Source organism: Hypomesus nipponensis, chromosome 2 (genome assembly GCF_054491055.1).
Source record: "Hypomesus nipponensis isolate SF chromosome 2, ASM5449105v1, whole genome shotgun sequence".
Taxonomy (NCBI): domain Eukaryota; kingdom Metazoa; phylum Chordata; class Actinopteri; order Osmeriformes; family Osmeridae; genus Hypomesus; species Hypomesus nipponensis.
Genome location: NC_140362.1, coordinates 5,531,541 through 5,599,881, shown reverse-complemented (window position 1 = coordinate 5,599,881; position 68,341 = coordinate 5,531,541). Strand labels below are relative to the sequence as shown.

General features: G+C 43.6%; 7 protein-coding genes and 1 long non-coding RNA gene across 16 annotated transcripts in view; 1 reads left to right on the top strand and 7 right to left on the bottom strand.

The window, feature by feature from the left end:
* Positions 1-1,212: 1,212 nt before the first annotated feature.
* On the bottom strand, positions 1,213-7,077 carry stmn2a (stathmin 2a). Of its 2 annotated transcripts, none has more exons than XM_084669240.1 (5): positions 6,357-7,077; positions 3,692-3,784; positions 3,383-3,555; positions 2,996-3,187; positions 1,213-2,703 (listed from the first exon to the last, which is right to left on the bottom strand). In XM_084669240.1, the coding sequence occupies exons 1-5, from the start codon at positions 6,457-6,459 to the stop codon at positions 2,644-2,646; spliced, it is 621 nt and encodes a 206-aa protein (XP_084525366.1). In that variant the 5' UTR covers positions 6,460-7,077; the 3' UTR covers positions 1,213-2,643. The 2 variants fall into 2 exon arrangements, with proteins under 2 accessions (XP_084525366.1, XP_084525367.1); XM_084669241.1 differs by lacking the exon at positions 6,357-7,077 and adding an exon at positions 5,510-6,126.
* A 1,302-nt stretch (positions 7,078-8,379) lies between these two features.
* Positions 8,380-14,930, bottom strand: upp1 (uridine phosphorylase 1). 2 transcript variants are annotated; one of them, XM_084669238.1, is made up of 8 exons: positions 14,738-14,930; positions 11,535-11,573; positions 11,084-11,195; positions 10,762-10,920; positions 10,473-10,587; positions 10,078-10,287; positions 9,829-9,975; positions 8,380-9,443 (listed from the first exon to the last, which is right to left on the bottom strand). In XM_084669238.1, exons 2-8 carry the CDS (start codon positions 11,567-11,569, stop codon positions 9,295-9,297), a joined length of 927 nt encoding a protein of 308 aa, XP_084525364.1. In that variant the 5' UTR covers positions 11,570-11,573; positions 14,738-14,930; the 3' UTR covers positions 8,380-9,294. The 2 variants fall into 2 exon arrangements, with proteins under 2 accessions (XP_084525364.1, XP_084525365.1); XM_084669239.1 differs by lacking the exon at positions 14,738-14,930 and having other exon boundaries at positions 11,535-11,673.
* A 2,230-nt stretch (positions 14,931-17,160) lies between these two features.
* Positions 17,161-18,538, bottom strand: gra (granulito). Its single transcript, XM_084703804.1, has 6 exons — positions 18,457-18,538; positions 18,296-18,348; positions 18,134-18,209; positions 17,874-17,980; positions 17,665-17,729; positions 17,161-17,439 (listed from the first exon to the last, which is right to left on the bottom strand). Exons 1-6 carry the CDS (start codon positions 18,536-18,538, stop codon positions 17,421-17,423), a joined length of 402 nt encoding a protein of 133 aa, XP_084559930.1. The 3' UTR covers positions 17,161-17,420.
* Positions 18,539-19,892: 1,354 nt separating this feature from the next.
* Positions 19,893-23,988, bottom strand: rbm12bb (RNA binding motif protein 12Bb). Its single transcript, XM_084703790.1, has 2 exons — positions 23,763-23,988; positions 19,893-22,461 (listed from the first exon to the last, which is right to left on the bottom strand). Exon 2 carries the CDS (start codon positions 22,437-22,439, stop codon positions 20,457-20,459), a length of 1,983 nt encoding a protein of 660 aa, XP_084559916.1. The 5' UTR covers positions 22,440-22,461; positions 23,763-23,988; the 3' UTR covers positions 19,893-20,456.
* A 4,560-nt stretch (positions 23,989-28,548) lies between these two features.
* On the bottom strand, positions 28,549-30,308 carry LOC146300555 (uncharacterized). 5 transcript variants are annotated; one of them, XR_014766382.1, is made up of 6 exons: positions 30,162-30,306; positions 29,876-29,960; positions 29,591-29,785; positions 29,337-29,464; positions 29,024-29,122; positions 28,549-28,907 (listed from the first exon to the last, which is right to left on the bottom strand). It is a non-coding gene; the product is annotated as an uncharacterized LOC146300555 (long non-coding RNA). The 5 variants fall into 5 exon arrangements; XR_014766381.1 differs by lacking the exon at positions 29,591-29,785 and having other exon boundaries at positions 30,162-30,308; XR_014766383.1 differs by lacking the exon at positions 29,591-29,785 and having other exon boundaries at positions 29,024-29,119.
* Positions 30,309-30,353: 45 nt separating this feature from the next.
* Positions 30,354-51,727, top strand: setd2 (SET domain containing 2, histone lysine methyltransferase). Of its 3 annotated transcripts, XM_084703753.1 has the most exons (23): positions 30,354-30,685; positions 32,416-32,537; positions 32,755-32,782; positions 32,995-37,085; positions 37,389-37,520; positions 37,751-37,879; positions 37,993-38,116; positions 38,241-38,318; positions 38,488-38,585; positions 38,709-38,853; positions 39,459-39,593; positions 39,756-39,884; positions 40,156-41,901; positions 42,043-42,091; positions 42,174-42,513; positions 44,750-45,002; positions 45,120-45,470; positions 45,680-45,805; positions 46,203-46,339; positions 47,431-47,542; positions 49,055-49,129; positions 49,334-49,435; positions 50,173-51,727. In XM_084703753.1, the coding sequence occupies exons 2-23, from the start codon at positions 32,509-32,511 to the stop codon at positions 50,332-50,334; spliced, it is 8,571 nt and encodes a 2,856-aa protein (XP_084559879.1). In that variant the 5' UTR covers positions 30,354-30,685; positions 32,416-32,508; the 3' UTR covers positions 50,335-51,727. The 3 variants fall into 3 exon arrangements, with proteins under 3 accessions (XP_084559879.1, XP_084559872.1, XP_084559864.1); XM_084703746.1 differs by having other exon boundaries at positions 32,755-32,776; positions 44,750-45,470; XM_084703738.1 differs by having other exon boundaries at positions 44,750-45,470.
* Positions 51,728-53,920: 2,193 nt separating this feature from the next.
* Positions 53,921-62,266, bottom strand: nradd (neurotrophin receptor associated death domain). Its single transcript, XM_084669237.1, has 6 exons — positions 61,822-62,266; positions 57,060-57,192; positions 56,487-56,849; positions 55,458-55,647; positions 55,009-55,160; positions 53,921-54,574 (listed from the first exon to the last, which is right to left on the bottom strand). Exons 1-6 carry the CDS (start codon positions 61,861-61,863, stop codon positions 54,261-54,263), a joined length of 1,194 nt encoding a protein of 397 aa, XP_084525363.1. The 5' UTR covers positions 61,864-62,266; the 3' UTR covers positions 53,921-54,260.
* A 2,553-nt stretch (positions 62,267-64,819) lies between these two features.
* The window catches only part of nbeal2 (neurobeachin-like 2), a 37,344-nt gene continuing 33,822 nt past the window's right edge, over positions 64,820-68,341 (bottom strand). Inside the window, exons 49-55 of the mRNA XM_084703689.1 lie at positions 68,313-68,341; positions 68,098-68,192; positions 67,758-67,874; positions 67,472-67,633; positions 67,114-67,262; positions 66,853-66,988; positions 64,820-66,677 (exon numbers count right to left, since the gene is read on the bottom strand). The exon at positions 68,313-68,341 is cut by the window's right edge and continues 144 nt beyond it. Of these exons, the coding sequence (XP_084559815.1) occupies positions 66,570-66,677; positions 66,853-66,988; positions 67,114-67,262; positions 67,472-67,633; positions 67,758-67,874; positions 68,098-68,192; positions 68,313-68,341 (796 nt within the window). The 3' untranslated portion in view covers positions 64,820-66,569. The remainder of the gene's footprint in view (positions 66,678-66,852; positions 66,989-67,113; positions 67,263-67,471; positions 67,634-67,757; positions 67,875-68,097; positions 68,193-68,312) is intronic.

Sequence of the window (68,341 nt, the reverse complement as noted above, 5' to 3'; positions counted from 1 at the left end):
ACCAATAAAATTGAGTTTTACAGTAAACGAGAGTAAATCAATATAACTCTGGGTTATCGTGTGTACACTTAGATTTTCCCCATCTTAGGTATTTTTTGGACCGGAATGGGTGTAAACCTCTTAACTATATGCCAGGTAAGAAACCAAATCTTGAAGTATTGTTGCCCCCATGAATACCCAGGAAGTCATTTGTGACCAGGGGAAATCCTCTACAATTCCCCCTTGACCTCTCTAATATGTGCAGGTCTAGACAATAGTGAGAACAGGATACACAGATGAAAGGAAATGAGGTAACTGGACACATTACATTGCGAGACAGCTGTGCCAGTACATCACTGTATAATGGCAATCTTTTTTAAAGGTTACTGCATTCTATCAAAAATGATCTATTCTAGATTTCAATAGTAGTTATTATCAAACACATACCTTTCGGGTCATTCAAAAGGCTATAGTTTATGTTGAGGTTGAGGACAAAGAAGGATTAATTGTCTGATCAAAGTCCTTCCTTAGTTTAGACCCAAACGTCTGGCTGTTGATCTCAGATAGACTTTGTAAACGATCTCTCTCTCTTTGGAGACAAAAGAGGGGTCTCTTGCTGCCCTCTGTTGGACAGCATGCAGTACTACACTTGGTCCTACCATCCACCCCAAAAAGAGGCATAAACATAACTAACATGACATCAAGGGAAACTAAAAAGATGGTGGATATATTACAGTTTTTCACGGTTGCTTTGGTACATTTCTTGGATCACAACTGAAATTCTGTAAATTATTCATTCAAGCCTCACATCCTCTTGTCACTTGTGCACATCATAAAAACTATTTCAAATTCTTTGAAAAAATTGTCAGTTATTTGGTACATTCAAAATGTATCATACTGGTTCTCTCTGGAAAAGTATGTTCCCCTAATACATCTAGATATTAGTTCATTGTATAAATTACAGTATTACTTGCAAAATGGTTGAAACAGTTGTCATCCGTAATTGTAGTTCCCCATACAGCACTTCCATGTTTACATTTCTACTCATTTTTAGATGTTTTCCCTTTGTGCTATGCAATGCTGTAAAATAGTTTTTCTGTATTGCAATGGCATGGTCTGTCAACAAATTACAGGACAAACAGGAAAAGCATAAATGTGAATCCATCCAATCTATTGCAATCAATCTCCCACATACAATAAGTAATGTGCAACTTTGTTCTGTTGCAATTGATACATTTTTTCATTTACATTTTCACTTTACACTTTCTACACTTACAGAATACACTGTCATTGACATGCCTAAGCATTTCGACCATCTTGTTTGTGAACAATGACACAAGGATACATAAATATTTACTTTTGAAAGATGAACTAAAGATTTTGAGCAAGTTACAGGCTTTTGCGAGTAATCCATTCCGTGTCTGAGAATTCGTTCATCAACTAACACCACACTATTCAATCTGGGTAGGTAATTGGCTCTTTTATTTGGCAGTTAAATCTTGTCTTTCAGCACAGAAAAGAATGCGATGGAGCATGCCATGTACCAGAACCCCTAACCCTTATTCAGCAAAGTTTTCGCAGGGAAATATGAATGAGACCAATATAGGCAGCAGGGGAAGCAGGCAGATCATTGTGGCATATAAAAAAATCTAAATGACTAAGTGTGCCAAATATGGAAAATAAATTCAGTCATTCTCTATCTTACTAATACAGGGAAAATATGCAACTGATAGTCCACCAGAAGAATACCATCACACGCACACACACAGACACACTGTTCACACTATTACGTAATATCAAGGTAAGGGCAATAGCACATTTCATAGGTTAAAATGTCATTTATCATGCCAGTATGATGACATAACATTCAGGAAATTTCATCTCCAAATACTGTAGACCGGGGTACACATTCTTCAAGACAATAAAGCACCTATTGTTTATCAAGCCCATGTCAGGATGGGTTGATATTTCACTCTGCGAGTTTGATAAGCACAGATATGTGCGTTGATAGCATGTGTTTGGTGTGTGTGCAGAGCTAACTGCCATACGATGATGTCTGTAGTAGTCTAAAGTCTGAGCACTCAACCCATTTGTAGTCTTCACAAAGACACAGAAACTGACATCATCAGGGAACACTGTAAACGTCAGCTAATGACCAATTCACAACACCAAAGCCTTTCACAAGAAATTGCTGCAGATTGAAATTTCAAGACCAAGTGCTTGAGCATAACAAACAAAACATTTGAAATTGCACAGGGCTGTACAACTGAACTATTTGTTGCACTACCTACCATTCACACATGATAGATAGATAGATAGATAGACAGAACGAGAGAGAGAGAGAGAGAGAGAGAGAGAGAGAGAGAGAGAGAGAGAGAGAGAGAAAGAGAGAAATCAGATCGATAGATTGATAGATCGATCAATAGATAGATAGATAAATCAAGTATTTACATAGTAACGGCAATGTTTGTTTCCTTTAAATTCAAGAAATTCATTAATTTCCACTGATAATACTGATAGAAGGGTGTGTGTACATATTGAGGGGGCAGAGTGTGGTGGCGAAATCCTCCTCCCTCTTGGGCTCTGGGTCTTTTCTGGAGAGGCTAGGGTTTGGGAGGGATGGAAGGGCGTGGGCTGTTGATTGAGGTCAAGGTGAGCTGAGGCTCACGCTGTCAGCTCTTCCCTCAGCTCCTTGTTCCTGCGCACCACCTCTGCATGTCTCTCCTGCAGACACAGGCAGAGGTGAGAAGGTCACAACAGAACAGCACAACAGAACAGCACAGCAGAAGACATGATGGATTTCCATGTGACCATAATAGTGGTGTGACTGAATGCTATTGCAAGGTTACAGACTGATGAATCATTGCTATCCTTCTACAGTTTACCGGAAGAACTCTGACATGTTTTTTTGTTTTAGTTTTTTCGCTCATCCGCTTCTGACTATGACTGATGCTGTACACCTCAACCTTGAGGACGCTCAGTGGCTGGTGAAAGGTCCATGATCTCAAAATCTCACCTTCTCCTGCAGACGCTCCAGCATGGCTGCCAGCTGGGCCTTGCGGTTCTCCTTGATCTGCAGCATCTTCTGGGTGAGCTTCTCCTCTGCCATCTTGCTGAAGTTGCTGTTCTCCTCCATGGCCTTCAGCAGCACCTCCCTCTCATGCTCCCTCTTCTCCGCCAAGGCTTTCAGCACCTGGGCCTCCTGGGACTGACACATGGGACAGGGGCACCATATGAAAGGAACCATCTATTTAACCCTCACCACCTCCATACTCTAGAGCCAAAACCACATTACACTATTGTCTTCACACAGTATTTGTAGATGCACTTAAACTTAAAAAAATACTTTATAGAAACAGGATCAAGGATAATCCTCCGCTGGAGGTCAGCAAAGTGTGGTTACCCTTCGGCGGTCCTCAGCAGCCTCCAGCTTCTTCTGGATGTCATCCAGAGAGATGTCCTTCTTGGGAGGCATGGTGATGCTGTGGGCCGTCTCTGACACTGGGGAGGGGGGCTTCAAGATAACCTCGAAGGCCTGGCCTGATGCTCGCTTGTTGATAGGCTTCACCTCCATGTCTGCAAAACAAGCCAGCATTAGTAAGCAGTTTTGGTATGACTGCGGGTAGAGATTACAGTCATCTGGTATGGGAAAGAACAGACAACAGGCAGTCTTTGCATCTGTGTTGAGAAAGGAACTTGACCTGAGTCTTACCTTCAAATTCACAGACAAGCTTTTGGGACTCTGGATAGAAGCAGGAGCAGATGAGGGAGAGGACAGACAACTCCTTCATCTTCTCTTTGTATGCTGTGGGAATACAACCACATAAGACTTGTCAGTTTGGTTCCAGTCAACATTATGGCACCTCATTCTGATTTGTTTCAATTGGAAATAACATTGCTGGGGGGGACTTCGTGGATTTTTATGGCCATCCCCACACATAAATCTACAACTAAAGCTAGAAGGTTTATATATTAAGAATATATTTCTGCATGAACATGTACATCTACATGTAAATCTACACAAAACAATTATTACTGTAAAGAAGGACAGTAAAGGCAACATTTATTGAAGGCTACATAGTTTTATACATTCTGGTGGTCCTCAGGTTTGGTGGCAATTTCTTGTTTTTACATCTCATACTAAAGACCTTAGTCTTAAATCTTAACCTTAATCTCCTCCTCCATTACACTACCACAGTAAACGTCTAACCACCATGGACAGTATCCCCACTAAGTATTACCCAGCCCCTTCACTTCTCCAGCAACATATCTCTATCCTGAGGGGACTGCAGACAGTCAATACTGATTAGACACAACTGCAAAGGCCAGTGTGGACAGCTAGCTTACTGCAGGGCTGGACCACCTCCCACCCAGCTTCCCGCTGGCCTGCTACACCTGCATGCCACAACTCAACCCAGCCTGCCTCCCTACAGTGGCCACTTTGACCAATTACATGGATGCACCGTGCTCCAAAACGTCAGTAGCTTTGTGACAAAAGAGATGTGTGAGCAACACATGCATAGCATCATAAAATGACATTGTTTCAAGAGGATGTTTTCCGTGAAAGAACCTAAAGTGAGTCAACATCTGGTATAATGCAGTGAGTCATCAATATCTGCCACAGGTTTAGTGAGATAGGTCTATTGCTGAGAAACAAAGACAAGACAATGTTGTCTTATTTCACTACAGAGCATCCAGATTATTACTTGAGACATATATAAATATTTAGGGATTTAATATGATAAATGGTTTTAATCAGAGTTTTCGAACATGAGATCATGTTCGAAAATTAGGTCTATAATAATCCAAAATAAGGGTCTATAATTACTATTTTGTCCGAGTTCAAGTTGTAGGGTATCATCTATGGGTGATATCAATCCAGAAAAATAAACGGGTGAAACAGTACATTTAACCTATAGTTTACACTAAGCCCAGTTTCGTTCAATATAATACAACGAAATTGATCTACATTCTGAACCCAGAACGTCGCGTTGACGTTAAATGAAAATAAATGAGTCTTTTTAAGTTTTCTTTGAATGGTCGGTTAGGCTTAAGGCAGACCGGCGTCTTGGGTGGGGTCTTTCTGCATTATGCTGCTAGATCAGCCGCTGAATCAAAGTGGCAGGTACAGCATCGTGCATAAAACATCGGAAAGGTTTTATACGGAATCACGATCATGTAAACAAAAGATATCTGATTTGATTTGATCAAATATTTCTTAATCGTCTTGCAAAAAAAGCAAGCCTACGGACAACGCCTACTCTGATTCTGATAGACTGTAATACCCTCTTGCTCTATAATATCCCCGTCAAAACCTCAAATTGTAGGGCAAATTCTCTTTTCAAAACAGCCGACAATAATGGCTACGGCATCGTTTATAAAAGATTTGCATGTCAACAATTATTTGCATGTCCTGTACAGATCCCAGGCCTCAACAGTGCAGTCAAAGAAAAAGGTTTCCATGGATAGATGCAGGTGTCTAAGACGATAGTACATTGCAGGTACTGTTATTTAAATTCAATCATCTTACCAATTGCTGTTTTGGCCATGGCTTTTTCTCTTTAGCGGCGGACGTTGCAGGACTGGTCAGTTGGGAGATAATGCTGTTTTAAGGCACTGAGTCAGCGAATAAGACCGGCTTGGATGAGAGTCTGAGTTGAAGATGGGAGGGTTGAATTATGACCATAGGCGATTTTACCTCGGGTGCAGGGGGTGAATTTGCACCCCCTACTGTTGGGATGAAAACAAATAATTTCCCAATTGATAAAAAAAAAACGATTAAATGATTTTTGAACATTTTAAAGTGATGTCAGAGTTGTATATTTTATCATGATTCGTTGTACTCTAACAATTCATTTTAATTGTCAAAATCTACTATAAATTTTGAGCATATTTTTGAAAGCAAAGAAAATGTCACTACCCTTTGCACCCCGTTTTATAACCTACAATCGCCTATGATTTTGACTGCGCACGAGCAGATTGGAAACCCTGTGTGTCTTGACGCGAATCAAGAAAAGCATATGTATGGAGCTAATATGCATGTTTACGGAGCCACTAAAGAACATGAACAAAAAAATCAGGAAAAAAAAACCAATTTGATTGTAGTTTTTGCATGTTCAACATGGATTATAGGTCGAAAGTTGAATGAACGAGTACTTATGTTCTTTTGATTTCTTACAGGGTGAGTCGTTGTTGCCCATAACAGGCTAGAATTCTGCTAATGAACGCTGATTGGTTAGTGAAGGACTGATACGACCAGAGCTCCCGCTTGATGGCATCCGAAGCGGAATCAGAATGTCAGAGCATTAGCAACATTAGCAACAACATTGGCAAGCCAAAACTCTTTATAGCATGTGTATTGACAGGGAGAGCCTAACCTGTCAGCTGCATTGTCGATGCCCTGAAAGAAAAAAGTAAGTGACCAGAGCTTGCCGTCAAGCAGTAGCTCTGGTCGTACGATGTGTATGACGTCAATGACATTTTCAAAAGCTTTTTAGAACAGAAAGGCGACTTTCAAAAAGTCTAAAACCCGGCAGTGTGTATTTTTTTGGCCTCCCCTTTCAAATTCAGTATTCAAATTACTGGACAAAAAATTATATCCTGAGAAAAGTGGATTTTGAGGGGTACCGCTCCATAGACCTCTATATTAGACATTCTCTGGCTAGACTGGCTAGACTGGAAGACACGGAAGTGGAAATATGGCCGCGTCCAGTCTCGCGCTCTCGCTTGCCTCACTGCGCCACTGAGCACTTTTCATATAAATGAATGGGGACGCCATCTTGGAAGACAAAAGTAGCTTACTCTAGTTATATTAACTCTATGGTCTGTCCGTCCGTCATTTTATGGATACCCCTTGGCTGTGATTGGTCCGTATTAAGAATCGCTTGCGTCAGGGGCGGGAGCGGGGTTGCCGTGACCAACAAGAGAAAACAATCCTTTGACCGCCATTGTTGTCAGTTTTTACAATTCATATTTCAGCTAAACAGTACATGTAAATCAGCATCTGAATTAAAATGTGATGAGAAATGGGCAGTGTAGTTGCTAAGAATGTGCTTATTTTATTGATGAAGCGGCTCATTTGTAAATTTGCTCCGACTTTTTGATAACCTAGCCAGCATTGCAGTGCAGCGCCATCTACTGTTCTGGCGGTGAATTGCTTTCAGCACGCAGAGCCGTCGGAGTAGTATAAATTCAACGATCCGTCTGACTCCGTCCGACTCCGTGCGTGCGTCTGTCCGTTAACGAAGACGCAGAAGTATGAATCGGCCTTGAGATCTGCTGTTTTCATGCGTGGAAATGACTTTTAAGGACATTAAAAGTTTGCTTGCGAGTCGTCACCATGTTTTCAGATACAAAACTTTTTTTATGGCTTCAATTGTATTTTTAGAGTTTATTTTTTATTTATTTTTTATTTTTTTTCAGTTTCAAACTTTTGGCCCCGATTTTGCCGATGGGGAGTGGTTTCAACTCAGAGACGGGAATTATGAGTGACAACCTAACTGTCTAATTAGGGATCTCCGATTTGGCGTATATATGGTACGCAAAATAGATGTGTAAACCCGTGTCATAGATACGCAGAAGTATGAGACTGGGTTGGCGGAGCGGACGCCATGCCAACAGCCGAGTCTTCTGCCTCTTTGTTAGGCTGTCACTCATAATTCCCGCCTCTGAGTTGAAGCCACGCCCCCTATGCAAAATCGGGGCCAAAAGTCTGAAAAAAACAAAAACAAACTGAAACTGAAAAACAAACTGAAACTGAAAAAAAAACTGAAACTGAAAAAATAAAATTTAAGCCATGAAAAAAAAGTTTAGAATCTGAAAACATGAAATGTGAAACTATGTGAAAATATGAAAGTGAAAAATGAAAATTAATAACTTATTCAAAATAATTCCAGAAATGAATCAAAATGTTATTCAACCTGAAAAAAAATTGGTACGCTTATTTTTCTTTGAATACATTGTTTTATTTTTCAAGTTTTCGACCAAAGCTTAAATTTGGAATGTCAAGCTTTAGTTTTTCGACTAAAGATTTTTTCAAATTAACAAAACATTTGGCATTGATTTAGTTCCATACATATGGCCTGTGATCACAATGGCAGTGATTTTTTTTAACTTAGCCTATACGGTTCAAAAGCTGAAAGTAGTTTGAAATATCACACATTGCGTGCTTTGGAGCGCGTTTCGGGTTCACTAAACCTACCTTAACTTTGTAAATGAGAGGCCATGAAAAGGATTATTGTGCATCCTTGTTGGTGGAAGCTGCGGATTTACTTGACAGCACAATGCAATGTATGGCATAGGTCAGATTCCCCTGAACAAAGCATAGATCCACAGTTGTAGATCATGAGCAAGATATGACAACCTCTGTAGTGATCACAACCACACACAAGTTTTGCAGGAAATATATTTTTTATTAGACATTATATATATATGTATTATGTATAAATATACTGTATGTATATATGTATTTATTTGAGATAATTATAGACATCTTTTTGCATGAAAAACATGAAGATTGCATTGCTTTATGATGAGTAAAATACTCGGACAGGACACGCTATTTTGTTCAATAGCTGTTTTAACAACATACTGTTTACAGTATGTCACAGAATGCAACAATCTATAGAATAACTTACTTTACATTTAAAGCTTTTGGTGAACTTGGGCATGACAAACAGAGGTAGATTTGAAAATGAGGCACCTGTAGTAATCCTTTTATAATAAGTCTACAACACCATCTAGTAAAATTGGACTTCAGGAGCTGAATTCTTAATTTCACCTGACAATTTGCTTGGATAAATGGAAGGGTAGGATCAAGAAGTACAACACTCTAAAACAATCTACACCATAGGAGCCTGTCATGAAGTCTTTAAAAGAGATTGTCATTAACTCTATCAATAATTAGCCTAATTGTAAATAGCAACAAAGCCGAAGAACCCTGTAAGACCTCTGGTTGTAAAATTACAAAGTCACTTTTAGCTCACTAATTGCTCATCTCTTTTTTTTTTAAGACCATCTTTTAAAAAACAATTGCACATAGTCATGGGCCAACACAATTACAATTAAAAGGAACTTAAGTTCCATTTCTGCCAATCAATAAATTGCATTCTTTACCAGTCACTAAGCAATAATCATTCATAATAATAATCACAGATATAGTGAGCAGCAATAAATATCTAGGAATGTGTTTATGATTGTGATTAAATAATAAAATCGAATTCAGGCAACACTAATTAATTTCCCTGGGATGCTCTAACACTAGGCTTCAAATTTCAGCAAATGCCTAGTTACAGCATCCTACCAACAAGCAACATACTAGCTTTGGCCAGAAGCATTCAACATCTTCTTGATGAAGTGGGCGACCAGTATTTGTGGACGTTGTTGGTAGTTGTGAAGAACTTCAGTGGAGCTGGTCAGCTGATCTCCTTTGTTTCTATCCAGCAGGGTCACACACACGACAGCCGCTTCCGAAAGCAAGAGAACAAAAGCTCCATTACCATTGTGCCTTTTCCTCTTCAAAATGTCACTTCAATAAAGCTTATAATACAAAGCAACACAAAGCCTAATTGCTGATGTGCCATTTTGTATTTGACTAAGTCGGTCCTAACAAGTGCATAAGGTTTGGCTTGGCTTGAAAGGTAGGGGGGCTGTTTGTTCTGAAATTAGTGAAGTGTTTGTATCCCCCCCTCCCTCCCTTCTGTGAAGTGCATTGTGTTGCCTTCTGGTATTAAATGTGCTATATAAATAAAGTTTGATTGATTGATTGGTCTGCCACAGTCAGTGACGGATTATAAAGGTGAGGGTGACAAATATGACATTTGAAAGTGTGAAGGGCTCGTATATTCCAACCTCGTAAACCACTGAGTTTGCACATGGCAGCAAACACTGAGGACTCCATCTCGATATTGCGGACTCCAGACTGATACGCCTTGGCCAAGTACTCCTGCTTGTCCTTCTCAGAGTAGGAACAGAAGGCTCCATCCAAACGAGCTTGTCCTGGATGCACAAACAATTACTGTCAACAAAGATTCAAACAAATGAAACAACTTCATAAATACACACTGTGGGGAAAACATGGGCATACAATGGACCTCCTACCCTCATAGAAATCCATGGTGCACATTGTTTTGCCAATGACCGTCTCAAACAGGCCTAGGTCCTTGCTGCACTGCAACAACTCGTCAGCCAGGCACTGGTCCAAGTCGGTGCTGCGAACCACTGTCCTCCCCAGGATGACCTGCTCGAACTTGGGCAGGAATGAGGCATCCACTGACTCCTTGGTGACAACCACAGTGCCTGGTTCAAGGCCTACAAAGAACAACAGGAGAACAAAACTGATCACAGCACTGAATTGTGTTCTACTGTAACCAGGGTCCAATAAAGTAGTCAATTATTGTTATATAACTGACTCAAAGAAAAGGCAAGGTCCAAAGCTTTTTATGACGAAATGTAATTACTAATGCTCCATTTTAAATGATGCCAGCTATACTTACCTAATCCACCCGAGGTCCCAATGCGCATGATGGTAACATCTGTGCAGTGTGCATGGTGCAGGAGCTTGATGAGTTCATGTAACATGATGGATATAGATGGGATCCCCATACCATGCTGCAAACATAAAGCATGTAATAAACAACAGCCTATTACAATTGTTGTTCTGAACACTCTCGGCTTTTCACACTGTACTTAAGCCAGGGCTAAAAGCATTCTTAGTGTGTGTCTCAATTCAAAATCTTATGACATCACAGTCATTTAGATGGTTAGTCATAGGTCTTTACATACACTGACAGACAGCACAGGGCCAACTTTATACATGGCATAGCGGTCAGTGCCAGCACAAATGTTTGGGAACTCAGATTTCTGATCCTCAAAACTCAGCTCTCCAGCAATGTATTCAATGAACAATTTCATCCTCCGGGGACTGCCTCCAACACACACAAACTGAGACACAAACATAAAAGAAGATCAGGTTGATTTGGATGAGAAAAACATATAACGGCAACATAATCTCACCTTAAGGGACAATGTAAAAGCCATGCAATACACTGCAATTGATTTGTTTTAAGTTTGCCCACATGATAGTGTGATGAAATTAAATTGTTACTTTAACATCGCCAAACATAGCTTGTAGGTCGTGAGTTGAGGTTCCCAGATTGAAATGGTAGAGTATGTCATCTTTCATTGCATCCAGATGTGGATTGTGCACATGGACAGTACTTCAAATAAGAAATAAGCAGTTAATTGAAAATGAAACATTCAACAGAAATTGTAGGAACAACATTTGTATTGCATGTTTAATCTTTTTCTTTGGCGCCAGCTACGTGTTCACAATAAAAGGGAAATGGTGGAAGCCTCCAACTTGACAGACCTTACTGTACACGAGTCATTATATAGGAAGTTTCCATTATTTAAAAACAATTGACATGGGAGCTAAAACTAAATTAAAAGGAGGCTCTATTTAACTGTTGATATATTTTAAATGTACGAACTCGATATTCTTATGATTTTTATGATTTACAGAAACTTATCTTAACGGATAGTGAGCGACAACTCACCTGCACATGTCTTTCTTGTCATTGTCTGTTGCCATTCTCCTAAAAGGATTTTCAAGTTTTAGAAAGAAGCTTCAACAGCGAGGTGAAGTTAGTTTCATATTCGACATGAAGCATTCGTCTCACATTCGGGAAACGCTAGTTTGCGTCGTCGCGTTAGGGACCGTGTTTAAACTACCTGTACAATTTTGAAAAATGATGACTCGATTAATATTTTTATGAATATAAAACCTCAAACAGACACCACAGTATTCTAACAATGTCTGGCCTGTTTCCACATCCTTTACTTGTTCAATTAAGTTTTAAACCAAATGATGAAAAATCGTAAATCTTTAAAAATAGCAATCCTTGCTAATCTTAATAGCTTTTTAAAACCTGTACAGAAAAATCTCAAACTGTCACCAGATTATTCTATTAATGTCTGTCTTATTTCTGCACCCTTTGCTTTTTCAATTTTTATTTTTTTATATGATAGAAAATCGCTAATCTCGGAAAATATCATTTAATCATCACTAAACTTATTAATTCTTTCAAAACTGTACTGAAAAAACTCAAATTGACACTATATTTTTCTAATAATGCTTGGCCTACTTCCACACTCTTTACCTACCAGTATCCTTACCAGGTTCACAACGACCTCAACTGGCTCCTTTTCATGCAAAGGAGGAGCGACTTTACTCAGAGCTCCTCACGTATGACTGAGCTCCTCACCCTTTCTCTAAGGGAGACGCCACCCTCCTGAGGAAACACATTTAAACCGCTTGTACTTGCGACCTAGATCTTTTGGTCATGACCCAACCTTCATGACCATAGGTGAGGGTAGGAAAGAATATTGACAAGTAGATCAAGAGCTTTGCCTTCCGGCTCAATGGTGCGATAGAGTGAATGCAATACCGCCCCCGCTGCACCGATTCTCTGGCCAACTTCCAGCTCCATTTTCCCCTCACTTGCCCGAGGTACTTGAACTCCATTACTTGGGGTAAAAACTTGTTCCCTACCCGGAGTAAACACTCCGTTGGTTTCCTGCTGAGAACCATGGCCTCAGATTTAGAGGTGCTGATTCTTATCCCATCCGCCTCACGCTCAACAGCGAAATGATTCAGTGAGTGGTGAAGCTCACGGGCCGATGATGACAGGGAGACCACATCATCCACAAAAAGCAGCGATAAAATCCCCAGTGCACTGAACCGCAACCCTTAACCCTTAAATGACTAAATGTAACCCCACCCCGACTACGCCTCAAAATCCTATCCATGAATATCACAAACAGGATTGGTGACAAAGCGCAGCTCTAGTGGAGACCAACCCCCACGCGGAACAAACTCGACTTTGTGCCAAGTACCCGGACACAACTCTCGCTTTGGATCGCCCCAAGAAGGGCCCCCCTCACCCCGTACTCGCGCAGCATCTCCCACAGTATCTCCCAGGGGACCAGGTCATACGCCTTCTCCAGATCCACAAAACACATGTAGACCGGATGGGCATACTCCCAGGCCCCCTTCAGGATCCTTGCAAGAGTGAAGATCTGATCCGTCTTTCCACGAACAGAACGGAACCCGCATTGTTCCTCTTCATTCTGAGGTTTGACAATCAGCCAAACCCTCCTCTCCAGCACCTTAGAGTAAACTTTACCAGGGAGGCTGAGAAGTGTGATACCCCTGTAGATGGCACACACTCTCTGGTCCCCCTTTTTAACCCTTGTGTAACCTTCGGGTCACTGTGACCCACTGTTGTGTTGCGACAACTTTACTAATACAAAAATAAAGTGAAGCATTTTCTTTTAACTGTCGCGCTGTGGGAGGTCTGAGAACGCAAAGGTAAAAAGATAATGCTTCACTTTATTTTTGTATTAGGTAAAATTGTTGCAACACTGTATCTGTTCCCCCATCAGACATCCCCCATCCAGCTCTGCCTCCATCCTAGTGGACATGGTGGGATTTAGGAGCTCTTCAAAGTGTTCCTTCCACCGCCCAACAACTTCCTCAGTTGAGGTCAACAGCATCCCATCTTTGCTGTACATAGCTTGGATGGAAGCTTACTGTAATTGTAACTGTTATTTTTCCCTTTGCATTCTCTAATTATACTTTCTCCTCTCTGTTGCCCACCTCACCTCCCCTGTGGTGTGGGGGGATTGAGCAGTGAACATCGGACTGGTCGCTGGTGTGACAATGTTGGACCAAGTCCCCAAATTGGCTTTAATCTCCGATGACGACAAAACAGAGGTCCTGGTCCCTTCTTGTCCATCTCCCTGGCTGTCCTTTGATGCATTTGGTGGAAAGTATATTAATGTCAGAAGCAAATACACGTTGGTGATCCTGTCACAATCACACCACAGACTAGCTCCTGGTTGACCTGCAGCTGTGTGGCCACTGGTCAGAATTTAGTTAAGCACAGATTTAAAGCTATTTTCAGATTGAGAGATTGGCAACTTCTTTCTTAAAAAAAGAAAAGGTTTTTCTTAAAAAGGTAGATTGAAAAGGTAACGGGTGTGGAAGTAGGCCAGACATTATTAGAATAATCTGGTGTCAATTTGAGATTTTTAAACACAAATTTGAAGTTTTAAATTATGAAATTAATTTTAGCTGGGATTTTAGACTATTTTCAAAGATTAGCAATTTTCTATGTAAAAAAAAAAATTGATAAGAGTGGCTGTGGAAGTAGACCAGACATTGTTAGAATAATCTGGTGTACGTTTGAGGTTTTATATTCATAGAAATATTATAGGTCATAATTTTTCAAAATTGTACGGGTAGTTTAAACCCGGTCCCTAACCCAACGCTGGAAACTAGCGTTTCCTGAATGTGAGACGAATATTGAATGTCGAATAAGAAACTAACTTCACATCGCTATTTTAGACCATATCAGTCAACCAATAAAATGTTAACAACATAATGACATCCGTGAGAGATGACGAGCAGTGAAGATAAGCCTACGGTTGAGCACCATCTTTGACAGGTGTAGCCTATGTATAAATGTGTCTTGGTTAATAAGCGCTAGTGACTGCTATGCGATCAACTAAGAATAAACATCCGATCATTTGGCGTAACAAAAAAGCTTCAATAGGAATAGCACTAAGACATTTTCTTGGTAAGGTAAACCAGAGGTTTTACTGTAGAAATGGGCTATACCTAAACAAGACGGAAACGTAAATGATTCTAGATATTGTTGTAGCCTACATAGCTAGGCTATGACCTAGAAATTGTTACCTGAAACAAATGTTAGTTTCTTTCCACTAATGTTGGTTATCAATTTGATGCTCGTTTTCCAGGAAATGCTCAACGTTCAATAACCGGAGATATCCAAGTAGCTGTCACTGACACCGGTTCACAAGCGGCAAACCTTCGGTTATGCGATCTGAGCAGCAGCTATAGCGCAGTTTACACACTCCCAAATGACCACTGACTGAGCATGTACGATCGGCTGTGCGTCAACTTTGCGTTACTGCCTGAGCGCTTTTTGTCAATGACAGAAATGAACAGAAAATTTAAAAGATGACAAAGCAGCACAATTTATAGACTCAAAAACTTACTAGAATTTAGGATAGGACAATGCATAAACGTTCATATTTTATTAACCAATGTTTTTAAAGCAACACCTCAAAATGAATGCTTGCACAGGCTGGTTATCCTATTATAATATAGGGTGTGTTCAGGTAATGTGGGACATCAGGTAAATTGGGACAGTTATGCATTTTGATGATTTAATATGTGCAAAACCGACATCCAATCACCAGAGCTTATCTTGACTTGTAAATACAACACTTCTAGTAACTATGCAGTGGTTTTTATTTGTCTGACATCAGAGTAGGCGTGATCTGGCTTGACAAGAGGTGTATACAGAAAAAACGCATCGAAAGTTCAGCGGCATATGACATTATATTTCTCAATGATAAGGCTGGCAAAGGAATTTAAATTAAGTTACAATGAGTACTATTGCAGCATATTGAAGGGGTTTAACCACTGATTGAAACACACACAAAAATGTGTAAAATAATGCTTTGTTAAAAAAAACAAAAACATTTTGTTACTGTCCCATATTACCTGATCATGTCACGTAATGTGGGACAGCATTTTTCAGGTAAAGTGGGACATGTCATCTAATAATGCTGTGTTTATGCTATAAAAGTAATTTAATTTGACAGTTCTCAAATGTTTAATACCAATGCATCATACTATACTTAAGTTCCCAACCAAATAACAACCTACAATGTCATCGAACCAGCGCTTTCAGACTTGTAAGCGTGACCGCTAACGCTTGTCCAACGAAATGCTAACGCAGCGGGACTAGCTGGCTAGCACATAGACTACAGATCAGTAAGGTTTACATCAGTTACACTTTATGCTTATTGTATAAGTCAAACCCCACAACTAAATGAATATTGCCACACCCTTGCACCTAGCATTGTTGTATATAAACAAATTATTATAATATTAGTAGACTAGGCTGACAGACGATGACTGTCCCACTTTACCAGACAAGCTGTCCCACATTACCTGAAAATGCTCCCTGAGTGAGAGAGGGGGTCATGTTGTTTGAAAGTGTGTAGCTTCTAAAATATTGTGTATTCCCATTTCATTCCAACATGAAAATGTTCCTAAGCCCTAAAACGATTTACAGAAACACCACTGGGGCGAGTTAACAGTTATTTTGTAAGTCTACTGGAGCCTCTACCAAAAATCACCATACAGTAATCTTTAGAGAATAACAATTTTAATCAAGATAAAAATCCACTCTGATGTCTTGAGCACAGGATACAACACACGGCAAAAAAGTCAAATCAAACAATTTCCTTCAGTAGAATAGGAAAGTACTGCCTCAAAGTCGAAACGTATTTTTTGCATTTTTCATGGCACTGGCAAGCACACTCTTTTTCAGAACCAAATGACCCCAAAAGCCTTATCACCAGACTGAACCAAATGCCTTATAACAACTTAGCTTATGACAAAAAATACATGCAATTATTTCAAACAAATACTTTAAATATGAAAACATTTTCCATTCTGCAAGCCCCAAAAAGTAAATAAACAAAGAACACTCATATGCGTGGGCAAGCTAATTTGGCAAGTTTCAAATGGTTCCACAGTTGCCTTATCAATGCAAGTTAGTGACGCCTTATTTTCTAGAGAGGTTCTAGTTATGATAGATAAAAGCTATACTGGACTCGACTGGAAACATGGAATTGTCCTCAGTGTTTCCCATATAGTTTCTAGTGGGATTCCTTCCTCCCCGTGGTGTTTCCTTGTAATTCTCTGTGTGTTTGTGGTGGGCATGTCTTGTCCCCCTCCCTCTCTCCCCTGGTTCCTAGCTCCCCACACATCTGTCTCGTTTGTAATCACAAAGCTGTTGTCCATAGTAGTCACCCTACACAATGTATTATTTTGTCTGCTCCCCTCTTCGTCAGATTGTCTTTTTGGTTGCGTTAAGTGTGAGTCTGTTCCCCTCAGCCCTGCCCCAATGTTTTGTCTGTACATGAGTTTCTTGCCTTCTCTTTTGTTAGTTACAAATCTTAGTCATTTGATCCTGCAATGACAGGTATTTTATATTTTTCACAGTTCAGGGGGATTCATCACAATTTCAAGGCATATTATATCCAAGCACCATATAAAGCACCTTTGAAGGTAGCACAGACTACAAATATGACGTTAGATTTATTTTAAGAAACATTTACAAGCTTGTCTGTTATGTCATGTTAGTGTCTCCACTCCAGAAAGCACTGGCAGTTCCAATAATTTTGTCAAGTTCCAATACAAATGCAACATTTTGATAATAGTCATCATCTTTTTAAGTATCAGACTAAGTGCCATTTATGATCCCTCTTCAAAGAAAACTAAATGTATGGAAACATGCATTGTAAGAGGCTTTTCTGTACTAAAGCACCACGGGTCAAAATTAATCCATGCTAGGCAACCTTAAAAACAGAAATAGGCATTAATAAACAAATGATTCATCTTGTCAGGTACATTAGACAGACAGGGCATTTGAAATTATGTTTCGGGGAAACAAGACAGAACTTGAACAAGTAATAGGAAGTAAGAGAGGTGATGGGCAAAAACAGTGTCAACATTTAGCGCATACATTTCAATTTTCAGCACAGGTATCAATTCTGACAATCTAGATGAGTAATTATACTCACATGACATTCCCTTCATTCCTCCTCTTGTCACACTTCTCCACCAGCCTTGGTAGACCAGGATCTCTCTATAGAATAAATTAACCTGGGTTACTTCAGAGCTACACATACATGACAGATGGTAGACACTTTCAAGTTCTGTAGACACTTTATTAGACACTTCATTATATTACCCAAACAATTCAAAATGCTGTACAACCCTATACACTCACCGCCTTTTCCAGAACGACAGGGTGCTCAGGTAAGAAATCAGGCTTCCTTTTGGCAACTGGGGAGCTTGCCAACTCAATCAGAAACTCCCTACTGTAACATATTCGGACTAAAAAGAACATTTTAAAATGTCAAATCACAAAACCGTGGACTATTTTTTTTACCTCAGATTTAAGTGTGTCCTTTGGAAAAGATAAACCTTTTCCCAATGCTTAATTTGAAGATGATGCAGTAGAATACTGCTTTCCAAATACTGCTTTACCTTTATGACTTTTCTCCTCATTTTGTGTGTGGAGCTGTAGTATTTTGTAGAATTGTTCCACTCCAATGTTGTTGATCTTACAAATAGGTCAATAGATGATCATCACAAAAATGCTGAGTGGACAACAATAATCTGAGAAATAATTTAAAAGGACACACTCACTGATTTGTCTTCCACCTGTGGATATGCAAATGTATCCATATTTCTAAAAGGCTCTGTGTGAAACAAAAGTATGTTAAACATGTAATTTTGCAATGAAAAAAGAATACATTTAGGCATGTGTAGATACATATCAGCTATGGATGGAATATGATATTTGCTACCCTGGTCAACATTATTGAACCGGCGTAGAGGTCTCGCTGGCTCCAGGTGTTTCTGCAAACTCCTTCTTCTTGATACCTCCATCCTAGTTTAACACACAGAACCCAAGAAAAATATGAATCCCTACTTTGCGTTTGTGGTAAGCCGGGTGTTGGTTTGATAAATGTGGTAATTGATACGTCTAGCCAGCTAAAACGTTAGATGGTTTGACAAACTTTTTCAGTCATGTTCATCTACTCATCACCGACCGCTGAGCTATACCGTTACGTTGACAGAATCAGCAGGAAACTTTCACAGCTAGGCTAGCTCTAGCTAGACTAGCTTGGCTAACTACAATAATTAACATTTCAGACGCAATATAAAAACAATATACACATTTTTGCTAGATGAATTACTCAAAATAAATCAATAGACCTTTCTGACACGGTCTTACAAAACAGCTTAAAAACTTTTGTTACACCGCACAACACGACATAACACAGCATCATTCAGCTCGCTGCTTTGTGGAGCCTATAATGTCCGTGGTTAGCAGCAAGCTAGCCAAACCGACAGCTGCGATACTGGGAATAAGTGTAATTGTTTATTTCAATCAAATATATTTAAAGAGCCATATGCACATGATCATTTACCTGCTCAGGTTTGCTGCTTATTCCAAGAATACAGGAATCTGATCAATCCGTTTTGTCCGTCCACTGACTGTCTCTCAATTTACTCCCTTGTCCTCGAGTCCCACCCAGAACTTGTGACAGGAGTTATACCCAATAGCGTCCCGTTCTCATTGGCATTTCATGTTACATAAAATGTTTTTAACAATGACTTTGTCACCAACCGTCCTAATACCTTCATCATGTAAAAATATGTATCCGAGTGCATCATGCGTCTGGTAGAAACTCTTGCCAAGTTAGACCATTTGCTTGTGAACTTTGTTTTCCTACCACTATGTTGGAACTTAACTCTCACTTTCTAGACATACACATTGAATGGCAGCTGTTACCTTAACAGAGTTGATGCCAAACTAAACGTTCAAATTCAAATCAATTTCCGCTGGAGCACTAAAAAGAATTGAATTAAAATACAGATATTAGCATCAGCTGTGTGAAGGTGACAACTTGCATTCCACTTGGAAAAGGAAACCTGAGATAACAAATTGAGCATTTGTTTCAAAGCACCATGCAGTACAAGTAAAATAACATTCATTTAACAAAAGATTATTTACCAAATTCACTTTAAGTACAGGGGGAATTTTAACCAGCGACCTTGATCTGCAGTTGTGCTCCAACCGCTGAGCAATTATCTCACCCCATTAAGAAGTCTAAGGCCATCCCTTGACAAGAGGTGTAGAGAAGTATTTTAATACCCAATGCAGCTTCTTATTGTATCATCAGTAATGATAAACAGTTGATCAAGTAATTCCATGTACATGCTTCATTAAGGACACAACTTTACCTGATGTACAGGTTAGAAATGGTTTAAACAGAGGTTCAAGATCCACTTGCCACTTGTACATCACAATTGTATTACAGTCACACTATATAGTAGATGACACTACATTAAATGAGGTTTAGTTTGTTTTCCATATGAGTGGTTGAGGTGTGCTATTAGGTGACAACAGAAGACAATTGAATGATGAGCATTTTAATCAAATGAGTAATGCACAGTAAGGTTATTAAATTATGTAAAATAAAAAGTAGCACTTTAGTTTTTTTGTACCATATGCTATTCAAATTTCACAAAATAATTCTGAACAAAGACTGCACAGACTAGGGTACTTTAATGCATAAGCTAAATAGTAGTGAAAAATCAATAAAATGAAAATTCATCACAAATTCATTATTCACTCAAGGATAATACTAACAAAAGTCAATGCATCTCACAAATTCATTTCAAGTGGTCTCACAAACCACTTCGTCCATCCACGCCAATAATAAAAAATATAGGACTACTTTGACCTCTTTAGAATGTCTCCACCAAATCTTGACCACCAAGGGTCTGATCAAGGTGTCTAAACAAAAACAAGTTGTATTTTTCGCATGCCTATAGGTCTTCCACTCAATTCCTCAACCGCAGTCAATGCCTCCTGGCGTGACTCAAAGACAACTGTTGCAGAGCCTTTAGGAATACCATTTCTGTTATACTGCAAAGAAATAGACCCCGGAATTACACGATATCCATAACAAAAGTCATAGATTTCATCGATGGTGATTTGCAATGGTAGATTAACCAGCTTCAAACAGGTGGGGCCATCATAATGTTGGGGGGGGGGTCCAAAACCACCATGGAAAGATCCATTGCCACCATCCTGTTGACCGTAAGGACTTGCACAGTTGGAGTCAAGACTACTGTCCCCACGGATGTGAACCTGCAGGTCTGTCAGTGGAATGTGGCCATCGGGTGTCATGAAATCAGAGTACTCCATGTCATGAGAATGAAGAAGTGAGTCTCTGTTTCTGGCAGAGAACCTCTCAGAGCTTCTCTCCCTTACTGTGTGAACGTCCATTGCAGGGTCAGCAACACCAAACTCACGCATCTGAGACCTTGAGATGCATTTCAGCATCAACTCTGAACCAAGAAATCTTTGCCCATTCAAAGATTGCGCAGTCATAGCCTCTACCTCGGTCTGAAAGATCACCAAAGCCTCTCCAAGCCCAGCACCCCTGTTATCACGCAACAAGATCACCGAGTCCTCAGAGATACTAAAGCCAAGGAAGAAGTCCATAATCTCAACTTTGCGGACATCAAAAGGCAGATTTCGCACATAGAGGCAAACCTTATCAGTATTGTATGGGTCAATGTGAGACAGAGACAGCCTGTCCTGAGACCTACTATGCCTTTCAGGAAGCTCATCTGCCCTGTGTTTATTGGTGTCTAGAATGGAAACCATTTTTTCTTTTGAGATTGGGGAGATATAAAGACATCGATTAAGGAACTCTTTCTTATGATGGGTAAGGGCATCACAATAGTCTTTCAGACTTCTGAACAACACAAACAGTGACCTTGTCCGTTTTCCTTCGCTGTCAAGCAGATATAAAATCTGATCGTCCTGAAGGCCTGCATTCCTGAAGAGTTCCTTGACATCCCTCTTCTGTATTGAATAGGAGAGGTTTTCTAACAAGACACAGAACTCCTCATCGGCAGGAGGAGCAGACTTCAATGAGTAGCCCACAGGAGAGCGTGACCTTGCACGTTCTTGAGGATATCTCTGCCGATATGGGGGGGAGGACCCTTTTCGATATTTGTGGGTAAATTCATCTGCATTTGCTGCCATTGCACCATTTGCATTGATCCATTCTTCCTCTGTAGCTGGATAAAGTTCAACAAACCTTGAGCCAATATATTCCCTGTCCCTTTTCATACCTTCTCTTGCATCTTGTCTTGTTCTAAACTTCACAATTCCTTTACCATTATTTTGCCCACGGTGGTTCTTCATCAGGATCATGGCATCAATGATCAACCCCTGGAAAAAGTGTCTCACTTCGTCTTCAGTGACAGAAAAAGGCATTCCTTTCAAAAACAAGAACAAGTCACCCACACTGTTAGATTCTGACTTGCGGTTCTGAATGTGTGCCTCACCATGAGGATCCTGGACAAATCGATTCCCCATCTCAGGAATAGCTCTTCGCTTCTCCATGGATAGTTTGTCACTGAAGGAGGGGTCAGTAGCCTCACTTTCACGTCTTCTAAATTCCTCCTTGTGTGGTCGTTGTTGGTTAAGGTCAGGTTTTTTTGTACTTGCCTCTAGTATGCTCTGCATTTCTGACTTGCTGCTCAATAGCAAGTTAACCGGAGTGCCTTTTATACAACCCCCTGAACGAGTCATTGCTCTCCTTGCATCTTCATCAGAAGCAAATATTATGAAAGCCTCATCACGCTCCCCACCAATAATATGCACCCCACCATCAGGGATTTTGAGGCCACTGAAGAATTTGCGTATATCCTCAGAACCCGCAGTGATTCTGAGTCCCAGTAAACGGATGACCACCGCCATGCTGAAGCACAAACAACAGCACCTGCAGACAGAGAGGTACAGAATAGCATTATTACAGACACAACCAGTGTCTGGCTCACCAGAAATTCCACAACATTCCACCATCACACCTCTGAGCCTTGTCTACTGTCGCACTAAAGGTATCTGGCCATAAGTCAAATACTGAACGATGAAACAATCGTCACCACTGTAGCTTGGAAATTGTTGCCCTTTGTCCAACATTACAATTGACTCAAAGCAAAGACACAGATCTTTATTCAAAGTTCTGTGGTTCAACATCCATTCAAAAGAAGGAACATTCACAGTTGGACTCGGATGTAAATGTCCTACTCACATTACTTCAATAATTCCATCCAATATTAAAAGTTAAGTTCACTGTTTCCATGCTATTTTTTTTCAACACTACTCTACATGGTATGGGGCTCTGTATACAAATCAAACAGATGACAGATCAAACATGCACAAAATAGACCAGAAAACATTTAACCAAGTCAGGCACGACAATTTCAGAACATTGGCAAACATTGTAGTTGTGAAGATCAACTAAGTCCTTCTGAAAGTACAGTAAGCATACTTGCCAAAGTATGGCTAAACAGTAAAACCAGTAACCAGAACAACTCAAATTTATCACAACTATTATTTCCAAATATTAGCCAAGGCCATGCCCACCTTAAACTTAAGATAGCGTGTATCCATACACCTACTTTTATATTTGATAATTGAACAATGTCATTCAGACAATGCAATATGAGTTATACTGCCAGCCAGGCTACATCCAAGAAAGCTCATGACCACACTCGTACAACATAAGTTGATGCTGAACCACACAAATATAGCAATTCCTTGAATAGTTCATTGAACCATCATCAACTCACGCACATCACACAAAACACTGTTGGCTAGTTCAACAAGGTTAGCCCATTTGACACCCAGGCGTAGTCACATAGCTTATAAGTTATGGGCTACTTTCGATGGCTCGACGTTAGTTCAAAACACACGAGACGAGAGCGAGCTACACAGTAGCATGCTAGCTAACAGAGCATTCATTAACATGTCAGGAGAGGCAAGCAGCAACCTAACAAGCAAAGTTAGCTGCAAACCTCATTGTACGTATGTAACTTTCTTGGTTTTATACATAAATCCCTTATAGCTAAATTCTTTTGGGAACACACGGTATTGCTACCATGCACTTCCCACAATTACGACAGGCAACGTTTTGCTTTAAACAAACTCATTAGCTCCAAAGCTACAGGTAGGCTAGGCCTTGATGCGGGTTTGCAGAGATGCTACTCTGCAATTAGGATTCAACCCATCCACACTTACACAAGTAGCAAGTGAAAAAACAATTTTCAGATCAAGTAAAAATCTCTGAGATTGTCCTCGTGTCACTAAAAGAATAAACCCAGATAGTGATATTGTTGATTCGTAGGGAGGAAGGCCTTTTTACTATAGTTGGGGTAGCAAGAACATCTTATTTCCGCGTTTCTTCTTCTTCTTGAGTTTTGGTTTGAAAATCGCATCCAACTGTAAGGTGCATATACCGCCACCTACTGTGCTGCAGTCACGGCCCACGTACTTCACAAAACACTTCCTTCCCAACCTTCCCCCTTCCCAATCACTCCACACTATGGAAGCAAATCGTGACCAAAATTAAAATGCATTTCCAGAAATGCATTTTAATTTTAAGAATGTGGCTGCAAAATCGTGACCACAATTCAAATTCATTTCCAGAAATGCATTAGAATTTTCAAGAAAGTGGCTGCAAAGTCGTGACCACAATTCAAATTCATTTCCAGAAATGCACAATGAACGAAAAAGCATTCTGAAATTATGAGTATGCAGCCAAGCTTTCTATGACTTGTTCTACTCGGTCACGGGCATCAGACTCTGATATATTATTAGATTCTACCTGCTCAGCTAATTCTGACAGTGTTTGCACCATTTGAGGGAGCGCCATGAGAGAGTCAGAATTAGCTGAGCAGGTAGAATCCAACCCAAATCGGAAAATAGTCAGTTGGAATGTTCAGAATCACACGTGTGACGGTACTCTGTGGGGCCCGCTTTCGAATGATCACATTTGTGTGACGCTACTAATTAACAGGTTAAAAAAGCCTGCAATGTCCCTTCCTCGGTTCATGATGACTATGAGAAGAAGAAAAACGTGTTAAAAACGTTTTTGTCAGCTCAGGGGGGCCACAGGGGGGGCCAGGAACATTTTTACAGGGGCACTGGCCTCTGTAGGCCTCCGTGTAGAAACGCCCTTGCGTACAGTGCAATTTGGCTAGGTATACATCTGCGCAAAAATATCAAGATGAAAGTCATCATAGCTTGCGTACCAAGCTCCCAACCCAACTTTGAGAATAGATTAAAGACGATTTATTTTTTTTAATCGCCCGATAAGAGTCTCACGTTAACGCAGCCCGTTAACGCTGATAACGGCCCACCACTAAACAAAACATAAACTGATTTCCCTAACATTTGTTATTTGTAGTGTACATTTAGTCATTTTTAGCAGACACTCTTATCAAAAGCGACTTACAGTAAGTACAGGGACATTTCCCCGAAGCAAGTACATTTACATTTATACGCTTTTATCCAAAGACTTCCAAGAGAGAGCTTTACAAAAGGGCATAGGTCACTGATCATAACAACGAGGTAGTCCCAAACACTGCAAGGAGCCAAAACATGAAGCATACATTGTGAAAAACTAAATAAGTGCCAAAGGGAAGACCCATAAGAGCATGCAGTTTTACAAGTTACAAATTAAAACAACTTGAACCCAAAAAGTGGAAGACTGTACCTATAGATGAACAATCAACAGTAAAATATTTCACAGCGAGTACAAAAGTTTAAATCCGTAACTAACCAACAACAGCGACAAGTCTCTCAATAAGAGTCCTTGCATTCCTAAGTGCCGTTGTACTCCCGGAACAAGTGCGTCTTGAGCCTTTTCTTGAAGGTGTCCCTGATGGAGGTGGGGAGCTGGTTCCACTATTGGGGGGCCAGGCAGGAGAAGAGCTTGTGTTGGGACCGGGCGGTCTTGAGCCGTGGGACCACCAGGCGGTTGTCTGAAGAAGACCGTAGGTGATGGGTGGGGTGTAAGGCTGCAGGAGAGACTTGATGTAGTTGAGTGCAGTCCCGTTCACTGCTCGGAAAGTCAGTACCAGGGTCTTGAATCTGATACGGGCGTTGATGGGTAGCCGGTGGAGAGAGATGAGGAGCGGGGTAACATGGGAGCGTCTGGATAGATTGTAGACCAGGCGGGCCGCTGCGTTCTGAATCCTCTAGAGGGCGGATTCCACATGCTGGGAGAGCAGCAAGCAGCGAGTTGCAGTAGTCCAACTTGGAGAGGACCAGTGCTTGAACTAGCAGCTGGGTGGAGTGCTCAGACAGGTATCTCCCGATCTTCCGGATGTTGTAGAGGGTGAATCTACATGACCGGGAGACTGCAGCAATGTGGGCCGTGAGGGAGAGCTCGTCATCCATGGTAACCCCAAGGTCCCAATAAAAGTTTGCCGTCGCCGACAACAGCCAAGCAGCCACGACTGGAATTACAACAGCAGGTTACCAAATCAGAGTTAAACAGGGTTCTTCTATCACCATCTGGTACGCTGCTGCCACTGCCAAGGACAAGAGCAGACTGCAGCGTATCATCCGCAATGCTAAGAAGGTGATCGGCTGCAATCTGCCTTCCCTCGAGGATCTGCACACCTCGAGGTCCCTGAGGCAAGCGAGGAAGATTGTGGCTGAACCCTCCCACCCTGAACACTCCCTGTTCCAGCTACTCCCCTCCGGCAGAAAGCTGCGGTCCATCAAGACCAAAACCTCACGCCACAAGAACAGTTTCTTCCCATCCGCTGTTGGCCACTTTAACAAGGCCAAGGACTCTCACTGACTTTAAACCACAAGCTGCACAATGACACCCTGCACATTGCAATTTGCACTATTGTATCGTTCTCTTGCACTATCTGTTTTTTTTAGATTAGATTGTAAATTATGAGTACTTTATTTTATATTTTATTTTATTCCCCTTAGTATTAGCTAGACCCCCCTTAGTATTAGCTAGAATTTGCTCCTTTTGTATAGTTGGTCCACATATTTAAGTTTCAATATTCCTATATGTTTAAGGTATGCACCTCCCTGCCAAGTAAATTCCTTGTTTGTGCAAACATTCATGGCGAATAAAATCCCTTCTGATTTTGATTCTGATTGTAGGAGCATATATAGTTGAGTGTCATGGGTTATGATGTTGTATTGTAAAGACATTTATTTTGATGATGCTAGTTGAATTGCTAATGCAGGAAATATATGGATGTTACCAGGATTTAACATTATATCATATAACAATCACATGTCTCTTTAGGGAATTCATTTGATCAGAGTAAATAATAGCACTTTATTGTAAAGTTTACTGTTATAAGGTTCTTAATATTCCAAAAGGTTGACACTGAAATCAGCTTTTTTTAATATTACCAGATCTGTCAAATATCTGCCTCAAACACATCATTCTGTATGCTTTTGGTGTATAGTACTGTAGCCTTGTTACGCTTGACAACTTGATGTTCACAACAACTTGATGTTCACAACAAGTTAGAGTCAGTAGAGATGAGTATGTCCTCATTATAATAACAATTTGAGTTGATTTGGGCATATATATGATATATATATTGTTATTTGGAAAGTAAGTTAAAGTGCATCTCAGGTGATGTTACGGAGTAATCCAAAAGTAATGTAACTAGTGATGTAACTACTTACTTTCAGGAGTGAGTAATCTAGTAAAGTAAAGCATCACTTTAAAAAAAGTAACTAGTAATTTGTAATTACTTTTTTAAAGTAACTACCCCAACTCTAGTTGTTAATGCTTCGAGAGAAAAAAGGAAGGCTTTTTAGAACAAAAGGCAACTTAAAGAAAATCTAAAACCCAGCAGTGTGTATTTTTTTTGCCTCCTCTTTCTAATTCAAAATTCAGTTACTAGACAACAACAAAAATCCTGAGAAAAGTGGATTTTGAAGGTTATAGCTCTATAGACCTTCATTCATTCTGCACTTGACCGTTAGCACCCTCATATGGAACTAGAGTGGAACTGCAACCAGTTCAGAACCCGGAAGTTTCCCGAGTGGGAGTTCTCTAGCCTGGCTCTGTCCTCCTATGTACTTCCTCTAAATTTTGATTTTGTTGTGATTCGAACACACAGTAAGGAGCTGTAACATTTCCAAAATAGTTTTGAGGATCTATAAAAAACAAAAACATAACATTTAGGAGTAACATATTCCTGGACAAGAATTCAGGTATCACTCACATTTGAAATAAGGGTATGCCATGATAGGTGTAAAAGCACCCCTTTGCCTAATTGTAAGTAAGTAAGTAAGTAAGTAAGTAAGTAAGTAAGTAAGTAAGTAAGACTTTATTGATATAGCACATTTCATACAAGAATTGTAGCTCAAGGTGCTTTACATAAAATCAATAAAAACAATAATACAAGTGATAAAATAAATAATTAAAATAGCAACAATAGTATAACTAATAAAAGTAGTAAAACATTTCTGAGATAAAATTACTTCTAAAAATTACACTAGCGTGTTTGCTTCCCTAATATTTATGGTTAATTTGTTCCATAGTTTTGGGGCGTAATTAACAAAGGCCGAATCACTAATGTTTTATGACTGCTTCTGGTGACCTGTAATAGGCCTGCATTTGATGATCACAGTGTTCTAGCTGGTGTGTAGTTTATAAGGGAGTAAGCAATGTAGCTAGGTCCTTGTCTGTGTAGAGCTTTGTATGTGAGGAAAAGGACCTTAAAGTCAATTCTGAAGGTAACAGGGAGCCAGTGTAAAGTAGCTAGGACAGGACTTATGTGTTCTCTCCTTTTAGTTTTGGATAATAATCTAGCTGCAGAATTTTGAATGAGCTGTAGTCTTTCAGTGGTTTTCTTGGGAAGACCAGTGAAAAGTGCATTACAGTAGTCCAGCCGGCTGGATATAAAAGCATTAATTAACTTCTCTGCATCATTTTGGTTAATGAATTGTCAATTCCTAAATTAATCATTCGAGAAGCACATTGATTGTGTCTCTTGGAATCCTTTTCTCATAGACTATTGGTCAGTCTGGGAAAAAGATTCCAAGAGACACATTGGTGCACTTTTTTCAACTTTTTAATTGCTTTGTACATGAGGAAAGATTTATCCTTGTTTCCTCCGGCCACAGCCAACACTGCCAGCCTACCGTACTTGGTGCAAAACAATCAAAGATAAATCATCTACAAAACAATGTAAGATCATAAACATAATGATTGTTTATTAGATCTAATGTACCAGATATATGGGAAACCAACATATGTGTGTCAGTCTGTGGTTTATCAAATTAGTGGTAGTTTTAGTCTATCAAAGGATACAGATGTTCCTCTTAGTGAAAGCTGTGGAAATTCATGGATTTTGCCTGTGGGCCAAATAGTCCCACTTTATCTTCTCGCTGTAACAGGAATGTATTGAGTTAAGTAAAACAAAAGGATTGTCAGACAATGTTCAACAGCATGATTTAAAGCAATTCCCAACTACCAGACAAATACTGACAGATATGTCACAAACCTTGAACAAGCTTGGGCGGTATATAGGAGTTTGGCTGCAGGTAAGGGGGACACTAATCCTGGAAGTTCCCAGGGCTAAATCCCCAAAGTCAAGCCACTACTGGTGTGTGAAAACAATGTAAAATAAAACGTTTACATTTTAACAAAAAATATAAATGTTCATGAATCAACCCATTAACATGTTACAAATGAGCCATCAAGCCCTGAAACAATATATAATGTTATAAATGACAATAAATAAGTTGGAAATGTTGTATCTATTGACATTATGGCATATATGTATTAAATGTAGTCTTAGACCATGTCTAACACACCTGATCCCGTGCTACCACTTAGCAACACAACTCCGCCTTAGTAATCTAACTTCTCAACCTCCCTTTGGACAGCTTCCATGCCTTGCTGCAGTAACATATTACTCTCCTCCCCCAGTGTCCATTACAGCCTAGCAAGAGTGATATATTGTTGAAGTTATTAGGGTAACATTGCATGCTATTGTTGTACATGTTAACCACACATTACGTAAAGAAATGCAAAATGCAGCCTAAAATGTGCTTGTAGGCCTACCCACCGTATGCCCAGTTACTCCCCCAGTCCATAAGTTTTCTGATGCATAGAAATTAACCATTTAGATCAACTTTGATTCTGGAGACAGTGAGTTGTTTTTTCCCTTGTCATGAATGGCACACATGCAGCTGCTAAGCAGCTGGTCTCACTGTCAACAAACACTGATGCCAACTTTCCATCTTTGGTGCTGAAACGAGATCTATAGAGAGTATTTCAAAAATAGTTACTCGCACTCCAAGAATGCGGGCATCGAGTGAAGCATCAAACTGATAGGATTGATTATAATGACCTGTTCTGGCCACCGGGACATTTGGTTATGAGGTTCCAGAAGTCCAAGCCCAGCTGGTTTCCACGCTGGCCAACCTGAAGTACCACTGACGACATATTAGGTTTATTAGATTTATAACATCGGCCAAAAAGGTTAGCCTATCTATTATGGCATGACATGGTGAGGCAAGCAAACATCAGAGACTTAGAGTGTTCAACCAGGTGTAAGATGTGGCGCTTAGCTTTGCTTTCAGTTTCTGACATGAATATACAACAGTCCTTAAGTGTTCCAAATCGTACTGACTTACCTTTACTGATGGGTTTGGTAGGCTACTTATCTTTCTCAATAAGTTCTAGATCAGAGCAATATGTTTTTAGCGCGAGTTCTCCGGGACCGACGCTGAGTACCCCACCAACATGTCATCATGGTAACAGCACTCAGGCAAAAGGAAGAGGGGAGGAGTCGCCGGGTGTTTGCAGTCGTCTCCACAGCCAGCTTGCTAACGTTAGCCAACAAGCTAGCTAGATTTCCAAAAGACAAACTTCTAGTTGAATAACATTATTTTCAATAATTATATCAGTGCAGCGTGCTTTGCTTTAAGAGTTTGGTCCAACACACTGCTGTGCATTTTAAGAGTCGGATTAATGTACATTGACTGAGTTAAAGTGAAGTGAGGGAGAAAGGAGAGGATACAAATTCGAGTACACCCCGTATGGATTTGACGTCGGCATAGCTAGCCTACATCGCTTGATGTTTTCCAGTCAAGATAAAAAGCTGTTTGTTATTGGAATGGAATATGGGGGAGCCTTATGACCCAAACAACCCGACAGAGTGAGTATCCGTGGCCTTGCTTCCTGTGTAGCCTACTTTTTTTATAACTAATTAAGTCGTGTGAAAACACGACTAGCAAGTTAGCTATGTACATTCCAACGCCGGGGAATCAGCCTACTAATCACACTTACCCGCTAGCTCCTTCATTTAGCTTAGCTTACTTGTTACGGTTTCATTGTGCTGCTAACCAAGTATGGCTCACGAGGGCTCAGTCAATATTCTGGACCTTGGCAAACAGGATAGTCCCTTACTGGGATTTTATGATGTACAATACAATAAATAAGTATCCATGAGAGAGATTGCGACCTTAAATTGTCATCTGGTGTTTTATTGTGTTATCATTGTATAAAATCATTAAGGTACCACTAAGATTAGTACTGGTAACTAACTAACCACCTGCATACATTTTGCTTTGTGATTGAACTTAAATACACTTTAAAAACGATTCATATTGTCGATGTTTTAACATTGCTTAAATAGATTAATTTGAATCTACTGATTCCAGCGGCCTTAATTTCTCAATGGAACAAGGTTGCACGAGTACTTGCACAGCCGTCTACGAGACCATGCAAGCAATTAGCAGGGGCAGTGGATTTCCTTTTTTCCAGGAGGTATCCTGAGCCTATCAAGTTAGCTAGCCCACAACGTTGACTAATGTATTCCTTCAACAATATTATGGCAGTAGTAACCGCAGGTTAACATTTTAATATTTTGTAAACACAACTGCCAACCACCTCCAGTAGCCTAACTTCAAAATCAGGCTATGCTAGCTAATCTCCCTAGCAAAAGTAAAGACACAACAAGCAAGCTAGCTAGCTAGTTTCACTCAATTAAAGGCCTATCGGTTAGCACAGCAAATAGGCCCCGAATAAGTATATTGCTTTTATTTTTTAGATCCGCTACTTGTACCACACATATTTGCAACATATAATACATATCTGCTGTATTACGCACTGCCCAATCTACAAATAGAAATGCTAATTTGGGGATTAAATACTGTCATTTCAATGTGCTAGTCGATTAGCTTGCTACCTTGAACAGAGAGCTAGCCAGTGGGTTATGTAGCCACAGTAATGTGTTATGTGTAAACGGTAAGCGAGCTTCCTTCCAGGCTAGAATCGTTTCCATGTATCAGTGCGAGAAATGGCCTCCTTTGCTACACTGAAACAATAGATAACGCAGCCACATACAATTCGTTAAGGCATTCCAACTGTCTCTAGGCACATAAGCTGTGTTTGATACATGTAGTATCTATGTAGGAACGGTTAGATGCCTTCTCCAAATGCTACAAACCAATGGCTATTGCCTCATTAGATTGATTTTGATGCCCAGATAAAAAATAAATAAATAATAATCATTTAAAAGTCCCTCCACTTCCCTCAGTGGTGCGACCTATCCCAGCCTTTATCTATACATATACTTGTTTGTAGAGACTAGACATTGTCTCTAGACAGACTGTGATGTGCCACACAGTGGCTTATGTTCATTTTTGTAAGCTCTCCCTTGCCATGCCCCATGCACAGGAAATGATTGCAGATTGCATATCAAGTTACTTATTACTGTGTGCAACTTTACCTGGGAATGTTAATATTATTACCGACAGTCCACATATAACTGTCAGTCAGTAGACCAGTTGGTCATTTTAACCAGTTCTCAGTTAAGCACATTTTTGTTATGATGCTAAAATATTTCCCAGGTGTCCTTCTAATTGCAAATCTTATCTTTTTCAGGTGTGACATCCTTTTGGCGAGTTCATTTCTCTGAACTGGATTATTATTAGCTAGCAGCTTCTATAGGGTCACAAACCTCAGACCTGCTGCTCAATGGATGCTCTGGTGAACACAGAGATCAGGTGCCCTTATTATACAAACCTTCACCACAAAACAGTTTATCATATTCTTCTCCAGTATTTTTTTTCTTTCTTGTGACTTAGTGGCAGATATAATTAGCATGTTCTATGAGCATGTATGACCGATAAAATACACCCATTACACAATTCTAAGATATAGTTGAGTAAAATAAATCTTTTGTGTGTTCTGTCTTTACATGTTTTACCCGTGTGCCTACAGAGAAGAGGGGGGTAATACCTCGGTAAGTGTAAGTCATATGTTTTAAATATTATCTGAAATTTTTGGTTAATCAGTGGGCTGTTTTATTCCATTGTCATAAATGTAGAATTCTAACAATTGAACAAACAAAAAGCTAACTTTTCTATCCTTGTGCAAATATGGTTATCATATTCTTCTTTACGGTCATATTTTTCCCCACATTGTTACTTTGTATAAACACCAATTTTTTTTAACCTTTAGGTCAAAGTTGAGGGCCTATCCAAGGCAGCTATACTCAAAGGCCTCTCCCCAAGAGTTATGTTATCAAGCCGTCTCTTGCCTAAAGGAACCAAGATGAAGGTGAACCTGGAGGAGCAGGGTCGCCAGAAAGTGTCCTTCAGCTTCTGCCAGACAAAAAAACCACTACCAAGTGTTTTCCTGGCCCCTCCCAGCCCTGAAAAATCTCTCAGTGAACTTCCTTCCGCTGTTCCACCTGGAACGTCACCCCCTCAGGATACGGCAGGACTTGCAGAAAGTCAATTGGAGCAAATACAACCACCTTTAGTGTCCACATCTGTAGCAGAGACCCATGTACCTCAAACTTCAGAATCCTCTGCCCCCAGACCTAAAGTGGACTTGGGGAAAATGCACTTCAAGAAGCAGATCCTCAGTGTTTCTGTTAATGAAGATAATTTTACACCTAGCGTCACATCACAGGAACCACCCTTCCCAGAGCAGCAGTCTATCATGCAATCTCCAGTAAAAAATGAAAATGAATTCCCTTTTCCTCAGTCTCAGCTCAGCCTTCAGAACGTTGTTAATGACTGCCCTTCAGAGAATGCCACCCTGGCAGCCTCTGAAGAGAAGCTGATCCCTGTCCTCAAAAAGCCAACAGATTCCTCCCAGACAAGAAAAGATGATGTTGATGGCTCCAATACCACAGAACAGGACACCATAGAAAATAGGAAAACCCGGTCCCAATCTGACAGCACACTACCTGGTTCAGAATCTGATGGCGATTCAGTGCGGACGTCTTCCAGCCACAAGTCAGGGGAACCTAGGAGCACAGAGAAGTCAGAAAGTAGACACGAGGCAATGAACATTTCCTCAAGGTCCAAACTAGAGGAAAAGGAAAATAATTCTCACGTGCGGTTGGATAAGCATGAAAGGACCTCCAGCTACTCAAGGGTAGACCGTGAACCAAGACGCACATCCTCGCGGTCCTCTCATTTGGACAAAGATCGCAGGAGAGAAAGAAGTCGTTCGCGGTCCAGATCGAGAAGCCTCCGGACTAATTCATCCCATTCTCGATCTGAGAGATCCAGAAGTGACCGAGGGTGTCGGTCTGAAAGGTCACATTACAATGAGTCAGAGCGAAAGTCTCACAGGAGCCCTCCACACAGAGAAAGGAGAGGGTCTCGTTCCCGGACTGACAGCAGGATCCGTGACAGTTCTGATTCTGAAGACGAGGTCCGGAGGAACCGAACTAGAACTAGTGAGTCCAGCAGATCATCCACCCACTCTGGCTCACAGAGAGATGCCAAGTCATCTTCTCATTCAAAATCTGAGAAATCTGTAGATTCTCCCAACTCTTCTGAGTTGGATAAAAGAACACAATCTTTGTCTGAAAGGGCAAAAAGAACATCAGACACAGATTCCCAACAAAAGGGTTCTCCTGATGTTGAATCTTATTGCAGGAAATCCAACAGTAATTTCAAATCAGAGACTCGTATTAAAACCAGTTATTCAAGCCCTACAACCCGGTCTCAAACATCTTCAAAAAACGTCCAGAAGAGTAGCTCCAGCGATTCGGAGGGGGATCTTAAAGGGAAATCAAAGTCACAGAGCTCTGACAAGTACTCCAGCTCTAAAAAAAACCTAGCAACTTGCCATAAAAATTCCAGTGCACCAGACTCTAAGCCTATTATAACCTGTAAGTCCCCAGTGAGTATTAGTGGAAACGGAAGACAATCAACAGACACATTTCACAGTCCCATTAAAATGCAAACACATTTAGAGTCTGTGGAATCCCATCCACAGAGCAAAGAAGACAATTTAGAGTTTTATTCTCAACCAGTTGATGCATGTCGAATGCAGGAATTCTGTGATAAAGCTACCCTCCCATCCCATGATAAAGTTGTGCAAGAAGAACCTCTTTCATTGTCTTTAAATTGTTTACATGTTGACAGCAAAACGGAAATAGAATCAAAAGGCAGTGACCTTCCTGCAAGTTTACCAAACCTGTCTGGATTAGACCTGTTGGTTAAACAAAATTCCCCAGCTGTGAAGATAGATGAATCGCAAGTAGAACTTCATGTAGCCAATACTACTTTTTTCAGTAGTAATGGTAGAGTGCTATCCAACGAGCCATCGGTGGAGTCCAAACCGACCATGTCTACTGCAGATGTATTTGTTAGAGAAAACATGCAGCAGAACACTAGTCTGGAAAAGATCCTTGAAACATGTAGAAATGTGACTGTAAACATCCAGTCTTGCACAAACTTCCCTATCAAATCTGAATCATCATGCTCCAAACCTGAACAGCGGATTCTGAAAAACCAGAGTGAACAACCAGACATTGATGTGATGAAGAAAAAGCGAGCTAATGCAAAGAAGTCCCGTTGGGATATTGTTGGTCAGGACACCTCAGACAGTGATAATCCTCAGAAATTGCTTGGCCAAGAAAGCAAGCCTACCGTTAGAAAGGTCATCTCAGTTAAAAGTATAGAATTTACTAAAGAAATGATTCAAGGTGAACAGTCTGTGTTGAAGGGTGAAGGGCAACAGGAGTCTGTGATACATTCCAAAATAATAAAGCAGGAAAGAATACCCAAGGATGAACCCAGCTGTGTAAATATCACCCCTAGAAAAAGTGACCAACTAGACACATGTAGAGTCAGTAATGACCATTTTGACAGCAAACACCCTGTTGACCATCATGTTAAACCCCCTTTAGGTTTAAATCATATCTCACAGGGAGACAAAGCTACTGTGGCGCCAACCTGGAATGGTGATGACAACGAAGATAAACATAAACTTGGAACCCACAAGAGCAAACTGCTGAAAAGTCACAGTGAGTGCAGTGATAGTGAAGATTCAGAGTATGATTCTGATTGTGGTGCAGCCATAAAACGGTTGCACTCTGTGGTGGTTGTGCCAAAGAATTCCACCCTGACGCAGGACCCACAAGACCCATCTCTCTGCAGTCCAGCCAGCATCTCAGACTGTCAGCAAGTCAAAAGGGCCAGTGACCTAGAGGGTGACCTGCACTTCAACCCACAGCAGAGGCATAGAGGGGGTTCTAGCATGAGTGAAAGCACTAAGCAGTCTAGTATCACAGATGGAAATAACCCAGTACGTGACAGTTTGTATTATCAATCTCAGAGCAACATGATTGATAGTACCAGTCAGTTTGAGGGCTCCAGTTTCATCAGTACCCAGCCTTACAAGGATTCTGACAGTGCCCAAGAGAGACCAAAGATTGGGCCACCAATCGCCCAGGGTCCAGCCTACAGCCTTGACAACTCTTCCAGGCAGTCTGACCCAGGACATTCACAGCACAGTGACAGTGTTCAAGGTGGACGTATGCTCTCCCATTACCAACACAGGAACTTCTCTAGCTTGGAGAATCTCAACATTAAGGAAGGCTTCGATGCAAGCTGGAACTTCACACCTGTAGAGCAGCCCACCAGCACATACCAGCAGCCTGACAGTAGTTATGGGACAAGTTTACAAAATCCCAAACAGCTTGCAAGCTCCTCCTTTGGACAGGAGTACAGTCAAGCTCATGCCTACTGGGCCCAACAACCCACCAACATGCCAGTCTACATCCATGTAGCTCCTCACTACAAGGAGACTGTTAGTCAAGTGCATCCTGACTCTCTGACTAATGACCATGAGGAGGACAGTGGACCTAAACCATTAGGCTTTGGTAAACTGGCGTTGCAATGCAATGGACCCAACCTTCTGGGATCTTCTACCTTTGTTCAAGCCCATGAAATAAGTAGCAACTGCAGGGGCCCTGTCAGTGAGAGCATTCCCATTCCTGAGCCCACTAGAGAAGAACACCTGAGACCCCACAGAGGCAGAGGTCCTCCCAAGAAAAGACGCCCTGAGATCGAGTCAGATTCTGATAATGAAGCAGAGTTCGGCAAAAGAGTACACCTCATAGACAGCAATGCCCATAAGTTCTCCAAAGACTCTAAGGAAACCTCAGGGAAGGCCGAGGTGCAGCGCCCTCTGCTTAGCCTGCGGGAGTTCCAGGATGCCAGCAACTGGAGAGAGATGGCCAGAGCCAAGAGGATGCCACCGTACTTTGATCTGATTGAGGAGAATCTTTATTTGACAGAGAGGTGAGACCTTTACATGAAAGCTGCTCCTAGGTTATAAGGACTATCGAATGACTATTTTGGTCGTTGACTATTCTGTCAAATAATGGAGTTACTCATTTTATGCAGTCTTTCTATTCTTCTAGACCTAATTTCATAGACTGCCTTTACCTTGAAATGTAGAACAGCAGTTTATGATCAAGAAACTGAACTGTCAGTTTCAAAAATATTTGAGTGACAGTCAATAGGCTTGTTAATTTGGTATTACATCCCCTTTTGTTTTATTCAAATTCCTAAATGTGAACATATTGTTTTTCTTTAATACAGAAAGAAGAGCAAATCACATCGAGACATCAAGCGTATGCAGTGTGAGTGTTCAGTCCTAACAAGGGAAGAACGGTCACGTGGAGTATTGGCTTGTGGGGAGGACTGCCTTAACCGTTTGCTGATGATAGAATGGTGAGTGAGGCCTGTTTACACTGCATGTTTGTACAACCTCACACTTAAATTACTATACAATCTCTTACTATTCTTTATTTAATAAAATGTATGTAAATCTGCGTGTATGCGATAACTATAGTTGATAAAAAGACAGAAACGTATTCAGTGTAGAATTAAACAAGGGAAGGGGCTTTAACAACTTCAGGTTAGTTTTGTGAGTTTTCATCCTTGTGGTACCTACTTTACAGTTCATCACGGTGCCTAAATGGAGCGTATTGCTCTAACCGACGCTTCCAGATGAAACAACATGCAGACTTTGAGGTTATTCTGACTGAAGATAAAGGCTGGGGACTGCGGGCTGCCAAGGACCTGCCTCCGTAAGGCTAAAAGCTGCCTTTAGCTCAAAAGCATGTTTACATCGATGACAAATTTGATGTAAATCATTGGTCTTAGCACTGGTCCTTTAAATCTAATGTGTATGTCTTGTCAGGAACACTTTTGTGCTGGAGTACTGCGGTGAGGTGTTGGACCACAAGGAGTTCAAGACGCGAGTGAAAGAGTATGCACGCAACAAGAACATACACTACTACTTCATGGCCTTGAAGAATAATGAGGTGAGTGTGTGTCTGACATTTCTTCGTCACTAGCTGTAACATGCGTTTGTAATCTATTGTTGCATGTAATCGGCTGACTGGTGTTTTGGATGAATAAATCGATTTTTTGGGGGTGTCTTTTCAGATCATAGATGCAACACTGAAGGGGAACTGCTCTCGCTTTATGAACCACAGCTGTGAGCCTAATTGTGAGACTCAGAAGGTATGTAGACACAAAGATCCACCAGATAAATTGGGTTTATTTTGTTCTCATGTTCTTATCTACCTGGGTATTACGCACCTCAATGTGAGGTTCCCTCAATGAATAGTCTTCGTCCTTATTTTAAATAGGTTTTGGTCAGTGTCTAACCAGTATATATTTTGTATTTCAGTGGACTGTAAACGGTCAACTCCGAGTTGGCTTCTTCACCACTAAGATGGTGCCGGCTGGAACGGAACTGACATTCGATTACCAGTTCCAGCGATACGGGTCAGTGTGTTTTTTTATAAACTACAAAATGGACCTGTCTTGAGAAGCTCCAAATACAATTTTTTTTCTTGAGAAAGTCTAATGGTTACCATGTCCTGTTTGTGTATGTTTTGTATCCATTAGCAAAGAGGCCCAAAAATGCTTCTGTGGGGCTCCCAGCTGCAGAGGCTTCCTGGGTGGGGAGAACCGGGTCAGTGTTCGCGCAGCAGGAGGGAAGATGAAGAAGGAGCGCAGCCGCAAGAAGGACACAGTGAGCGTGCTCACAACGGTGAGTGGGATGGATAGATAGACAGATCGATGGAGATAGACGGATGAATAGAGAACGAGAGACACATTCGAGAGAGACATGCTCTCTGTCTGCTTTGGTTTTCTTTGTATGTACCCCAAATGAATAAATTCCCCCAACATAAAAAAAAAACAAGATCAAATCTAAAAAATAATAGGTTGGTCACACTGTTCTTGATCCATGGTCTGAGAATATGCCTCATCTACCCTTGCTGAAGGAAGTGATGGTCTAGTGGCAGATCTAGGTCGGATTTGCACTGGCCTTAGGCTAATTGCTCTGAGAGCTACATGATTTGTCCTATCTATAAATAACCCTGACTAAACACAAAAGACCAGATATTTTAAGCATACCCCTCTGAAAACGACTGTTTTCGGGGGAAAGTCATTTTGCTACCTACCTGGGTATTTGGTAAAGAATACTATCACAAATTTCCGTCCTATTGTTTTTATAGATACATAACTATAATGAAGATAAAAGGTTAACAAGCTAGCTTCACATTGTCACATTTGTGGGTTATGGTAAGTTTAATAGTAAAAGGTTTTAACTTAGTTGAATTAGTCTTTTGTGTGGTCTGCTGTTCCGTGCAGGTGGATGAGGAGCTGGAGGCACTGCTGGAGAATGGAGAAGGCCTGTACGATGAGAAGGAGGTGGTGTCTCTCTGCAGACTGATGGTCCGCATGGAAAACATGGAGCAAAAACTGACCTGCCTTAAGCTCATCCAAGTATGCACGCCCACTTAAAAAAAAAAAAAAAATAGTTATGGTTCTGTGGTAATTTGATTAAGGGAGTTTTATGGTCTTATGTTGTCGCAAACATTTTAAACGAGCATGAGGTGCTTATGATATGCACTTTTGTTGATATTATTTGATTGTGTCTTTGCACAGGATACCCAGAATCCCTCATGCCTGAAGCAGTTCCTGGACCACCATGGTCTGTCATTGTTGTGGATTTTCATGGTGGAGCTGTCCGAAGCCAAGGGCAACAGTGCCAATAACGTCAAACTGCAGTTTGAGGTCAGACATTGTTTTTGTTTACAGTTTGAATCTTCTGAGATTTACATTAACGACTCACTTGTATTTGCATGTGGCATCACTGTATGTAGATAAGGATTTTCTGAAAGCAAAGTGTAATACGAGAACACAGTCAGGGTTTCCCGCAGATTTGATTTGACGACGTAGTTAAGGCGGCAGGCGTGTGTTGCTTAGGCGGCTGCCTTAACTGAAAAGTACTGCCGGAAACCCTGACAGTATGCACTGACTAATGGCTGTCCGCTCGTACGTACAGATCATGAAGACCCTGTCCGTGCTGCCCATCTCTACTAAGAACATGCTGGAGGAGAGTCGAGTCCTGCAGTTTATCCAGCGATGGGCCCAAACCCACTCCCTGCCCCAACCTGCAGAGAACGACGGGTACTCCAGCGAGAATACGTCCCGTGCTCAAACGCCTCTCAATACTCCTGATGGGTCTGCTGCCAAACTTGGAACGGAGTTGGACAGCGACACCCCTAAACGGGCTGTCTACCGCCGCCTCAAGATCATCAGCGAAAACAGCCTGGACAGCGCGCTCTCGGACGCTAGCAAAGCTTCTGACGGGAAAGAGGAAGAAGAGGATGATGACGAGGAGGAAGACGAGGAGGCCTCGCGGATGGGTCTGTCCGAGAGCAAAGCTGAGAAGACTGAAAGTGCGATAGGAGGTGATGGTCAAACTCCAGTGGAAAAGCCCATGGAAGCAGCTATCCTGGAGCAGCAGGAGAAAAAAGAGGAGGCGGAGCCTAGCAACAGTACCAAGCTCAAAGAGAAAGCAGACGAGCAGGAGATGAAATTGGAGACCGATGAGAAAGAGATTGGGCAGGAGCAGCCAAGTCAGCCTCTGGAAGAGATGATGGTGCTGGAAGAAGTAGAAAAGCCTGTCGAAGCTGTCCAGGAGCCAGAAAGTCATTCTGCTCATGCCCAGACAGAAGATGTTAACACTGCACTAGCAGAGCAACCAGCTGGTCTGGAGGAAGCCACAGCAGAGATGGAGGATGTTGAGAAGGCTCCAGGCAGTGAAGAGCAGCCAAAAGAAGACCAGATGGTACCAGAGGCTCCTCTCCACTGTGAGGTTTCCCAGGCTCCTTCCAACATGGAGGTGTCCCCCAGCATGGAGGCCCCTGAGACTAGCTCCAACGCAGAGCTTGCTGTTCCCCTCCACAGCTTAGAAGACCCAGAGGCTCCCATTGGCTCTGATATCCCTGCGACTTCTCCCAGTACAGAGGTTCCTGAAGCACCCTCTACCTCGGATGCCCATATGGAGGAACCTGTTATAGATGCCCAGGCAGTGGACTTAGCCCTAGAAACCCAGGCAGTCGACTCTATCCCAGAGAGTCAGGTAGAAAACCTTACCCCAGCTGATCAGGTAATGGACTCAACTCCAGAAAACCAGGTCATGGACCCAACCATAGAAAACCAGGTGATGGACCCAAGCCCAGAGGTCCAAGCAGTTGACTTAACCCCAGAAGTCCAAGAAGTGGATCCAATTGTAGAGGTTCAGGCTGTCAACTCAAACCTTGAGGCCCAGGTGGTAGATCCAGCCCCAGAGGCCCAGGTGGTAGACCCAGCCTCAGAGGCCCAGGTAGTACATCCAGCCCCAGAGGCCCAGGTGGTAGACCCGGCCCAGGTGGTAGAGCCAGCCCCAGAGGCCCAGGTGGTAGACCCAGCCCCAGAGGCCCAGGTGGTAGACCCAGCCCCAGAGGCCCAGCTGGTAGACCCAGCCCCAGAGGCCCAGCTGGTAGACCCAGCCCCAGAGGCCCAGGTGGTAGACCCAGCCCCAGAAGCCCAGGTGGTAGACCCAGCCCCAGAGGCCCAGGTGGTAGACCCAGCCCTGGATGCCCCCGCTGCCCCTGTAGAGCCCTCAGCGGTTGGAACTCCCTCTCAGGATGAGGAGGAAGGCGTGTCTGATGTGGAAAGTGAGAGGAGCCAGGAACCTCCGATCAACGTTTTGGACATCAGTGGCATGGCTGCCAGACTGTTAGACAGCTGGAAGGACCTGAAGGTATATAAACAAATTCTCACTATATTTAGGTTAGCTTTTCTTATGCTATGTCAAGCAGGCAAGTTGAGTGCAGAGGTGTAACAGATGTTTTAAACAGTGATGTTCAACTTTCTTTACCCAATGTTTTTCTTCATTCATTAGGAGGTCTACAGAATACCAAAAAAAAGCCAGGTGGAGAAGGAGTCTAATGGTGGGTTCAATTGCTCTTCGTTTTTCATATTTCCTTGCTTTTACTCGTCGTGCCTCTAAACTATTGGACTATCCATTTGCAGATCGCGGTCGAGATCGTGATGCTGCCCTGACTCCTCGAACCCCTTCTGCCAGCCGGGAACGTGAGAGGGAGCGAGAGAGGGAGAAGGAGAGAGACAGAGACAGAGACAGGGACAGGGACAGAGAAAGAGACAGAGACCGTGAGAGGGAAAGAGACCGTGACAGAGAGCGGGATAGGGAGAGGGACTGGGAGAGAGACAGGGAGAGAGACTGGGATAGGGACAGGGACAGGGATCGAGACTCTGACAAAACCCACCGCAGCGCTGGCCGTCGGCGAAGACGAGCCTCCACCTCCCCCCCGCCCTCCAGCTACGAGCGAAGCTGCCGGCGCAACGAGGAGCGGTAAGGACCGGTGACCTGAACAAAAAGCCTCTCCGTTGCTAATTAGACATAAACACCAGGGGCCAAATGTATCAAACTCTGTTTTTTTCTCTAATTTATGAACACTGCGTACGCTAACGATATCACACGTTTGTCTTCATAGATTCCACTTAACTTGTGATATCCTCCAAAAGCGCTAAAGCATTGCTCACTGAGGGCCTCATGTACTAACGCTTTTGCGCCCACTTCAGGCGTATGTGTTTAGCAATTTGCGCGTAAAAGCATAGCGAGGTATGTACAAACTGAGGTAAAAGCGCCTGTCACGGGAACTGAAAATGGCAAATTGCGCTTTTCCGTGTCATGCATATGCATTCACGGGAGGGTCACGGGCAAAGTGGGAGTTTCCCATAAAGAGATGGGAGGGGATGCGTAAAGTGCGCCTAATTATGTATTCCGTGGTATGTACAGCAACCGCCCGTGTAAGTGCACCTCTATTTTGCGGTGAAAATTCTGTGCCTCTTAAAAGCAGGTGTAAACCTGGATGCAAGCAGGTTCCCTCGCATATGCCTCCTGGTGAAATGACAGCAGTAATCCGAGCAAGACGAGACATAGGCCGAGGAGACGATCTGAAAGGATTTTTGCCACAAGGATCACACTTTTTCTAGCCTGACGTTGTCATACTCATAATTCTGGTCAGAATATGACTCTGATAACGCTCCGTTTGGCTGTGAGTTTTGCTGTGGGGCGTGTTTTAACTGAACCTGGAAAAAAATGCCTCTTTGCTAAATTGGATATACTGACAACCAATCAGAGCAACGTTATTTTTTCGTACATTTTTTAAATTCAACCCAAGTGCTCTTTGGTGACGTGGTTGATTACGTTACTGTTGATCATCTGTCCATCATCGTATAAAGCCCGCCCTGACAATTTGATTGGTCCGAAAAGCTCTTATTCGGATATAGTTTTTCCCCAACCGAGCTACCCCAGACCTAGCCTGGTCTTAACCAGACTCTCGTACATTTCATTTGTACAGAGAGCCTGGCCTCGCTCCATTGACAAGCGTTGACTTTCTTGTAGGCGGGTACTCTGTTGAAGTTTAAAACTATTGGATCTGCCCAGAGCCACTCTGATCTGCCATAACCAATCGCTAGGGTTCGCCTTAGCCAATTCCTTCACCACTACTGTAACAGAGCTAGCTGAGCTAGAGCTAGTTGGCTCGTATCTTTCTCCGCCGCCATTACGGAACTACAACACAAACTAGCGCACAACATCAACGTCATTGTTCTCAGCCACTCCCGCTGTTCGCTGATTGGCCGGTTAAAAAGTAACCTGCAAAATCTGATTTATATACTGAACGGCCAGACCGAGTACAGAAGCTAAATCCAAATTGAGCGGAAGTACGTAGGTCGGCAGAGCCAGGCTACCCCAGACCCAACTTCCCAACCAAATGTGGGCGGGGCTAAATTGGGCTGGCAGCCAAGCTACACTTTTTCAGTTGAGTGAACACAAAATCATTACGCGTTACAGATTAAGCAGCCATGCAATATGACAGTTACTGGAATTGGTCATTTCGGTCCAGATTGCATTTTTTTGTGTCGGTGTGGAATTCCGGCCTTGTATAAAAATTTTATTTGCTGTTACCTCATGAACAAGCGCATCAATTTCGTTATCACGAAATCTTTGTTTTCGCTGTTTTGACTTTGGTTGCTGATCCATGATAGAGAGAATTAATTTACGGTATAGTGGGTGGAGAAAGGCGCTGATTACCCAATGAGCTGCAGGTTTCGTAAATACTGATGTATCACAGCGTGCGCAATCTGCGGGTGGGCCATGGCGCTAATAACGCTACGTTTGCAAATGTACATACATGAAGACGTGTTTGCATAATCATACTTGGTGAAAAAAATAAAAAAGAAGTTTGCCCAATTTCTATAATTTTAAGTAGATAGCCCATACAATTTTCTCCCATTGTAGATCAAGTAAAACTGTCATTTGTTATGCATGCACTTTCTCCTTTTGTTCACTGTGTCACCGTATCACATCTTGAATCATGGGTTTTTAAGTGTGCAGAAGGTATGCAGATTCTCACGCCACGTGTTTTTTCATAAATCTGAACCTCCCATACAACTTTCTTCGCCTATTTTCATGTGTACGCACCTTCGTACATTTGGCCCCTGCAGTTTCAGCAAGGAACTCTTTTTTACATGCACAAGATCCGCAAACACTGCCGTATTCATCTGTTCTCTCGTTTCCCTAGATTTGATACGCCCATCAGCAGCAAGAAGGTTCAGGTGAAGGAACGCAACAAGTTGTCAACGGAGGAGCGCAGGAAGCTGTTTGAGCAGGAGGTGGCGCAGCGCGAGGCTCAGAAACAGCAGCTCCAACAGCAGCAGCTCCAGACCCTGGCTTACGACGCCATGGGCTACGGTTCCAGCCCTGGCTTCCTGGCCTACCCCCCTGGCTACCCCCTCCAGACCTTTGTAGACCCCACCAACCCCAATGCGGGCAAGGTACTGCTGCCCACCCCTCCCGTAGAGCCCCTGTGTGCCACCCTGACCTACGAACAGACTCCTCCCCAGCCCCTCATTTCTGAGCTGGGTCTGGCCTCTCCCTCCTCCACCTCCCAGGCCGCCCCGGTCACCAGCCTTCCTCAGCACATCGGCACCACCGCCATGGAGCTGACCGCTGGCACGCCCCAGCAGTACGCCTCCTCCGGCGTGGCCCCCCAGGACCCTGGAGTAGCCGTCCTGACTGTGCCTGCCCAGGCAGCCACTCAGGTGCAGGGCCAGCAGAGCTACACCACCCTGTGGGACCCCACCACCCAGCAGGCAGTCACTGTGCAGACCCAGCCAGCCCAGCAGTACCCCCCAGCTCCCTCACAGCCCCAGCCCGCCATCTACTACCAGGGCCAGCCCTGCCAGACCATCTACAGCATCCCCACCGCCCCCTACCCGCAGGCCAACACTCCTCTCATTCAGGTACTAAAATATAAAAAAAAAAAAACATATATATATTTATATATATATATATATATATATATATATATATATATATATATGTTTTTTCTTTTACTGAAATATTTGCAATTATAATTAATAATAATACATTATTGTTTAATCAAATTACCAAAATGCAGCATACGTTATTCCGCTTGTCAATTAGTTTTGTATTGTGCCTATGCCAACAGGCATACAGTGAGAATGCTTCCGGATACCTCCACGGCCAGCCCGTCTACACTGGCCACCAGCAGGGGGTGGTGGTGCAGCAGGGAGGCACGGTAACCACCATCGTCACCTCCCAGACCGTCCAGCAGGTAACACACACACTCTTGTTCTGCTCTCCAACTGACAAAATGCTGCCCTTTTTTAGGCCACTAGGGGGAAATAGCATTCATCAAGATGTCGAGGATGACTGGATGAGTCACTTGTAAGCTGATCTCCTATAATGCTGTTCTTCGAGCTAATGCTTTTATCCAAAGTGACCCTTGAGCGGTTTGAATCTGCAATCTCTTGATCTGTGGTCAACATGCTCTCTGCCACTCTGAGCTATACCCATCCCCATTCATTTAGTCCTCCAGTACTTCAGGCCCATATCTCTGTTAAGCTTGTCTAGGACTAGGCTTTACCTGTGTCTGGGACAACCACTTTGCTTTGGAACTGAATGTGATGACACACAATTTGTATTTGCTCTTGATCCCCTCTACTCCACAGGAGATGATTGTCCCCAACAGTGTCATCGACCTACCCCCTCCGTCTCCCCCCAAAGCCAAGACCATCGTCCTGCCTCCTGGCTGGAAGGTGGCCAGGGACCCAGAGGGCAAAATCTACTACTACCACATCATCACCAGGTCTGCATGGTCGTAGCTGTATGTGAATGCGTAAATGTTCATATGTGTGTACTTCAGTTGCACTGCCAGAATTTTAGTTTTGAGTGGTCCTATCTTAAAATGAGGGAGACACAATATATATATATATATATATATAAAGTGCTGTCAGTTTAACGCGTTATTAATGGCGTTAACGCAAACCCAAATTAACGGCGTCAATTATTTTATCGCGCGATTAACGCTCTTTTTGGCCTAGCAAACTTGGTAGTTTTTTTCACATGCTGTTGCAACAACTACCGACGTTAGAAAAACTACAACACCACACCGGATCTAGCTAGACCGGAAACAAAACAACAGGCACGCCAAACATTCGTTTGGCTTGCGAGCTGGCTAAAGAGTAGAAGCAGAGCCCGTTTACGGATATTAGACATTCTCTGGTAGTAGGCTAACGTTACGTTTTGAGTGGATGACGAGCGCGAGATGCCGAAATGGATGCCCATAAGATTCTGAATGGAAAGTTTGCTTTTAAAAAGTTGCCAAATGGTTCTATTGACAAGACCAGTGATCTGTGTGTTTTGTCGTTGTAAACTGAGGTATCATCGCAGCACGTCCAGTCTGAAATACCACTTGATGGCCAAGCACACAGCTGATGCGAATTCTCTGCCCCCTCGTCAAAGCCAGGCGATTGCAATGTTGTTTTCAATAAAAAAAATATTTGCACAAAGCAATCCGAACCACTTTTCTATGTTGATAAGAGCATTAAAATTTGAAAAAAGATTGGGACAAAAAGAAATCAGGGACATTTAGAATAGATAAAAATGTGCGATTAATTGTGATTAATCGCGAGTTAACTATGACATTAATGCGATTAATCGCGATTAAATATTTTAATCGTTTGACAGCACTAATATATATATATATCAACCATTCCATAATTTGTATTGCAAGCAACCAAGAAGTGTAAGAAATCTGGGGTGGCGCAAATGTGAATGAGGGGGCTGAGGCCCCCACAGGGGCCACAGTCTCGTGGCTATGCTACAGGTGCACTTGAGCTTGTCTTTGTTTGTGATTTCAACCTGCGTACCTAATGCCATCTCTCCGTACCTCACCAGGCAAACCCAGTGGGACCCTCCGACCTGGGAGGGGGGCAGTGAAAACGCAGGCGTGGAGCACGAGGCCGAGATGGACTTGGGGACGCCGACCTACGACGAGAACCCCTCCAAGGTGACCCTCCACACACTCTCTCCCTCTGTCATCTTCGTTCCCCCACCAGAACGTCCATGCGTTAGCGTGCATCCCAGGCATGATTACAGACCGTATGGGCCTCCTTCAGCTAATTGAAGATGTCACAAATGGATTATTTTAATCTGCGCCTCAACTGTGGGGGGGGGGAGGGGGGGGGAGGGGGGGGGAGGGAGGGGAGGGGAGGGGGGGGGGAGGGAGGGGAGGGGAAGGGGAGGGGGGGGGAAGGGAAGGGAGGGGGGGGGGTAAAATGTGTCCGCTGTGACACATCTGAAAGTCAACTGGAGATGAGTCTGGGGTGATTGGGTGATGACCTCAGCCCCATCTGAAGGGGAGTGGTGTGGAAGGTTGGGAGAGAACATGGATGTCCTAGATAGTTCTCTTTGTAGACTGCTGCCTGTCCCCCAGGCGCCCAGGGGTGTGGTGGCTCAGCCCATCTGCCCTCCTTCTCAGTCGCTCTCGCTCTTTCTCTAGCTCCATCTATCTCTCCTCCTCTTTCTTTCACTCCCCCTGTTGAGTTTGTTTTCTCTCCATTTTTACCCTGCTTTTGATGATAATTGAAACCAGCTGAGGGAACTTGCATTCGTTTATTTGCGGTTTCTTAGTTTAGAGTCTAACTACGCAAATGCCCCTTTTGTCTCTGAGATGAATCTTTTGAAAGATATTTTTCTTAACCTAGGCCGTGTTGAGAGAGGGAGAGAGACACTTTATTTTGTATTTTTTTTACTAGAGCTTTGGTTGGCAGGCAACATCCTATGAGGTCATGGGTGATGTCCTCTGTCGTTCTAGAAAAGTTCATATCCACATCCTGGAATGACACCTTTTCTTCTCCTTTCATAAAGCCCTCTACCCTCCCCCCATCCCTTTTGTCTATCCCTCTGTCTTTCTGAGTGATTCTGCCAGGCACACTCCCCTGGCTCAATAGGCAGGGTGCCCACCAGGATGTCTGGAGTTGGGTGTGTGAGGCTATTGTGCTTGACTTTGATCCTCACTACCCGGGGGTGGGCATGGCTGGGCAGTTGGCTGACTGGTTGGCTGGCTGGGCAGTTGGTTGGCTGGGCAGTTGGTTGGCTGGGCAGTTGGTTGGTTGGCTGGCTGGGCAGTTGGCTGGCTGGCTAGCTGGCTGGGCAGTTGGTTGGCTGGCTGGATGCCCATTCCCTCAGGGCAGCCTCCGAGCAGGATATCCCTGCTCGTCCTGGGGTACTGGTGGCCAGGTGCTGCCTGTTGCTCCACTGGCCTTGAGGGCAAATCTGCAGCACCTGCCGTGGTTCAGGGAACCCTCGGGTGTGTCTGCTAACAACCGCTGGGAGTTCATTGTGCTTGTGGAGTTATATTTATGTTACCGTGAAATGGCCGCTGCTGTAACACAGCTGAGTCTATCTGATCTTAATGGTGAGCCAGTAGAGATACAGGCGGATGACTGGGCCAGTATTTAGGAGGCCATGTCGAGCAGACTCGCGTGCATGACCTTTGTGTGTGTGTGTGTGTTCACAGTTCTCCACTAAGACGGCAGAAGCAGACACCTCCAGTGAGCTAGCAAAGAGAAGCAAAGAGTCATTCCGAAAGGAGGTGAGACCAAATTCTTTATAAACAGAGGATGAGACTGGCTCTTTGATGGATGGATGTGATGAACTTCCTCCATCACATTACAGCGAAGCATAAACAAGTCATCATTCATTAGTTCCAGATATTGGATGCTCAACAGCTGGTAATGCTTTTCTTACTTATTTTACATATTTGACGAATGCCCTGTTCACTGTGTATGGTGCCTAGATGTCCCAGTTCATAGTGCAGTGCCTCAACCCATATCGGAAGCCAGACTGTAAACTGGGCCGCATCAGCAACACTGAAGACTTCAAACACCTGGCCAGAAAGGTGAGACTGAGAACAAAATCAAACTAACCAACTAAATCACCATCCACCACATCATCTTGCTTCATGTTCACAATCCTTTGGATGGATAGAGGTGGTGGTTAGAACTAGACTATAAAAGAGAGAGTTTTTGATTTCTCAGACCAAAAGTTTTTCCTGCCAGTTTCCTTTTTTAGCTTGAACAATGTTTTTTTAGCCTTTTTTTATTTTCACCAATTGGACTTGACTCAGAATAAAAACGTGCAATTGTATACTTAAAACCACTGTCATGTGTTTTTTACTCATTCCTCTGTGAAAAAAAAGGGTTTTGCCAAAATGTCTTTAAAGGGAAACAAGCTATTTTCTTTCCTGTTTCCGTGAGGTTTTCTGGGTTGTCAAACACATCTGTATGTGGACTGGATTCAGTGGGATGTTATTTAGACATACCAGGACTCTGATCACATGGTCAAAATAAACAAAGACCGTGCAACTGGCAGACCAGTACAGATGGTACTTTAAACTGGACTGAAGTCTGAAAAATAGAGCTTCTTTGCGCTAACATAAAGCATGTATTGGCCAAGAGCTTGAGTTTCACTGTCTAAAAAAAGAACCAAGCTTATGACATATATTGCATTACATGAAAACTGAACCAAACTTATCAGCAGTATGGCCTAACTACCTGTCTATATCTGGTGTAGCTAGCTGCTGTGTCTCCTGTCCTTTGATCTAACCTTGGTATGTCGTCCCCCCCCCCCTCTCAGCTAACCCACGGCGTGATGAACAAGGAGCTGAAGTCTTGCAAAAATCCTGAGGACCTCGAGTGCAATGAGAACGTCAAGCACAAGACCAAGGAGTACATCAAGAAGTACATGCAGAAGTTTGGCACCGTGTACCGGCCTAAAGAGGACACAGAGCTGGACTAGCCTGCGAGGCCTATGATCCGGGCTGGGGCTACACCTGCCCTGGACGGCCGGCGCGGAATGAGACTCACTCGAGCACACGCAGACCTGTCTTGACCTTCCGTTCTCACTCCTACAGGTGCGGAGCCCAGGCTTCCAGCAGCCTGAGAGGTCTGTTCTGTGACAGAACAGGCCCATAGCCTTCTTTGCAGATTAAAGAGCTGGACTGTGTGTGAAGGGCCATCTAGCCGGCTCTCCGCAACCTCTGGTTGCTGGGGGGCCATGATGATGCGACCGAGGCATCACAGGATGACCCGAGACTCCAGGCGAAGTGTTGACCGAAGTCAACACTGAGGGGTGCTACATTGACTGTTTCACTACTATCATGTTTGGTTTTAAGCGTTTTCCAGTTATCACTCTTAAAATGGGTCCTCATGATGTTGATTTCATCCCTACTTTTAAGCCCTCTCTCCCCTGTCAGAAAAGGATATGAGAGATTATTAAAACGTACAATAAATATCCATTGCTCCTCGTTACTGCCCACTGGATAATGGCGTACTCGTCCAGCAAAGATTATTGTTAAAATATGAATTCATGTCAAAAAGTAAACAAACAACTTTTTTTTCCCTCTCAACCCCATTTGTCTGACTTTTCTCATGCACACATCTACCCTTCGTATCTGGTGCTGCTTTCACTGGGCTGTGAGATTCCAGGCCTCTGCTCCCCGAGCCTTGCCTTCAGACCACGAGTTTGGAGCCACTGTTGTTCTGTGTAGGCTCGATGAAGGCTGGGGTCTCTGACGTAAAACGTTGTTAGGTTTCCCATGGTCACTGTCTCTCGAGTGTCGCTGCTCGTTACGTCAAGCTTGTATATTTTACATGAGGATGTGGTGGTGGGGAGGGTTGAAACATTTCCTTGGCTGTCAAGGAGCTCTGAGAAGGAGAGGCAGAAATGACAACGGATAACTGATCGTCTTATGTCTTTTATCAACTTGTACCAGGAAGCAAGCAAGTTCTGACTTGCTCTCTGGGACATGTTTAGTGTGAGTATGTCCCCCCAACACTTTAACCCCCCCTCCCCTACAGGAGAGGACAAGGGTAGCATTGTGATTTTAACAGTCCATTTCTATTTATATATATATATACATCTTACATGGTATGCTTTGTATTATCCTAATACCTTGTACAGGCATTTGAAAAGGAGCCTCTTCTGTTTTGCTTTACAGTTGCTTTGCTCTCCATTGTCAGGGTTGCAGTTTCCTAGACCTGGGGTGTGCTGTAACCAGCAACTGTGTCTCAGCCCATTGAATCGCATTAAAACATGTTAAAACACATATGTATTATATTGCTTTTTATGTGAATATATTGAGAAATAGTTTTGGAGAATGTTTAAATAAATAAAGACTTTGTAAAAGGACTGTTGGTCCCTGATTACAGTGTAAATATGTGTAATAGAACCAGACTCATCTCCATGGGCGTGGGTCCGGGGAGGCATGGTGAGGTCCTAGTTCCACCAGCTCATCCCTCTGTACCAGCAGCCACGACTATCAGCTAAGCCCAGGACTCATATGGCTCTCACAGACCCATCAGGGTTAGATGGTGGTGGGCTTACATATTCATTTAGTTGGTTTTCAAGGTTGACTTATGAGATTGTTTTTTTTATGTATAATGAAGTTCAGGCCCCCCCACTCTTTATTGTGTAAGCACATTGTCATACTGAGTGTACAAACATTTTAAAAGACAATAAACCTTTTGTTAAAACTGAGTCATTGCATTGTCTACTTGTAAAGAAATTATTTGTATAGCCCTCGGGTTTCCGATAGGCTCACACAGAACCGAGGAGAACCAAGGAGAAAAAGCCTTCAAGTACATAATCGAGTTTAGATTAGTACTCTCTCCCTTATATGGAGTGTCTTTGGAGTGACAGCCATTACAGCGCGCACACACACTCACACACGACCATACCAGATGTCTGGCTCCAGTAAAGGGAATCAAAGTGATAGACTGCTTTCATTAGAGACGTTCTGACTTGAGCTGGAGGCCCCTGATGAGCCTGTAGGACCGAGCCCCGCCTCCACCCCCCCCCCCCCCCCCCCCCCCCCCAAGTGCCCGAGCATTCCGCCGCACTGCGCCTGCGCGTTCCAGACCGCAGCTAAGCAGTCCCGTCTGGAGTGCGTGACAGCATGCAACGCTGCCCTGGGCCCTGCTAAACGCCTGCTTCTACTTAGGATGGAAGGCTGAGAAATCATTAGCAGATTTCATCAGAGAGTAGCGCAAAAAGAGCTAGAATCACATTCCCATCTCGCTGGGGGGTTGGAAAACATATCTTCAGAATAGTTTAGGTGAAGCTTATCGTATTTTTACCCCCAAACCTCTTAAATGCCTCTTAACTGATTTCCCTGTCTTGGATCGGAAATGTTTCTATACACCATAACCCGTATAAGAAACAGGATCTGCCCCCAAGGTCTAAACTTCCACACTTTGCAATCTGTCAAGAGGAGAGAGAACTGTTATGTTGTTCTCCAGGCCCAGATCAATCACTTACTCAAGATCTAATCCCCTCCTTCCTCATAAAAAGAATGCTACTGCTCTGCGAGAGTCAAAAGCCCCTTTGGACAGGTTCACAGTATTCCCACATGAAGGGTATCTTTCATGTACATAGACATACAATATAGATAATATAATACACAGTAGAGCTAATTACAGATAAGGCTGATGTACAAGGAAATGTAGCGTAGTTAGGGACTAAGAAGCCTATTTAATCAAAACATTTTATAGTATAGAACTTGACCTGATTGGTGTACTGGAAACCAGCTTACAAAGTAAACACCATGAATCTAGACCATGTTCTATAAAAAACATTCTTCTTTTACACCTTGCAAACAAGATAACTTGTTTTGCATGCCACACTCAGATCCCTCTTTAAGTCATTACAAAGACAGAGATAAACATAGATCAGTCAGTACAACAGGCTGACGCCTGCTTTACTGCTCAGGTAGGACTGTTTCCAGTACTCTTGTCACAACACGCATCAATCTCAACAAGAACTATCTCATTCATACACGGTATTAGAAACTATTTATTACAAGAAATAACAATTGTACAAAAACACAAAGACAAGAAGTATACGGATGAAAAACGAAATAAGTGATTGATTGTTACACAATAATAAGGGAAGATTATCATGGCATGGCTATACACTATATCGAATAAGAGGATGATTTTTCTGTCCTTCAGCCCAGTCCTCTTTATCTGGCTTCAATGATGAGACACTCACATCGTGAGGAAGACAACCCAATTCAAGCCCGATGACGACTGGACACAGCAGTGAGCTTTATTGGGAACTTCAGTCTCTTACAGGAAAAAACGTTTCCACCAGTCAGGCCTCTACCTCCGGATTCGTGTTCTAACCCGACAGAGACACAGTGCTGGGACGCAGACATTGGATTTGCCAGATGCTGTCTTGGATGCTGCCAGTGTTGATGATGCACAAATGAGTCAGATGTCTTCACAACCCTGTTGTATGTTCTATATAAGCCGATCCCATTATGGTACTGTCTCATCACCATTTAATGTCTAGACCTGAATAGAACACACCTGAGTTCAATACATAAGAATACAAAGCATGACATTATTTAATGTTCCATCTTGTGTATCAGTACATCGATTTTGCTAGAGTCAAGGCACTGGTGCAAATAAATAGCTGCAGCTCTCAAACAGATGGCGAAGGAGGCAATCAGCAGAATGACGGGTGAAAAAAACCAGGAACCAGCCTCCTTTTTAATTCGAGAGTCCCTGAGGCCTGGGCCTTCACAGCACCCCGTTCCTGGTCACCTCCAGATGGTGACGGGTTGTCAGCCCCCCCCCTCCTCACCACCCACCAAAGTAAGTCCCCTCTCGTGTCCGTGAGTCTCCTGTGAGTGGCTGAGCCAGAGCAGGTGGGTGGGGCTCTTACACCACGGAAACGCCCTGCGAGGGGCAGGTGAGGGCGGACGCCACTTCGGGCCTCTCGATGCGGCCCAGTGCCGAGCACAGCAGGCCCAGGGTGGAGCCCTCCTGCTGGGCCCAGTTGGACAGCAGCGTGTGGACAGGGGCCTCGCCGCGGCCAAACAGGTCCAGCTGCTCGGCCTCGTAGCCCAGCACGGCCCCCAGCTGCCTCCAGCCCCGACCCCCTCCCTCCTGCAACAGGCGCTCCACCTCCTCCTGTCTGTGGGGGGGCAGGTTGATGTACAGACGGCTGTCCTGCTTGCTGTCTCGCTTGCTTCCTACAGCCGCGTGGGGTCGGAAAGGGGGGGGGGGGGTGGGGGGCAGATGGACGGAGAGGCAGACACAGAGGTTAGCCACTGTCTGAACTGCTGTAGTTACTTATGAGAAGATGAACAATTCAAACGTGGCTTCTTTATACTCATAGGTTAACCCCATGCAACGTAAAGCACAAGTGTCCTAGTCAGTAGCTGGGGCGAGGGTATGTGGAGATACATGAGGTTTACCCATTTCTTTGTTCGTGTATACCCTCATCACCATACACCCTGGGCCCTCATTTTAACCACCATGTATTTTTAGCAAATGTGCTATTAAAGTTTACCAACTTCATAACTTTACTTCTCAACTTCACTGGATACAGAGGGCCCAGTCGTGACTACACAGAGCAGAGTTCGTATTGTAGTTTTGGCGGTTGAGGTGACGGTGTGCTTCTCACCTTTGCTGGGCTGGCTGTCCTGCAGGCTGTGTGAGTCCAAGAAGACTCCGCTGTCGCTGTGGAGCTTCTCTACCTTCTCTCCTTCTGGAGCTGCTCCCAGCTCTGCAGCACGGGCCTTCCCCAGAGCCTGCTTCTGCTTACACGATGTCCAGCTGAGGAGAACACACACGCACAAACACGCACAAACACGCACACTTTAACAACCCCAATAACAATACTCCAACAACAACACATAAAACCTTTATGGAAAAATGTGTACCAAAAAAAAAGTCTGTTTTTTTGCATGCTGTGCAGTCTTCTAATCTACCAGCTAACATTCAGACCACAATGCCAACAAACGGTCTTGTATGGTTTCCCACAAATCAAGTTAGGATGACACAGTAAGGACCAACATCATTGTCACTTGTTTTATGGTTTGGTGTCCTGGTTGGGTGTGCAGTGAAACTCACCACTTGTAAGCCACGTAGAGCAGCAGGCCCAGGACCACAGCAGCCAGGACTGAGACGTAGGCCAGGATGTTGCTGCTGCCACCAGCCCCGTCCTGGTGGGTGAACCCGGGGGCCGAGCTGGACCCCTCCACCTCCTCGTTGCCCTCCTCGCTTGTCCAGCGGGTCTTATCACGGATGTGAAGCTTCTTATCTGGAGGGAGGCGGCGAGGCAAGTTTAGGAACAGTCTATACCGATCACAAGCTAATGATGTCTTGTGATGTCCACGAAACGTATGTCATTAGAGGCAAATGTGTTTCAAGTGAAGAGTGTGAGCCTGTTCTGAAGGTGACCTCTGTCAGGCCTCCTGGGATTAAGAAATGGGCCCAGGCTCCAGCCCTTTGGCCCCCTCTGGTTACACCCTACCTATTTTAGGATCTCTCTGGGACTAGGCTGACCTCTGTGGGGTCGTGGGGTCACACCCTGGACTCCCTGTATGTGTACAGATGCCAGTCTCCTGGTGAGAGAGCGGGGCCATTTGGAACACAGCCGTCTAGCATGCTGTAAGGGTCACCAGGCTCCCCCGGCTCCAGCCTCAACCCCGGCCTTAGCCTCCATCCTGACCCCAGCCCCAGCCCCAGCCCCAGCCCGAGCGCAAACCCTCAACCCCAGCCCTAACCCCAGCCCAAGCCCTGGTCCTAACCCTGGTCCTAGCCCCAGGACTTTAGGGGTAGTTAGCCTATAACCAAATAACCATTTTGATTGCAGCACTTAAGTGTTTTTTTTCAGGGTACTCATGTTTCCAGGCTAGGAGTGTTGCCGAGCGTTCGGATGAAGGGTGGTTGCAGGTGTTGGCCATATGTCCAGTCCCTCACTCTTTATAGGCCTCTCCCCTTCTCTCCTACTTCTCCATCTCTCTTATCATCTGAGCATGTCTCTGCTACTTTCTCTCTAAAGCCTTTCTAAAACCCCACCCCACAACCCTCCATCATCTCCACCTCTCTTCCACCCTTCTCCTCCAGCCTCTCTCTCTCTCTCTCTCTCTGACTTACCCATGCAGATAGTGTCGGAGTTGCGCTGGCAGGCTCGGATCTCCACCTCGCTGTCGGAGCATCGGAGACATGTGTGGCAGGGCTTTGTTGTACTCTGCTCCTCTGAGAAGGTTCCGGGGCCGCAAAGTTGACACTCTGTGTTCCCCTTGACACCGCACTCCCTTGTCACCCCCTGGCCGCGCTCACACGTGGAGCAGGGGGCACACAGGCCCTCGAAGGTGCCGCCACGCCACAGGAAGTAGCCCTCGCCGCACTCACAGTGCGTGTCCTGGCTAGCGGAGCAGGCGGCCAGCGTGTGGATGCCGGCGGGACAGCGGGCGCAGGGTTGGCATGGAGACAGGTCATCGGACGAGGAGAACGTTCCTGGTGACAGACCACAACCAGGTGAGTGGGGGGGAACTCAGATGATTCAACCCACATCGGTCTATGTCTCTCGGCTCAATCCCTGATAACATTTTACACGATTTTACACGCACATATCCCACAGAACAGGCAGCCTTGAAAGGGAGCAGAAAGGAATAGAGATAAGGAGGTGTGACATTGTGGAGTCGGACCCTGTATGACAGGCCTCACCTTCAGGGCAAGGCTGGCACTTGGTGTCCTGTTTCCCGCACTCCTCCACCATCCCGGAACCAGGGGGGCACAGGCTGCAGCACTCCCCTGTCCGGGTGAACCTCCCACTGGCACAGGCCTCACCCAGGCCAGCCTGCAACAACAGCCACATGGTTCACATGTTAAAGAGAACCTCGTGGGCTGTCGTTATAAACCATATGGCTGCAACATGGTCTGGAGATGAGGAGATAAGATCTGTGCCATTAGTGGGAGTGAGGAGGGGAGTATTTGACTTTTTTAAACATTACCAAAAGATTCTTGTACAATTTTTCATACAGCTTTGTTAGTCACGGTTAGGTTAGATGATTCTGCACTTTCTGAGGGAAAGGAGTATAGTAAGTGTTTGAAGTTCCAGCCCCCTAACATCAAGCACAATCTCTGGTATCACTTCCAGTCAGTCCAGCCCTGTTCCTCTGAATGCCCAATAACAAGACCTCAATGTTCCACATGTGGCAGGGAAACCGGTTACACACACACACGTCCCTCGCCATTGGAAAAACCTGGAAAGTGTGGGTGTATCGAAAAATGGCCTTTTAATCGGTTTAATCTGCCTCAATTTTCTGTTTTCAGAGTCCTCTAGGGTTCTTATCTGCTGTGGGTGAGGCAGAGGCTGGAGGGGCCCGAGTCAGCAGCAGACAGCAGGGATCCAGTAGACATTCCTCAGGGCTTGAGCACCACAGACAGAGCCTAGCAGGAGTGGCTGGCTTTAATCAGAAGGCTTTAGACCAATGGAAAGAATAAGACATAAAAGGGCAAGGGAAAACACTCGCAAAGGAGAGGAGGAAGGAAGGAGTAAAAAAAAGGGCTTCCTCCCTCCCACACTGGTAAATTCCATATGAGTGTGAATGACACTGCGATGTGTGTATGTGCATGTGTGTGTGTTAGTGAGCGCACGTGTGTCGCGGGGGGAGATGGTTGCAGCCTCTGGGGAGGGGGGTGTCAGTTAACCAGAACTGCCCAGCATGTGAGACTCTGTTTGGGTGAGAGGGCCCTTTGATGTCACCCCCAAGCCCTGCAGGTGTGTGTCTATGGAGGTCAATACTACACCCCCACCCACCCCCCTGGCCCTCAACAACGGCATCTTAAACATGTACACGTTTAGGAAAGATTGGCCCACTCGCCCCGGGGGCTGACAAGAGCAAACAGATGTCTAACAACCAACCTCCTGCACAGGAGAGAAGTAACAGCTAAACATCCCCTGATCTGTGATGTCTCTTTCTCTCTCTCTGAGGTCTGCTTGGAAACAGTGGCAGCATGTGTCAACCTGTGCAGCCTCTAACCAAAACCCATCACACAAACACGCTCTCTCACACACACATCCACACGCACCCACGCACACTCACGTTCACACATACATGCTTGCACACATCCACACACACCCCATGCCATACCTACACTCACAGAACACACATATTTCCACCGTGTTAATACTAGAAATGGAAGCAGAAGCACGTTTCGCTCCAAAAACAACTATCAGCTTTGCTCCTGAAAGTAGTGAAAGATCGGAAATATATGGCTATCTTGAAAGGGGATAAGCTGGATCAGATCACAGGCTGGAACACAACCAGAACCAGAATCAAGGCCTTGTTTTGTGTAGGTACCCAGGCCCTGTCCTCTGTACGACAGAAGGATCCATTCAGCTAACACTCTCCAGCCTCAAAGTTCTCTGGACTCTGACAGATAAATATTTGGTGGCAGCGCTGCGGCAGTTTTTTGGGGTGGCGTCTCCCTGTAGCTGTTCTCTCTGCGGTCTCTCAACTGCCCTGGTTCTGCAGGCAGACGTTTTAGAGAAAGAGCAGGGCTCTGAACAGGCACTGGTATTTCCTCCCCTAGTTCCCTAATATAGAGTGAAATATTTCCTTCATGCTCTACTGCGAGTGGAGAGCCCCGTGCTTGACAGAGAGTTTAATGAATATAGTCAGGAGTGCCTATAAGAGCTCCAGCTTATACCTGACACAAACACGTACTTGTGATGTGGGTGATGGGTTTCAGTTTCTACCTACAAAAAAGACAGAACACACAAACAACTTCAAAATACTTCAACAAAAATGAGTGAGGCACTGTTGCTCAGCCAAATTTAGGTCACACGTTATCATTACGATGATGTTGTGATGACTAGCCTGGGAACCAGATGAATCTGCGAGCTCATGGTTTATTTGCTCTAGCAGATGGGTCTGGCCACCCTCCCATTCAAACCCATTTCCCTCCGGCATGGAGAAGGCCGGGCCAATCACAACCATTTGTCTGATATGACGTGGGTTAAATAAGATGACTGTACAAAAGAGTGCTGTTGAGGCATTTTTGTAAAAAAAAACAAGATACAGTTTCAAATGTATCTGTTTGCGTCCAGAGACATTTGTCTGTGCCTGTTGATAAGCCCCTTGGAGATCAAACCAGGCCAGGCTATCGGGCGACTGGATTTAGTATATAAACTGTTTGTATAGCTGTGTATCACTGTGATTTGGTAGCTCAATACATGGTTATAATTGTAGCACCTTAGGAACTAGAATCCTTTACTGTGTCTCTCTGAGGGGTCATGGAGTCAGAGAGTGAAATGAAAGAGGAAAGAGGTTTGGGGAGAGAGAGAGAGAGAGAGAGAGAGAGAGAGAGAGAGAGCGAGAGAGAGAGAGAGAGAGAGAGAGAGAGAGAGAGAGAGGGAGGGGGGCTGTGATTGCTTTCTCCACTTGGGTAAGAAGTTGTAATTTACAGGGATTCCCATGTGAGCGAGGACCACCGTGCAGAGCTCCTTTCAAGAGGGCAGTAAACGCCACGGCTGTCATATTCACTCTGTCAACACACACACACACACACACCTACACACACACACACACTACTGCCTGGCCCTCTACCTCACTACCGCCAAAGCCGCTCCTGGGTCTTTTTGAAGGGATATCACTTTAGCCGTGATGTATGGGCTCTGGCTGCAGCAGCCTGGATTTTCCACGTAAATCTAGCCTGAGTGATGAGCAGATAAAAGGCCCGAAGCCCCAGGAGCCAGGGGCTCTCTCTCCAGGCTGACACTGACCCCTGGCCCTCACACCCGGGCTGCAGCAGCAGCAACAGCAGGGGCGTCACCAGCACCAGCACCTCCAGCAGGGGGAGGGAGCAGGAAGAGGGGGGATGCATGAAACAGCCAGGAAGCTGTCCGTCTGTCTGACTGACTGCTGTAGCTGACCTGCCTGTCTGACTAACTGCAGTAACTGAACTGCATTTCCCTCCTGCACCAATGATTGTCATTATCTGCTCTAGGCTGGTCATCCTCTCCAAGAAATTAACAGTTGATGTTACTTATTCATGTTAGGATTATGTATTTACTTTGCATTGATTAAAAATAAAACCATTTCCCCCCATGTAAGTTAGTATGAGGCACATATTATATATTTTTGAATCTGGACAACCACAGATGTATTTTTCTCTGTCATGTTGAGCATGCATGCATCTCTTGTCGGTATGACTGGAGAGAGGAGCTGACCTACTGCCTCAGAGCTGTGTTCACAAGGAACCAATCTCTTCCACAAGAAATCTGCTTAGCAGCTGAATGGAAATTCCCCTTACTGAGTTCTAAAAATCTTTCCATTTTCTCTCCACAGACAAGAAGAAAATTCTAATTATTTTGTGCCGGATTTCCAGAACATAACAATACTCAAAATCTACGCTAAAATTATAAAGAATTGCCCAAAAAAATGTCTCAGTCATTCTATAGAAACATACGCAGGGCATTACTAAAGCACTGAGCCACCATGAGTAGCTTTACAAGTAGGACAAAGGGGTACCAATAAACATTCAGAATTTTGGGGGTATAAATCTTACATAAGAACTCACTGTTTGAAGGAAAATAGACCGTTTCATTTTCTTAAACTGGCTGTGTTGTATTAATTGTCTTGACAAACAAAACAGGTTGGATGTCATTCAATTGTTGGCAACATACTCTTAATACCCTTTAGAGTGTGGTGTAAACAGATCGAATCTCCCTGTTATAAAATGAGAATAGACAGGATTAGGCTATTTTATACAGACATTTTACCACAGTGCTTTGATGTGGGAGAAAGAGTTTGGCTCTGAGGAACATGACAAGACATGTGTTCCCTAGTCCTGGGGTTTAGCCTGAGGCACATGAGTGTCAAACTGCTGTCTGGAACTGTGGGGACACGATTATAACACAGTTACTGATAGTTTATCACACTTTTACATCTTTAAGACTTTTAAGGCTATTGCAGTGAATACATTTGTTGGTAACAGTTTTTTGTTTGCTTTTAAGTTTATAGGTTATGTTGTATGCTCCTTTGGCCTCTTGGGGAGGCACGACTGTTAGTGAGTTCATTCTCAATTGACTTCTTTAATAAAAGTATAATTATGAAAAATGTTTTATAATTCAGTGGTTAGATTTCGAGTACAATGACCTATGTTATATTCAATGTGTATCGCATTTACCTAGGCCTACTTGACAAATGTTTTACACGTGGAGTTAATGATACATTTTGCATAGTTCTGAACTGGTTGGCCAAAATACATCCTTTTGGAAATTCTGTAGAAAACATTTCTGACATTAATCTTTGTTGTGGGATGAGGTCTCAAACTGTGCTGAAAATATAAAATTAGTCTAATAGCTATCTACTACGTTCGATTTGGCCTACTAAGTTAACATTGGTGTAGTTTAGCATGATAATATAGCTATGAGCAGAACCATTTGACTACAGAAGTTTCCACCACGGAAAAGACTTACCTTTGCCAGAAGAAAAAGTGTGCAGACCCATAACACAGTCATACTTCAGTTCTTCAGAGAAGTCTCCCTTCCAGGCGTCGCCCACTGACGGATCCAGATGGGTAAAATGTATCAAAAAAAACGAATGATGTTGCCACACAAAAGGGCCTCACTTCAGCAACATAAATACTCGACAGAAGAAAAAGTTAATAAAAGCTACTAGTCCGCTGATAAACGTTACGGGTGACAGCTTGTCCAAGAAAACCTCGAAACGAATTAACGTATCTACATGCTTAAGTAAGAAAACATTGAAAACAAAATCTGCCTTCCACATCTGTAAATTGTAATCTGATGAAGACAGTACTTGTTTCTCTAAAATCCCTGTGTTCGTACGTTCCGTCTGAAGTACCTCTAAGATAGATGAGCAAACTTCGTATCCAAGTCTTTCTATGGCTTGAAGTACCCCCTCCGCGTTCTGATTCTTCCACCTCTGGAGCCCAGTACCTCGCTGTCTGATTGGCTAGGAAAGTTAGGTAATAAGCATATTGGAGCGATATTTTAATTAGAAAATAGCAACTGAATTGAAACTTGGTTCATTGGCATAAACTAATCGATATGTAAAATAATTTGTTCAAATTTAGGTTTCTTGGTTGTTGTTCATAGAATAGCTGAAAATACTGCCGTAACAGATAAATAGCCTATCAACGTATAGGTAGTTGAGTTCAATTGCTATTAAAAAAATATTTTTTGGACAAAAAATGAACAGATTAGTGGTACACTCAAGACTTTTAACGGAACACCATCAGCTGTTGCCTGTTTATATTTGTTAGCTTAATTTCTTCAGGAATGACAAATCCCTGTTTAAATGAATTGATTAAATAGACTGAGCCATCCACGATGCCCATATTTGATCTCACCAATTCACAGGATTATAAAAAAACATTCGGTGAATTACAACACCTTGTAAAGGCTGCAGAATGCACCACATGGGGCCTGGTAACTTCAGAGAAAAACAAATGGGCAGATCTCCGAGACACAATAGCGGTGGCACTTCAAAGCCTGTTTCAGAAACCGAGGACAGTCTGCAGAGACATCCCCCCTTTCCCCTACATCCCATTCCATCTGAGTATTATTTATCGAGCTTTGTTTTCTCATTTTTTTCCAATTTGGTGAATCCCATTCACTGTGAAGAGTCTCCCTCTCTCAAACCTTCACCCTTCTCCCTCGTTCTCTCTCTCTCTCTCCCTCGTTCTCTCTCTCTCTCTCTCTCTCTCTCTCTCTCTCTCTCTCTCTCTCTCTCTCTCTCTCTCTCTCTCTCTATCTCTCTCTCTCTCTCTCTCTCTCTCTCTCTCTCTCTCTCTCTCTTTCTGTGGCCTGGCCACCCTCTCTTAAACATTACCATCCTGTTCAGATGAATCAGTCCACACTATTTAGCCCACTCAAAAAGGACTTTCTCTATTCCAGTTCACACCCTCTTTACAACAATACAAAGACCTGAATACCATGACTGGGATTTTCCGTGGTCATACGTGGGTGAGAAATAGCAGTGCAGTGTAAGTAATAAACAACAACAATAATCTCTCCATTCCACAGCCAGGCAGATTGGGTCATGAAGGGGTGTGTGTGTGTGTGTGTTGGGAGGAGTAGGTTGGGGTCAATGTGAGGGACAGTTCGAGGGTTGCTGTGGTTCTTTGCAGGATCAATTCCAACAACGACAAGTTTGAGGGAGTTCACGGCGGTCTCCTTTCCAGCAGCTTCCCCCTTGTCTCCCTGAGTCCCCTCAAGACTGGGGAGGTCACAGACCATTACCTTCAACAACCCAGAGCAAGGTGTCAACCCCTCCTTCCATTGTCCAGATAGTCACATCAGAGGTAGAATAGTCACCACATCTCCCTCCCCTCCCTCATCCTTATTCTTTACTTGTATTGACTGTTGGGACGGGGGTAAAAAGGGGGGGGGGGGGGATACAAGACCCATTTTAACCGCTCCCCCCATCCTCTAAGACACTTTGAATTGTCCCCCTGTAGGTGTTTATGGGTAGGCTGACAGGATGTTCAGCCCACCAGGAGATCAAAGCCTCCTCTTTAAGTAAATTTAGTGTTGCTGTGACCTTTTCAACTGCAATAGGGTTCATACAGACAGAGATGACAGAGATTTGCTGAAGGGGCTGGAGTCCAGAAGAGGATCAAAAGTGTATTCGAGAGAAAAAGTAACCTAGCGTTAGAGCTGGGATGGTTTGCAGTTCCTGTATCATGTCTCTCCAGAGTGGGTGCTGTGATGGTAAGCTGGAATAGTCTCAAGTTCTGGCCTGTGGTTTAAAAAATGTTTATTGACAATTAAGCCCTCTAATGTTGTTAATCTGTGCAAATATCTGCCACTCACAGCTTTACCTGAAAGACAGTCTTTGAGCCGAGTCCATACAGAAGAATGGATCCGCAAACTGTAATCATTGTTGTCACACATTTGCAATTGAGGAACAGGAGACAATAAGGCAGTTAAAAAAGCATGTATTTTGAGAAAAATACAAACACCAAAATAGTGATTACAAAAGAGCAGATCCAGAACCAAGGTAGCCCTGGGCTGCTCTAGGCTTGGGTTGGATTGTGCAGGGGTACAGATGATGGAACTTTGAAACAAAGCTGTCACATATAAACACTATGCATTCAGTGTAGTGTCCTAGGTGGAGGACTGAGGTGTGTGGTCAGCCAGGAAGATTGAACTGGAAACGGGTCAGCACGGCTGCATAGTTAAGTGAAGAAAACATACATTCATGTAGGACAACATACACCAGTCTCATACAATGCTTCATCAGGATCATGAAAAGCAGCTGACTTGTATAACTATGCAAAGGACACTCCTGTACAAAGAATACAGCAAATACAGCAAATTGACATTGCAACAAGCTATTTCAGACTCACCTTTTCACAAATATTTAGAATCAACTGAATCATAAGACATTAACTGGTTGATGTGATTATGAACATTGAAACACATCCATATAATACGAGCAGCACCCCCCCCCCCCCCACACACACACACACACAAAGCTATAATTATGTCTGTATTTTTTTTCAGCTCTCCATAATTCACTGTTATCCAGATATGTGTCACAGGCACCATTTTGTTGGTGCTGTATTGCATTTGCCCAGCGGTTCCCTTTATTGTCCTCCATCATGATGGTGCATAACAACAGATGATCCCTGGCCACACTACAGGGGCCGACAGGAATTGCATTCCTCCACTCATGTCTGAGTCTTTCCTCAAATGTGTTTCACAGACACCATCTCTTTGTTTCAGTTCCTCTTGAATTAAAACAACAGCAGAACAAACTTTCAACAGCAAACGAGAGACGTGTAGTCAGACTAAAGATGCACAAAGAATAGGGCGAGTCCAAAGTAAGGCTTTGGTGTGGATGATGTGTGATCCGTTTTGTGTAGAATATATTTCTAAAACATAATTTACAGCAGCAAATTTGATGGACAGAAAGGTGAGAGGATAGAAAGTGTAAAATGAAGGGAGTGAGTCTTGGTATAGTAATCAAACCATCTTACTGGAATTCAGTGTGTTTAAGGCTCCAGCTAAAGAGACATTGGAAAGTAAAAAAGGCACTTTAGCTCATGTAACAAAATTGTTAAAAACATAAAAGGTTACTTTGCAAGGAGAAATCATCTTAGAAGATGAGCAATGACAATTTTGCAATAACATACCAATTTTGCAGCAACATAAGAAATTAGTTATCAATAAAAGTAGTCTGAACAATACACTCACAGTAGCTTGAATAAAACAAACTAATATACAGTAGTTATTTACATGTAATAAAACAAGGCTGTCTTCTCTTCTTTGTAAGGTAAGTGGGCTTTTGGTCTTTCCTCCACAGAAACTGGTTGCTTTTAAGCTTCACAATCTCAAGAAATTATACCTTCTAAGCTTCACAATCATTAGAAATTATACCTTTGACCACAACACCATTATTGCTTGATCTGTTCAACATTGCATACAGGCATGTCATGTACACATATTTGAGTTGCCCCAGAAATCCTAACATTTTGACCTTTATCAATGAATGTGCATAGTCCAACACTGACCTACTGTATGAAAAGCACACAGAAGCAGCTTGACCCACAACACGCAGACACACACTTAAATGCAAAGTAGACCCACTAGTGGTACATACTGGTACTACAGCATTTAAATCTCAAGCAACATTAGTCTTCAAGTTTCGAGGAGTCAAGGTGCCGTTGCCAAACCACTGGCCTTGAAACAATCAAAAGAAAAGAGGAAAAAAGGGATGCTGAAAAAAGGAGGTGGGAACATAGAGAGTTCACAGCATTCTTCCCCTCATACTGCACTGTGTGTGTGTGTGTGTGTGTGTGTGTGGGTGTGTGTGTGTGCGTGTGTGTGTAGGCGTTTGTGTGTTCCAGAGTGAGTCACCAGGCTCATAGATATGACTGGGCTCACCACAAAGAATTCCTCCACAGTCATCGTTTTCAAGGATTATACTCATCTAAAAAGAGCTCTCCTCTTTGTCCGCTAAAACATAGACATTCTTTGGAATGACGCAGTCTAAAAACAAAGCAAAAAAATACACCAGGCTCAAACAAATAGAAATAAGTGCAGTAGCTGTAACTGCTCTCCCAGAGAGTTCAATAACTAGAGCCCAGAGCTGAGCTGGGCATGGGAAGGATGTGGAGGGCAGGAGGAGAGACAGTGTGAGCCAGAGGTCTATTGAGCGCAGGGTCTGAAGGGACCCAGTCCTCCCAGGGCCTTTCTCACTTCCCAGTGTACTCTGTGGGGTTGTACTCTGTCTCTCCAGAAGAGACCTGGGAGATCCGTCGGGTGGAGCCCCACAGTCGACGAGAGAACTGTCCTGAGCGCACCTGAGAGGAGGAGGGAGAGGGGATTGGGCGTCACCTCACTTCATAGGGGACAACGAACACAGACATAACCCCCACATGGTCCAGAACTCCAGCGACACCACTCCCCTACCCCCCTCAACCCCCCCCCCCCCACACACACACACACACACACACAGGGGGCACCCCCCAGTCTAACCTCCTCTGGTTTCCCCGCGCCCACCACGATGAGCTTGCCATCCTCCAGGCCCACCAGGATATGGCTGCTCTCCTTGGTCACAGACACACTCCTCACAGGCACCTTCAGGGCCAGGGGCTTCACTGCCAAGTCCAGACTGGTCCACAGGAAGAGAAAGAGGGCGTCACTTTGATGCTCCCCTACTACGGTACTTGACTCATCTGCACAACAGTGCTGTATCACAAGTGGTTGTTTTCTATGTGATTGCGGGTGTCTCCTCACCTGAGCAGGTCTCGGATATGGAGGTTGCCCTGGGATGTGCCCAGGATGACGTAGTCGGCTGCCAGGTACAGAGCCGTCACCTGCTCCTCCAGGGTGGCGGACGCCAGGAGACGGCCGTTGACCGAGTAGACATGGAGCGAGTACTTCTCCTTTAGAGAGAGAGAGAGAGAGAGAGAGAGAGAGAGAGAGGGAGACAGACAGACAGACAGATAGAGAAAGTCAGGGTAAAGAGGGTGGAGTACATGACATGATGGAAACCAAACATTTACGGTGTGATATGTCTGATGATGATGATTCATGCACGCGTGTGTCCTCGGAATACGTGTATATAGTACGAGTCTGTGTGTGGTCTGCATACCTTCCCAACAGAGCAGCCGTCCAGAGCAGTCTGAGCCACAATGTGGCCCTCCATGCCCACCTGCAGCCCCGTGACGTAGGCTGGCAGACAGCTCTCGCCTGGGGGCTTCAACGTCCGCAAGAACTGGCCCCGCCTAATACTGTGCACTATCAGAGTCCCATCCTGACCGAGGAGGCGTCCGACAAAAGATTGCACGTCAACAGATGTAACCCGACACGCCTTCCAGATACATTGTGTGCTTTGCCCTCTGCAGTGTGGCGGTGGTCCACTACTCGCAAACTCTCACCTTTGCTCCTGAGACAGCCATGTCCAACTCGGTGCTGATGGCCACAGAGCTGACTTCCTGGTCGTGGCCACAGAGGACTTGCACTGGGCGAGGTGACAGGCCACTGGAGAAGCCACCCTACAGCAGGAGGAGGAGGGGGGGAGTTCAACACAGGAAGCACACTTCCTGGCCTGAACGTAATACCCATGTATACAGACCAAGAGGACTGGACAATCAAGTTCATATTACAATGTACCATAATACATTCATCATAAGATTTTGATATATTATGACAAGGAAAACATTAATCCATCAATGAAAATAAACTGTAATGATTTGTGAAGCTGAGAGTGTACGGTACCTGCTGTAGGACCTGCCAGACCATACAGGTCGTGTCCCTGGAGCCAGAGATGAGGTAGATGCCACAGAGGTCCAGAGACAGACACGTCACCACATCTAAAGGACACAGCCCAACAGGAAACACAAGGCTGATCATCTACATATCAACTCATCCATTCACCACAGGTCAACACAGGTCATCAAAGGTCACCACGGGTGACCGAATGAGCTTCTCACCGATGTGCCGGCAGATCCTGCCCACCAGC

What these genes read in the sequence shown, in the direction of transcription:
- nradd (XM_084669237.1), bottom strand. Translation starts at nt 61,863, where the DNA reads ATGACTGTGTTATGGGTCTGCACACTTTTTCTTCTGGCAAAG. An exon ending in CACTTTTTCTTCTGGCAAAG is followed by an intron (nt 57,193 to 61,821) that starts GTAAGTCTTTTC and finishes CTGTTGTTGCAG; the next exon opens with GCTGGCCTGGGTGAGGCCTG. An exon ending in GTGCCAGCCTTGCCCTGAAG is followed by an intron (nt 56,850 to 57,059) that starts GTGAGGCCTGTC and finishes GTCTGTCACCAG; the next exon opens with GAACGTTCTCCTCGTCCGAT.
- stmn2a (XM_084669240.1), bottom strand. Translation starts at nt 6,459, where the DNA reads ATGTCATTGACGTCATACACATCGTACGACCAGAGCTACTGCTTGACG. An exon ending in GCTTGTCTGTGAATTTGAAG is followed by an intron (nt 3,556 to 3,691) that starts GTAAGACTCAGG and finishes CTTGTTTTGCAG; the next exon opens with ACATGGAGGTGAAGCCTATC. An exon ending in CTGCTGAGGACCGCCGAAGG is followed by an intron (nt 3,188 to 3,382) that starts GTAACCACACTT and finishes CCCATGTGTCAG; the next exon opens with TCCCAGGAGGCCCAGGTGCT.
- setd2 (XM_084703738.1), top strand. Translation starts at nt 32,509, where the DNA reads ATGGATGCTCTGGTGAACACAGAGATCAG. An exon ending in TGGCCTTGAAGAATAATGAG is followed by an intron (nt 38,117 to 38,240) that starts GTGAGTGTGTGT and finishes GTGTCTTTTCAG; the next exon opens with ATCATAGATGCAACACTGAA. An exon ending in CCTCCCAGACCGTCCAGCAG is followed by an intron (nt 45,806 to 46,202) that starts GTAACACACACA and finishes TCTACTCCACAG; the next exon opens with GAGATGATTGTCCCCAACAG.
- upp1 (XM_084669238.1), bottom strand. Translation starts at nt 11,569, where the DNA reads ATGGCAACAGACAATGACAAGAAAGACATGTGCAG. An exon ending in CTATGTTTGGCGATGTTAAA is followed by an intron (nt 10,921 to 11,083) that starts GTAACAATTTAA and finishes TTTGTGTCTCAG; the next exon opens with TTTGTGTGTGTTGGAGGCAG. An exon ending in TGGGACCTCGGGTGGATTAG is followed by an intron (nt 10,288 to 10,472) that starts GTAAGTATAGCT and finishes TGTTCTTTGTAG; the next exon opens with GCCTTGAACCAGGCACTGTG.
- rbm12bb (XM_084703790.1), bottom strand. Translation starts at nt 22,439, where the DNA reads ATGGCGGTGGTCATCCGTTTACTGGGACTCAGAATCACTGCGGGTTCT.
- gra (XM_084703804.1), bottom strand. Translation starts at nt 18,538, where the DNA reads ATGGAGGTATCAAGAAGAAGGAGTTTGCAGAAACACCTGGAGCCAGCG. An exon ending in GTTCAATAATGTTGACCAGG is followed by an intron (nt 18,349 to 18,456) that starts GTAGCAAATATC and finishes TGTTTCACACAG; the next exon opens with AGCCTTTTAGAAATATGGAT. An exon ending in CTGTCGTTCTGGAAAAGGCG is followed by an intron (nt 17,730 to 17,873) that starts GTGAGTGTATAG and finishes TTTATTCTATAG; the next exon opens with AGAGATCCTGGTCTACCAAG.